This window comes from Pinus tabuliformis, chromosome 2_1 (assembly GCF_031772625.1).
Source record: "Pinus tabuliformis cultivar Carrire ecotype Pingquan chromosome 2_1, CPIR1, whole genome shotgun sequence".
Lineage (NCBI taxonomy): Eukaryota > Viridiplantae > Streptophyta > Pinopsida > Pinales > Pinaceae > Pinus > Pinus tabuliformis.
The window spans coordinates 39848831-39920919 of NC_142299.1; positions in this window are offsets into that span (position 1 = coordinate 39848831).

The window sequence follows — 72089 nt, forward strand, 5'->3', positions numbered from 1 at the left end:
AATGGTGTAGATTCCTTCTTTCCATAGATGCTTGATACAAATTTGCCCGATTCATATGGTAGTGCATTAAGTACACAAGTGGTCATCTTTGGATCTAACATTGTTTCTTCTAGTTCTTGTAGTTGATCTCTAATTTGAGATACCTTCATGAGATATAAGGCTATCCATTCTTCCTTTGACACTTTCATCTTGTATAATTCATTTCTTAAAGATATTATTTCCCCAGTTGTACTTATAGCGTACAACTCTACCATCTTGTCATAGATCTCTTTTGATATCTTCAATTTTGTGACAAAGGGAATGAGCAAATCCTTGCTAGATTTAATGAGGATTTTTTGAGCCCTTATTTCTCCTTTAATATATTGTTAGAAAATTATATATTATAGAGCAATGGAACACATAAAATATTGCAGAAATATAAACATAGAAAACGCATAAAACAAGAGAGCCACAGATATACATGGTTCACCCAATTTGGGCTACGTCCACAAAGAAATAGCCAGTCCTTCCTTTTATATTATCCAGCAAACTGAAGAGATACAACCTACAGCAGATCCACTGTAATTCCCTCTTCTATCTCGCTCAATCTCCTCTCTCTTCTTACTCAGAATAAAGATCTACATAGACACAATACAATTCCCTCATATATAGTGAGGGGTTGCCTTCTAGGGCAAAAAACCCTAAATTAAACATAACTTCTACCATCAGATCTCTACCTAATGAACGACCCAGATTGACTACGAAATTACAACATTTTACAAGGCAATTTTACATCTATTTTTAGCTTCAGGGGCATTGCCCCCGATCCTGCCGCTGGCGGGGGGGCTCCCAAAGGTCGCAACCAACCCCCCTAGACCCCCCCTGCAACGTATATTTTATGGGCATCTTTGCCAACCCATTACGAACTGGGGTCCAATGCGGCTATACCTTTGAATACAGAAGATAATCAGGCTTCACACCCAACATATACTTTTCCAATGCTTGAGATTGTTCTTGAGGAGGCTTTCTGATGGAGCCCTTGACATACAAAAAAGCTTCGCTTTCTATGAGAATCAAATCTATCTTCCATGTAAGGTAGTTTGATGTACCAACAAGTTTATTGTTCTCCTTGCAGAAAATAGTCATTTCATTTGTAGGATGAGACATAAATATAAAGTACTTATTTGACTAATGAAGATTTCTACTTGAAGATGATGACTTCCACTAGAGTGTGAGCTTTAGAATGAGGGACGAGATGATCTTCCTTCTTCAAAATGACAATGCTTCTTCTTCACGATGAGGAGATATGTTTTTCTTCCTTCAAAAATGCTTGAGGTCTCCTATTTTCTTCAATATGAGGAAGATTCCTTTGATTTAGTTGATGATGATGAATTGTTTCTTCTTCCATCCTTTGGATGATGATGGAGGCTTCCCAAGATGCTTCAAATGTGTAGAGTCCTTCTTTCGTTGAGATGGAAGTAGGGCCCTCTAGGTCTTGTTTTATTCTATCAAGAGTTCTTCCTTTAAGATGATAAGGTCTTTGTGATGTGATGACTAGATCTCCTTGATGTTTTTGCTTCTTATATTTGGACCTTATGTATCCTTTTTCAATTTGAATGATCTCCAAGGTGCATTTCATTGTTACCTTAGCTTTGATACCATGTTGATAAATCTAGGGAAACTAGATTAGGGATGATTTCTCTTTTCTCTGATAATCACTTGTGATGTTATTGACTTCAACTTGTAATATTTATAATTAGCCTTATTCTTCTCTTGATTATTATAGTGTTATTATCATCAAACAACTACCAAAACATGAAGATCAATAGAAAAAATTGGACACAAGATGTAGGTTTTTAGCCAGGGCCAAAACCTCTCCTAGAGAAGAAAACCCACAAGTAATTATTCTCTTCTTATAGAATCTTCAAATGATGAATTCCACGACCCTTAAACCCCAGACCAAGACCCCTCCAAGACTAAGTAAACTTTTCTTTAGATGAGCTCCTTTTCCACAAAAGTCAGCACTAGTCAAACAACTTCAAAAACTTCATATTCGGCCTCTACTTCTGAATTTTGGCTATTGCTTCAAGTCTGCAATTTTTCGACCCTTTTGTAGTAGCCACAACTTTGCACATGTGAGTGATAGAGGCTAAATTAGGCCTTATCTCTTCTTCACTTGGCTTGATCTTCTTTCCTTAGGTACTCAACCTTAAAACTTGATTTAGGAACATGATTTCAACTTCTTGATGGAGAAATTCAATATGATCTTGTATCTATAGAAACCTTAGATGAAACTCTCACGTGTGAGAGAAATAGACCCAAAAACTTTGGATTTGTTGTCTTAACCTTTTTCTTGATCTTTGCTTGCTTGTAGATTTCTTCTTCTTGTGATTGAACTTTCTTGGATGCCCTGTCTCAAATGAGGTCAAATACTTCTTATATATAGGCTTCCTAGGAGTGCACATTTCCCTTAATGAGGTCGACTTCATATTTTGCACACTGACTTGTTCTCTTGTAGCCTGATATGGTCTTGGAGGGACTGTTGACACAATTTGACTCAAATCAATTCTTTTGACTTGTTACAAGATGCCCAATGGGGTCTATTACAAATGACAATGACTCTTTTGACTTCGAGGCTCTATGACAAAACCTTAGAAGCACACAATGGGTGCTTGCCATACAAATAAATTAACCTAGAGCATGAAACGCATGCTATAAAATAATAATAATAAATTTTATTTATCTTTTACATCAAATACATAAAATCAATATACATAGGATATTATGAAGACCACACCTAGTTACAAATTTCCACATGAGGCTCCACTATCAACATACCAAACATATGAGAAATTTGCACTAGAATCAGGATAAGTAATCAATGAGAACTCCTTAAATTGTGGGGAAAATTCATCTGCCTCTGTTGATGTTGCAACCTACTTCTTCTTCGTGTTGTCATTCTGTGTTTTTGAGGTTGAAGGAGTAAACACATAGGACAACATCAAAACCACTTTGGAAGATGGGATCTAGCCTTGCCAACTTTAGAGAGGGATCTCTCTGTAAAATTTAGCTATGTTTTATGTGAATTTTAGGCTAGTTATGATTGTACTAGTTTTTTTTTTTTTTATTGGATTTTTTGGTTGGTTAAATTGCTATAATTCCATTGGCTATGGAGTCTAAAGATTAACTGGATTTGCATCAAATTTTGAAGGAGTTTCACAGGGAAAGCTAGGTTGCACTAGTTGGATCTTTCAGGATATTAAATGGATTATGAGACATAATAAATGTAAAATTCAGTAGAAACTAAGGGGCAATGAAGGATTCCTTAAATTGACTTCAGCAAAAAACATATAAATTATGATCAACTAGAATAGGGTGCTCTGAATAACATATCCTATTCATCACAGTTTATGTTATGTAATTAAGATTTCCATAAATAACAGAGAAAAAGACAATGATTTAAACACATAAACTGAAGAAGAACATCACCATTTCGTACACCACATGAATCCTATGAAAATGTCCCTATATTATTGATGCTTCTAGCAACTTTGAAAAATTACAACTTGAAAAGGAAAATTATATTCAACAATCAACCCTTAATACTTCAAACTATGAAGTATTTATACAAATAATTACAAAATCATTGTCTCAACCGACAGTGTATTATTAGCATTATCCTAAATAATAAAATTGATCTTTTGTAGAATGATAGGCAAGGTGGACAACTGCATGAAGAGGTGGCTCTATTTTGGTGGATTCGGTTGCTGAATCAGCCTATAACTATGCTACGCTGGCTGATAATTCTTATTGCAACCGAGTTACTTCAATCCAATAAATCACATAGTTCCTCCCACCTTTTTTCATCTGGAATGGTTAATTTAATTACCCTTCGGTAAATCTCATCAACCTTAGTATACTTTGCAAATGTTGGCTTTACTGTGAAGACATGTTTTACCTCATTTTGGATGAAGAAATCATTTCCCATTGTCTCTAAGAATTCTCTCGCTGTCATGCTGCCTTTTATACCACTGAATTTGATACTGCTTCTGGCCACTTCCTTCATCTTTAAAACATAATCTTCTTGAGTAATGAGTTTATCATTAATGACATATATGCTGGGCAATCCTTTCTAAATTAAAGCTTCAATCCTGTTGAAAAACTTGTTCACTCCCAGCTCTAGTGTTTCACACCTTTCCTCCAATTGATCAATGAGATTTCTTTTAGTCAAAAATTTCTTGACTTCCAATATGGTGGTAGTCCTGTCACTAATTCCTAACTCTTCAAGTTCATATTTGGTCATTGAATTTAGGAATTTGATGATATTGAAGGCTTCTATAGGCATGTCTCCCAACTTTTCCCTTACTTGAACAATGGTTTCAGTGGCCTTTTGTATCAATTCTTTCTGTTCAAAGATGATTTGGATGCATGGCCAAATCTCATTCATGGAATCCAGAATACCCATCCAAATGGTTTCCTTGGCTTGGGCCAAGGTCTGACCAATTGATGTATCCTTCTCCACCTTTTGTAATCTCTCCAATAGTCTTTATGACTTCTGCACTTCAACTAGACGAGAAGCTTCAGTTCTGGCTTTCTATTCTTCTAGAGCTTTGAGCTGCCCATGCAATGTCTTAATTTCTTCTGACTGGATTGACATATTTTCCAGTGTCTTTGTCACCTGTTCAGTGCTTGTAGTTTGAGTTGAAGAAGTTTCTTCAATTTTTGTTCTTGTAGTTGGGAGCTGAGTGATGGGCATAGCATCGAGGGGGACTATGACCATCCTTTGACTCTGTTCCTCCTCTTTAATCATTTTCTCCATTTTTGCCTCCATCTGTCTGATCTGAATATTCTTCTCAATGATTAGTTTCATCATGTCAGCCTTCTGTGTCACATTTTCTCAAATATCTTTAGTCAAGGGATCCTCTATAGCTGGCAGTTTCAATTTCTTTCTCAATGCTGCAATGTTGATATTTTTCTTCTTGATGATCTTCTCTGCAAAATTTATATGTTTAGGATCATATCCTATATTGACTACCAAATCTTCCAAATATTTCATCTTGTTGTCTTTTGCTAAAGAAGATACCTTTTCCATTTTCAACTGAGACTGAATGTTTGCATATGAAATCTGCAGCTTTGATAGTGACATGGCAATGTTAGTTAATGTAGAAGAAATCATCTCACTTGTCTATTTATGCATCTCCATTTGATAAATGGGATGGATATCTTTGGTGCTGAATTCAAATGATGTGCTCTTGTAGTCTGTTGGTGTCTTTGGATGTGGAATTTGGGCCTCAAGGAAGGCCATCTACATCTTTCCTTGCTCTGTGTCAAAAATTGATAATAATCTACTCTGTGAACTGGAAGTCTGCTTCCAAAATTGATTATAGATGTTATTCTTAAGAATTTGATTCTTAAGAAGTTTAATCTCTCGGTACCTGTCAAAAACAATCTTTTCCTTTTCTCCTTGGACATCTTGGGAAGATAGCTCTGTTTCTTTTTGACCATGTGATATTGAAGGCCCAATAGGAGATTTAAAAAACTTGCTGCTTGAAGGTGGTGATTCTCCAATTATGATGGCAACATGATCTTTTGTCTCATTTTCTACATCTGTTCTAGGAGTCACTTTTTCCCTTTTCCTGTCACTGATTTTGAACTCCTTTGGCTCACTACCTATTGTTGATGATGATCCCTCCTCTCTCTGTCTTTTATTTGTTTTCTCTTGAGGAGTGGGAGTCTGTAAATTTGAAGTAGAAAAAAGTTGTTCTTCATCTTCCTGCAATGTATTCTCTGCCCATTCTGACTGGTTCACATATTTCTCTATCTCAGGCCTTGAGGTATGGATATATGGAGTAGTTTTGTTTTCTACTCTTAGCTTGGAAATAATACCCCAAGGGTCATAAGACCATGTGAAACTTAGGTTGAATTTCATCTCTTTAAGGATCTTATCTGCTTCTCCTGCTGACCTTGTATTGCATATGAAAGGGCCCACCTGTGTGTTTATTCGAAACTGGGACTTCTTCTTGGCCACAACAAAGTGAATATCATCTTAATTTAGCATTTGCCTGATATATTCAAGGGAAAAAATCCTCATGGGGAGGTATGACGAGGTATTTTGGGAGTTTGTATCGTGCTAAATCACATCCATAAACCGTGATTTATGTATAGTTTGGTATAAATACCAATCTCCAATCCTGACCTGATCTATCAAATGCATAATCCTTTTGATGTCTTCACTGATTCTGGGTTGTACTGAGTTGTTTAAAACATTCATAGCGAGGTGAACAAACTCTTCAATGAATTGTTTGTATGAGAATTCTTGTTGTGCTTTCATGACTAATGAAGTCCAAAATATCACAGGTTGTTGGTTTCCCTCGTCATCTAGTTTCTGCATGGAAAAAATGAAACTATCTTCCTGATAATATAGAAACATATTAGACTAAAATTGAAGTGTATTTAAACACTTGTTCTGTTGAAAATTTAAGAAACTTCTCATGAATTTTATCAGCCAAGAATTGATTGAAATTAAACAAAACAAATGGTTTGCTATCTGTGGAAAAGATGGAAAGGAAACCTAGAATGGTTTCATCTCCCCACTGATCAAAATAATAACCCAAAATATATGAAATTATGGATATAATCTGTTTAGCTTGATCAAGGAAGATTGAGGAAGGGTATGGAGGATTCTTCTTTGGCAATTGGGCATTTTTTGGTAAGAAGATCTCAAAAATCTTGGCCCTGGTAGAAAATCAAGCTTCTAATAGAGTTGGGTGAGGGCTTCTAAGGAGAATGGGGTATTGTTTTCCACAAGGGGGAGCTAACACCATCTAGTTAATAGATTGGGTAGTAATTGTAAATAGGATTTCACCAAATGGGGACATAATAGCTCTTTGGCTGGGAACATAACAGGCTTGGCATTTTCTGGTGAATTCAGGGGCATGGAAGGTCAGAGGGAAAATATAATGAGGAAGATTGGACTCCCAGAGTCCAATTTCATCTGTTTTGTCAGCATTTTTGTCCTCCATCCAACAATAAAGATCCAAAAATTCATAGTCACACTATGTTTCATTGATCCTATAATCCCTATCAACTAATGGAATATGACCTAAGTCTATGGATGGAGGGATTAATGGATTAACAAGGTTCTCCTGCCTTTTTCTCTTTGGAGGCATGTTTAGATAAGTGAATGATAACAATGATTGAAGGGAAAGCTTACCAGGAACAGTTTGAGGCTATGAGCTGTCAGGGAAAGGAGGAAGAGCGCTGACAATTCTGATCTGGTTCGGCAAATTCTTTGCAACTAGTTGCTTTGTAGAAAACTGTGAATTACTGAAAATAAACAAGTGAAACAGGCGATGAAGATGGTTCAGGATAATCAAGGAAGGATGGCAAGTTCCGTTAGAGGTTGGCGCGGGACCGTTAAAGGTTGAATGATTACCCAGTAGGGAAAATTGAATGCACAAAAGTAATTATGCCTGGAACGCATTCAATGGGGAAACGAATATGAAATGTGAGCGATATGAGTGGCAGAGGTTTCAGGATAGGAACACGATAAAGAGGATGAGGGGAATATGACATGTAACGTTGTGTCCCTATAATACTAGTGATTACCCCATTACTATTGTAGTTATACCCCTTATTTATATTGTTGTGCCCCTATTACCCCCATATTGTTATTTCTGTGCCCCATAGAATCCCTCTATTGTTATTTTTGTGGCTTTATATTATTATTGTTAGGTCGGCTGGATTATATTGTGACTCCTTAGACTCCTATATATAGAAAGGAGGTTTTGTCATTTGTATCATCCAAGAATTGTTCATTTATGTAATGTAAAGGAGGTTTCCCCCTCGAAGAGGCTGAATTCTAAGGCGTTGATCTATCTTTTCTATCTTTTCTTGAGCTGGTTTCATAACATTTGGTATCAGAGCTTTGGATTCTAGGGTTTCGCTGCTCCAAACAGGTCATCGTGGCATTTTCGCTATAACTTTTTTTCTGTGACGTTTCAGAAGTCGCAAAAAAAAACCATTTGAGAAGAAATCACGCTGAACCTTGGGTCCGAATTTCAGAGCTTTTCGCGTGATATTTTCGGAGATATGATCTGAGGAAGTTGGTCTTTTTGCAGACTCCTGAATTACATTCAAAACAGGTGACCTGGGGAAAATCGTCATAACTTTCTCTCTGGGGATCGGATTGAAATTTCGTAAGAAGGTACAGAAAGAGGACGGACTGTAGTTTCTTGTATATGTGTTTCAGATTCAAAGGTTGAAACAGTGACTCGTGGCACGTCGTACAAGTTCGCTCTACTGAACCAGTCTAAAAGCAAGTCACTGTGGGAGATTTCACATAACTCTTCCTTGGAGAATCCAATTTGGCTCAGACTTGTGGCATTGGAAAGAGGACACAGAAGGCTACTACAGGTAGCAATTTCAGAACTGGATGATCCGAAATTACAGAGATACATCAGATTCAATATCAGGCTTCTATAAAGTGAAAAAAGGTGTGTAGTTTTTTTTAAAATTTTTGTGTAAGCTTGGTTTAACGGAATTCAAAGGGCATAGTAAAGCATTATTATCGGTAACTGATGCCCCGAGGAAAGAAAATGCAAACACCTAGTAAGGAACCTGAAAGCTCTAGCATGACTCATGAAGAAGAGGAAGAAATGCTACATGATATATCAAAATTACAAGAACAAGTGCAACAAATGTCACGCTCACAAAAGCTAACAGAAGCTAAGATAAGTGGCGTGGAATCTAAGATAAAGGGCATGGAAGCTAAGATGGATGATTCGAAGATAGATTTAAAGAGAGACATGGCAGATTTGAAGATAGATTTGAAGACAGACATGGAAGAATTGAAGAAGTTGCTACAAGAAAGGGTCACTAATGGTGAAAAGGTAGTAAAGGAAACTCATGATGAGAACAAAAGAAATGTTAATCATGATTCCATAGATGCTAATGTTGGATCGAAGAATCACCATATTCCAAAAATCGATATGAGGAAGTTTGATGGCAAGGATCCCGCCACATGGATATTACAGATGGAGCAATTCTTCGATCTCAATAATGTGCAAAACACACAAAAGGTACGTATGGCAACTGTATATTTGGAACCAAATCAGTTTGTATGGTATCAATGGCTTTGCTCTCGTAAACAATTTATCACTTGGGCAATTTTTACGGAAGAATTGATAGCACATTATGAGATACAAAAAGCAACACTTTTTTTAGCCAATTGATAAGTCTCAAACAAAAGGGTTCAATAATGGAGCACATTGAGGAGTTCCAAAAATTGAACATAAGGGTAAAAGATATTCCAGAGGAGCATAGGATTGATGTGTTCATAGGGTCTTTAAAGGATAATATCCAACATGATGTTCGCCTTTGGGAACCTGATTCATTAGAGAAGGCATTCAGGTTAGCAAGAAAAATGGAAAGCAAAATTATGGCAACCAGGAAGCATACCACTCACAACTATAAAGACGGAAGTGTTGTTGCCCCTAGTCTTCCACAACCTATAAGGTTGACACCACAACAATTGGAAGAAAAAAGAGCAAAAGGGCTTTGTTACAGTTGTGATAGCAAATACACTAAAGGTCATAAGTGTGCTGAGAAGAAATTATTCTACATAGATTGTGAAGAGGAAGAAGAAAAGGAGCAAGAAAGGTCAAAAGAAGAAGATATACTCCAGGAACAAAGCCTAGATGAAGAACAAATAAATCCGACCATATCTTGTAATGCATTGGCGGGAATTACCACTCCTCAAACCATCAAGATAGAAGGACAAATCAAGAAGAAAAAGGTAATAGTGTTGATTGATTCAGGAAGCACCCACAATTTTATTCATTGTAGGGTAGCAAAAGAATTGAATTGCTTCCTATATCCAGCACCAGAGTGTCAAGTGATGATTGCAAATGGAGGAACAATAAATTGCTCTGGAAAGTGCCATAATATCAAGCTATCCATGGGAGAATATGTATTGACTAGCCCAATGCTTTCCATTCCAATGGGAGGTGCTGATGTTGTACTAGGAGTCCAATGGCTACAATCCTTGGGTACAATAGCTTTTAATTTTCAAGAACTTTTCATCAAATTTTCTACGGAAGGAAAGGAAGTTGAATTAAGGGGTATTGCAGGGAAACCAGGAAAGATAATCAGCTCTAATGGCATGACAAAGCTTCTAAAAAAGGAGCAAAGAGGTGTAATTGCACAATTATGTTCGCTAGATGTTTCCACATTGGAATCATCTATTTCTCCAGATCTCCAAAAAGTCTTGGACAATCATTCCAAGGTATTTGAGACTCCCAAAGGTCTCCCACCTATGCGTGATCATGATCATGCTATTCATCTGATTCCAGGAAGTGTTCCTCCAAACATCAGGCCGTACAGATATCCCTATGTCCAAAAAAGTGAAATTGAACGTATGGTTGCAGAAATGCTAGAGGCTGGTATAATTCAACCGAGTCAAAGTTCTTTCTCAGCTCCAGTAGTATTGGTGCACAAGAAGGATGGATCATGGCGCATGTGTCCGGATTATAGGGAGCTCAACAAGCTCACTATTAAAGATAAGTTCCCCATTCCTGTCATTGATGAATTACTGGATGAATTGCATGGATCAATTTACTTCACCAAGTTGGATCTTCGTTCGGGATATCATCAAATCAGAATGAAGATTGAAGACATTCCGAAAACGGCATTTAGAACTCATGAGGGTCATTATGAATTTTTGGTCATGCCTTTTGGCCTTACCAATGCACCTTCAACATTTCAAGGTTTGATGAATTCAATTTTCAAACCATTCCTTAGAAAATTTGTGTTAGTATTTTTTGATGATATACTAATCTACAGCAAGTCTTGGAAGGATCATGTTGAACATGTTGACAAGGTGCTACAACTATTGGAGGAGAAACAATTATATGCAAAAAGATCCAAATGTTTCTTTGGAGTCCAGGAGGTGGAATATTTGGGTCATATTGTATCTCATGAAGGAGTTAAGGTAGACCCTAGCAAAATTAAAGCCATTAAGGAATGGAAAATCCCCACATCCATAAAGCATCTGCGAGGATTTCTTGGGTTGACAGGGTATTATCGCAAGTTTGTTAAGAATTATGGGAGAATAGCAGCACCTCTAACAACATTATTGAAGAAAGATTCATTTTCATGGACTCCGGAAGCAACAAAGGCCTTTGAACATCTTAAAGAGGCAATGTGCCAAGCACCGGTCTTAGCTACACCGGACTTCACAAAAACCTTTATTGTGGAATGTGATGCTTCAGGAAATGGAATTGGTGCTGTTCTAATGCAAGATGAAAGACCCATTGCTTTTGAAAGTCGTCCAATCAAGGGAAAGTTTTTAAGCAAAGCTATTTATGAGAAGGAAATGTTGGCAATACTCCATGCACTTAAGAAATGGCGACCCTACCTAATGGGAAGACACTTCAAGGTAAAAACGGATCATGATAGCCTTAAATACTTTTTAGAACAAAGATTATCCTCTGAAGAGCAACAAAAGTGGGTCACAAAGATGTTGGGTTATGACTTTGAAATCATCTACAAAAAAGGGAAGCAAAATGTGGTGGCAGATGCACTCTCAAGAAAGGATGAGGATGTGGAAGCATTGTTGTGTGCCATTTCTATTATCCAACCAGATTGGATAAACGAAGCAAGGGAGGAATGGAAGAATGACGAAGAAGTGTGGGCACTTATTCGAAAGCTACAACAAGATTCCAGTACTTCTGATACATTTAGCTGGCAAAATGATTCGTTATGGTACAAAGATCGCTTATACCTCTGTAAGAATTCCCAGCTAAAACAAAAGATTCTTATGGAATTGCACACTTCTCCCTTAGGAGGGCACTCAGGATTTTTAAAAACTTACCACAGGGTTAAGAAGGAATTTTTTTGGGATGGCCTTAAATCAGATATTCAAAAGTTTGTGGCGGAATGTTTGGTTTGCCAACAAAATAAAGTTGAAACAATTAAGACACCGGGTCTATTACAACCTTTATCCATTCCAAGCCAACGTTGGGAGGAGGTTTCAATGGATTTTATCACAGGTTTACCCAAGTCTGAGGGAAAGAGTGTCATCATGGTGGTAGTTGACAGACTTACCAAGTATGCACACTTTTGTGCATTATCACATCCATTTAAAGCCAGTACAGTTTCTACTGCATTTATGGAAACAATTCAAAAGCTACATGGAAACCCAAAGATTATTGTAAGTGACAGAGATCCCATTTTCACTGGAAATTTTTGGACAGAATTATTTTCTTGTCTTGGTACTCAGTTAGCTCATAGCTCATCTTATCATCCTCAATCTGATGGGCAAACTGAGATAGTAAACAAATGTTTGGAAGGATATCTTCGTTGCTTTGTATCTGATAAACAGACACAATGGGTCAAATGGTTGCCTCTGGCTGAATGGTGGTATAACACTTCCTTCCATACAGCAACAAAAATGACCCCATTTATGGCACTTTATGGGTATCAACCACCATCCATCACATCATATTTAAGAGAAAATTCTAAGGTTCAGGCAGTGGAACATCACATCGAACATCAACAACAAGTCCTCCAACTCTTAAAGGATAACCTCGTGTTGGCACAAAATAGAATGAAACAACAGGCAGATCAACATCGCAGTGAAAGAAGTTTTGATGTAGGTGATTGGGTATTCCTACGGCTACAACCATATAAGCAAATGTCCCTAAAGCAAGCTAAGAAGGATAATAAATTATCACCAAAGTATTATGGTCCGTACAAGGTGTTGCAAAAGATTGGTACTATGGCATACAAATTGGAGCTTCCTGCAGCTTCTCGATTGCACCCAGTTTTCCATGTTTCATGTTTAAAGAAGGTTATAGGTGACAAGCTCCCAATTCAAACAATATTGCCAGAACTTGACGAGGAAGGAAAAATTATATTGGAACCGGAAGCAGTCACAGAAACAAGAACTCGACAGCTACGAAATCGATCAATTTCAGAGTATCTTATCAAGTGGAAGAACTTATCCGCTGAAGATTCCACATGGGAGGATGAGAATTTTATGCAGAAGTATCCAGAACTACTCAAGCGTTGAGGACAACACTTTTTTGAAGGAGAGGGGCATGTTGGGTCCCTATAATACTAGTGATTACCCCATTACTATTGTAGTTATACCCCTTATTTATATTGTTGTGCCCCTATTACCACCATATTGTTATTTCTGTGCCCCATAGAATCCCTCTATTGTTATTTTTGTGGCTTTATATTATTATTGTTAGGTCGGCTGGATTATATTGTGACTCCTTAGACTCCTATATATAGAAAGGAGGTTTTGTCATTTGTATCATCCAAGAATTGTTCATTTATGTAATGTAAAGGAGGTTTCCCCCTCGAAGAGGCTGAATTCTAAGGCGTTGATCTATCTTTTCTATCTTTTCTTGAGCTGGTTTCATAACATGTAAGGATGGGGCCCGACGGAGAATACCGCCTTTTCGGAATCCCCGCGATTTTCTGTCTAAAATCATCTTTTCCATCGTAGTCCTTGAAGAGATATTTGCAACGGGCTATCATGCACGTCAAACAGAGATAATATGACCAAGTCGCAACCCCGGGAAGTTGGCTGTCCAACTCACCCCAACGAGGCCCATAAATGCTTGGTGTTACATCTCCTCGGGTTAGGGTTTTGGTTGTTTAGGGTTTGCTCTTATTGTTTAATAATAAAAAGGCCCTTGAGCCTCTTTGTAAGGCAGTTCAGAGGCATGTAGCCACCAGATCTCTTCTCAGAGATAAGCTACCATCACCCTAGCTGGTTTAGTTCCATTTCTTTTTGCAAGCATATTTCAGTGTTTTACATTAATGAATTGAAGTACTATTTCTGTTGCATCTCTGTGTTTATGATTATCTCTATAGTTTGTTGCATTCCTGTTTAAATCCGGATCAGTGGTATCAAAGTGGTCTTCTTTTTTTCTCTGTTTTTTGTTGCATGTCCCTAACGAGGTCGGGATATAAGGATTTAGGGCTTGAACTGGTTGAACCTTTGCAAGACCAGCCTCGCAAATCCCGACGGACTCCCATGGCGGATGAAAAGAAGGATGAGGGGGCAGGAGATTCTATCAAAATCTTGCTCAAAGAAACCCTCGAGCGACAAAGGAACGCGATGATGGACAACTTTACCCAGATCCTTCAGCGACTACTTAGGGGCGACGTGTTAGCTTCCAATAGCTCCTCTAGAAATGCCACACTGTTTAAGGTACAAGTTAATTTTGAAATCCTGATATTCGAGGGTCAGATAGACACAGATTCCTTCGATAAATGGTTAAATCTGCTAGAGGGTTATTTTTCTATTCATGATTTTTCCAGTCGGGAAAAGATTATTTTCGCTCTCCTCAAAGCAGCCCCCCATGTCAAGGACTGGTGGGAAACCTATTGTGAGCAGAAGGATGAAAGTACAGGCTCACTATTTTCAGCCACACACTTGGAATTAATTTCGGGATGCCATGAAAGAGTAGTACTACCCTGTCGGAAGCTATGAGGATCAATACATAAAGTGGACCACGTTGCGGCAGGGAAAGGACCAAGACGTGCCAGAGTTTACCAATATTTTCCACACCCTTCGCACAAAGTTGGGTATCAAGAATATGGAGCAGAATTTGGTACTCAAATACCGTGGCTTACTGCACAAGTAAATCTAGGAAGAAATAGAATTCCTGAACATCTCCTCGCTCGACACAGCATATCGATATACCGTCAAGGTCAAGCAAAAGTTTAAACAGAAGAAGCAAGACTTTGGATCTGTGAATCCAAAGCAAGGGAAAGGTGCCCCCAAACCGTAGAACAAAGGACAAAGCCAAGGCGGGGCGGCCCAAGACAACCTGCCAAAGCTGCAAGCAAAGAACAACGTCGTGAAGTCGAAAAAGGACACGGGAAAATGGTGTGAATTCCATAAGAGCTCAACTCACAACACAAGTGAGTGTCGGGCCAAGCAATCACTGGTGGTCGAGCTAAAGGTTTTAGAATCAGATACATGTTTCGACTCTGAGTTAGAAGCTGACAAAGGGAATGACAAAGGGAAGCAGATTATTGATGCGAAGCCCAATGCCACTGTTGCCACCATGAAGATCCAGAAGGAGGAATCCGAAGATCCAGAGGAGGAGCGTCTCTTCCACTCCCAGATGTGGGCAAAGGGCTCCCGGCTACAGTTCATTGTCAACAGCGGGAGCTAAAAGAATCTCATTTCGGTAGAGGTCGTGAAGCAGTTAGGCTTACCAATCACAACACATCCACAACCGTACACCATTAGGTGGCTTCACCAAGGATGGGATCCTCGCGTGAGACAACAGTGTCACCTTCCATACAACATCAAGCCCTTCACGGATGAGGTATTGTGTGAAATTGCTCCAATTGAAGTTTGTGATGTATTATTAGGACAACCATACTTGTGGAAGCGACATGTTGTGTATGAATCAAGGCCCCGTGTTGTTATTGTTACTTTGAGAAATAAGTTGTACAGGATACCAGAGGTAGCACCGCCTACTACCATCTCTTTGGTTACTACAAAACAATGTAGTAAGCTCATTTCCAAAATTGGGAAATTTGTTTTCCTAGTGATACACCCTCAAGGAAAGAAGAAGATGGTGGCCACGACCTTTAGACAGGCCCCCTCTACACGACAACTACAGATGGACAAGGTCATGGAGGAGTACAAGGACATCTTCACCTCCCCCACAGGGGTTCCTCTATACTGTCAGGTCAAGCACTCCATCGATTTGACCCTAGGTGTGCCTTTGACCAATAGACCAATCTATCGGTGCTCTGTTCTAGAGAACGATGAAATCAAGAGGCAGATTCAGGAGCTGCTGCAGAAAGGTCACATCCGTCTGAGTTAATCGCGCTATGGGAGCCCGATCGTGTTGGTACAAAAGAAGGATGGGACTTGGAGACTCTGTATTGACTATCGGGCACTGAACAAGATCATTGTCCGTAATAGGTATCTGATCCCATGGATTGATGACCTCTTGGATCAACTGAAGGGGGGAAAATATTTCAGAAAGATAGATTTGAAGTCAGGATATCACCAGGTACCAATCGAACCCTCTAATGTGTGGAAGACTACCTTCAAAGCCAAGGAGGGCCTTTTCGAATGGTTGGTTATGCCTTTCGTATTGATGAATGCTCCTGCAACCATCATGAGGCTAATGGATGAAATCTTGCTGCCATTCACCAACTCATTTGTAGTGGTATACTTGGACGACATCCTGATATTTAGCCAGAGTTGGGAAGAGCACCACCACCACATCTGACAGGTTCTCCAAACACTGCGGCAACACAAGTTATGTGCCAATTTGGAGAAATGCACTTTTGGCATGATCCAGGTTCAGTATCTGGGATACATTATTGATGAACAAGGGGTGCATGTGGATCCAGCCAAGATCTAAGTCATTTAGGATTGGCCATCTCCAACGACTCTGATAGAGCTTTGGAGCTTTCTAGGTCTTGCCAACTTCTACTGCAGGTTTGTGCTGGGATTTTCTCATATCACTTGGCCCTTGAGTCAAGTCACCAAGGGAGGAGTGAAAGAAAAATTCTTTTGGTATGAATCTCAATAGAAGGCATTCACAGAGTTGAAAGATTGCCTCTGCTCGACATCAGTTCTCGCATTACCAGACTTGCAACAACCATTTGAGGTTGAGACAGACGCCTCTGACTATACTATTAGGGTAGTCCTTACTCAACACAGGCATCTAGTGGCATATCACAGTGAGACACTTTCAGACACAGTCCGGAAGTATCCCATTTATGACAAAGAGATGTATTCCATTGTGAAAGCCTGCCGAAAATGGAAGCATTACATTTTGGGGAAGGAAATGGTGATCCACATAGACCACTGGCCCCTGCAGTTCATACAGATCCAAGGGAAATTGTAGAATGATCACCATCAAAAGTAGTCCACATACCTGCAACAGATCCATTTGAATATCAAGTATAAGAAGTGAAACATCGATAATGTTGTAGATTGCCTCAGTCGACCACCGATCATGGCATTAACCACCGTGATCAACTCTTCTGGGCATGAGACTTATGATTTTCCGCTTCTCTACAAAAGCGACCTAGAATTCGGCCACACATACCAGACACTCTTGGAGGGTCAGCATGTTCCATATTTTCACCTCTAGGATGCCCTATTATGCCACCTAGGTCACCTTTGTGTTCCTTCAAGCAAGCATGCCAAGATGATTTAGGAAGCACACTATAGTCAAGTTACTGGACATTTCGGTGTCGAGAAAATGGTGGCAGTACTGCAGAAGTATTTCTATTGGCCGAATCTTTGACAGGATGTCAGGAAGTACATCAGATCATGCATTGCCTACGCCATTGCCAAATCGACCATCAAGAAGCAAGGCCTCTATACCCCGCTCCCTACCCCTAGCCGACCTTGGGAATCCATCTCCATGGATTACATGTCAGGCCTTCCTTCCACTAAGCATGGAAATGACTGTGTTTTTGTTGTCATCGACAGGTTCTCGAAGATGGCTATTATGGCGGCCTGCAAGAAGAATATCACAGCAGAAGCCACTGCTAAACTCTTCTTTGAACGAGTGTGGGTACACTTTGGGATCCCACAGTTTGTCATCTCAGATCGAGATAGCAGGTTCCTTAGTACATTTTGGTCTAGTCTTTGGTCGATGCTAGACACCAAACTCACTAAGTCCACAACCTTCCATCCTCAAACTCATGGCCAGACAAAGGTTGTCAACAGGATTATCGTACACATTCTGCGCATGTACAATTCAAAGCATCCACGCACATGGGATGAGAGCCTTCCTTATTTTCAGCACAGCTACAACCAGGCTCTCCACAATTCGACTGGACACATACATTTTCAGGTGGGCTTGGGATTTCAGCCACTATGTCCCATTGATGTGGCCATGCCATTTGTAGCTACTCATGCAGATTCGGCTCATGTCCAGTCCGAAAAATATAAGGCAAACAACTTCATTGAGCACATCCAACACATTCGCCAGCAGGTCCATGACATTCTGGAGAAATCAAATGCCAAGTACAAGCAACAACATGATCAACATCGGGTTCCACACAAGTTTCAGGTGGGCGACAAAGTTTGGTTGCATCTGCAAAAGGAACGCCTTACCGAAGCCTATCGGAAACTCAGACCACTCCGATATGGTCCTTACACCATTACCAAGGCTATGGGAGACAATGCACTTGAGCTCAACATTCCCCCATTCCTTGGCCTGCAGCCAGTGTTCAATGTGGACCGCCTTCGGCCATACTTTCCACCATTACTAGACACATCTGACATTGCAGAACAACTCACACCCACAAAGTTAAATCCAGATTGCATGGAACAAGCTGTAAATGATCGGATCATGGACACACAGATCAAGCACACTCGCCAGTAGAATATCCAACTCTATCGAGTTGCCAAATCAGGTCAACTCGTTCACCAGGGCAGGTGGCGCACTAGGGACCAAGTTCAGCAGAAGTTCCCTCATCTCATGGAGGAACTCAACGCAATGGGGACCATTTCTTCTTAAGGGGGGAGGAATGATCCAGGTGGATATTGGTGGCCACCCGCCAATTCAACTTGGACCCCCACTATTGCTTCTTTCAATTTTTCAGTTTCCTTAATTGTAGCACAGTTTACTATTTTTAGCAATTTTTCGGGTCCTAAACTTCTAGAGCCATTTTGAGGCCCTAAACAACATTTTTTTGGAAATCTACCACCAGTGGTTTTTTTTCCTAAAATCATATTTTTTGTCGTAGTCCTTGGAGATATCTTTCCAACGAGATATCATACACATCAAATGGAGATAATATGACCAAATCGCGACCCCGGGAAGTTGGCTATCCAACTCACCTCAACGGGACCCATAAACTCTTGGTGTTACATCTCCTCGGGTTAGGGTTTTGGTTGTTTAAGGTTTGCTCTTATTGTTCAATAATAAAAGGCCCTTGAGCCTCATTGTAAGGCAGTTCAGAGGCATGTAGCCGCCACATCTCTTCTTAGAGATAAGCTACCATCGCCCTAGCTGGTTTATTTCCATTTCTATTTGTAAGCATATTTCAGTATTTTACATTAATGAAATGAAGTATTATTTCCACTACATCTCTGTGTTTATGGTTATCTCTGTAATTTTTTGCGTTCCTGTTTAAATCCAGATCAACCTAACTACTGATTTTCCAAGATTAAATAGTCTGGCAAACGTTTATTCTGCAGTCTAATTTAACTACTGATTTACCAAGATTAAACTATTTGGAAAATATTTATTCTCTAGTCTAATTTACAAAAATTTAAACATGTTTAACCATGATTATACTGTATGATTAAACAAATAACTAGTCATTGTGGCATTTTAAACAAGCCGCACACAACCTTTAATTGTCAATCATGAAGAAAAACTATCTATCCGTAGTGGAATTTAGATTTGTAACACTTTCAATATTATTTTCTTTTTTGTTTTTCTTTCTTTTGATCGGATTCTATCTTTCATTCTTTTTCAATATTTTTTGTTTTCCTCAATTTTGGTTTTTATTTATTTATTTTTTATTTTTTTTATGCCCTCTTTTCATTTTTTTTTTCTATTTTTCTTTTATTTGGAAATCATTTGCAGATTGACAATTATTTACAATATGAGATTTCTGAGATAAAATACTCAATCACCTTGAGATCCTATAAATTATAGGACCCTAATAGTGGCTCCAATTGGGGATGGCACTCTCCTTGTGAGGTGCCAAGAACATTTGATCAATAGCCTTGAGTGTTCCATTTCAGCAATATCCACACCTGATTTCTTTAGTTGTTGAAGTAATTATGGTAACATATCAATCGAAGCTTAGGGCCTTCTCTACGGGCTTCAACTTCTGTCAATAAGTCACCCAATAAAAATAATAAAAACAATCATATTTACAATGGTTTTATGTAAGAAATAAAGGTTTTCTTACACAAAACCATTGTAAATATCATTGTTTTTATTATTTTTATTAGGTGACTTATTGACAGAAGTTGAATCCCGCAGAGAAGACCCTAAGCTTCGATGATTCGTTTTTACCTTGAAGTGTCTTCCCATTAAGTAGGGTCATCATTTCTTAAGTGCATGTAGTATTGCCAATATTTCCTTCTCATAAATAGATTTGTGTAAAAACTTTCCCTTAATTGGACGACTTTCAAAAGCAATGGGTCTTTCATCTTGAATTAAAACAACACCAATTCCATTTCTTAGAAGCATCACATTCCACAATAAAGGATTTTGTGAAGTCCGGTGTAGCTAAGACCGGTGCTTGGCACATTGCATGTTTAAGATGTTCGAAGGCCTTTGTTGCATCTGGAGTCCATGAAAATGCATCTTTTTTCAATAATGTTGTTAGAGGTGCTGCTATTCTCCCATAATTCTTAACAAACTTGCAATAATACCCTGTCAACCCGAGAAATTCTCGCAGATACTTTATGGATGTGGGGATTTTCCATTCCTTAATGGTTTTAATTTTGCTAGGGTCTACCTTAACTCCTTCATGAGATACAATATGACCCAGATATTCCACCTCTTGTACTCCAAAGAAACATTTGGATCTTTTTGCATATAATTGTTTCTCCTCCAATAGTTGTAGCACCCTATCAATATGTTCAACATGATCCTTGCAAGACTTGCTGTAGATTAGTATATCATAAAAAATACTAACACAAATTTCCTAAGGAAGGGTTTAAAAATGGAATTCATCAAACCTTGAAATGTAGAAGGTGCATTAGTAAGGCCAAGGCATGACCAAAAATTCATAATGACCCTCATGACTTCTAAATGTTGTTTTCGAAATGTCTTCAGTCTTCATTTTGATTTAATGATATCCTGAATGAAGATCCAACTTGGTGAAGTAAATTGATCCATGCAATTCATCCAGTAATTCATCAATGACAAGAATGGGAAACTTATATTTAGTAGTGAGCTTGTTGAGCTCCCTATAATCCGGACACATGCACCATGATCCATCCTTCTTGTGCACCAATACTACTGGAGTAGAGAAAGAACTTTGACTAGGTTGAATTATACCAGCCTCTAGCATTTTTGTAACCATACGTTCAATTTCACTCTTTTGGGCATAGGGATATCTGTACGGCCTGATGTTTGGAGGAACTCTTCCTTGAATCAGATGAATAGCATGATCATGATCATGAATACGTGGGAGACATTTGGGAGTCTCAAATACCTTGGAATGATTGTCCAAAACTTTTTGGAGATCTGGAGAAATAGATGATTTCGATGTGGAAACATCTAGTGAACATAATTGTGTAATTACACCTCTTTTTTCCTTTTTAGAAGCTTTGTCATACCGTTAGATCTGATTATCTTTCCCGATTTCCCTGCAATACCCCTTAATTCAACTTCCTTTCCTTCCGTAGAAAATTTCATGAAAAGTTCTTGAAAATTAAAAGCTATTGTACCCATGGATTATAGCCATTGGACTCCTAGTACAACATCAGCACCTCCCATTGGAATGGAAAGCATTGGGCTAGTCAATACATATTCTCCCATGGATAGCTTGATATTATGGCACTTTCCAGAGCAATTTATTGTTCCTCCATTTGCAACCACCACTTGACACTTTGGTGCTGGATATAGGAAGCAATTCAATTCTTTTGCTACCTTACAATGAATAAAATTGTGGGTACTTCCTGAATCAATCAACACTATTACCTTTTTCTTCTTGATTTGTCCTTCTATCTTGATGATTTGAGGAGTGGTAATTCCCACCAATGCATTAAAAGATATGGTCGGATTCATTTCTTCTTTATCTAGGCTTTGTTCCTGGAGTATATCCTCTTCTTTTGACATTTCTTGCTCCTTTTCTTCTTCCTCTTCACAATCTATGTAGAATAATTTCTTCTCAGCACACTTATGACCTTCAGTGTATTTTCTATCACAACTGTAACAAAGCCCTTTTAATCTTTCTTCTTCCAATTGTTGTGGTGTCAACCTTATAGGTTGTGGAAGACTAGGGGCAATGACACTTCCATCTTTATAGTTGTGAGTGGTATGCTTCCCGGTTGCCATAATTTTGCTTTCCATTTTTCTTGCTAACCTGAATGCCTTCTCTAATGAATTAGGGTTCCAAAGGGGAACATAATGTTGGATATTATCCTTTAAAGTCCCTATGAACACATCAATCCTATGCTCCTCTGGAATATTTTTTACCCTTATGTTCAATTTTGGAACTCTTCAATGTGCTCCATTATTGAACCCTTTTGTTTGAGACTTATTAATTGGCTAAAAAAAGTGTTGCTTTTTGTATCCTCATAATGTGCTGTCAATTCTTCTGTAAAATTGCCCGAGTGATAATTTGTTTACGAGAGAAAAGCCATTGATACCATACAAACTGATTTGGTTCCAAATATAAAGTTGCAATACGTACCTTTTGTGTGTTTTGCACATTATTGAGATCGAAAAATTGCTCCATCTGTAATATCCATGTTGCGGGACCCTTGCCATCAAACTTTCTCATATCGATTTTTGGAATATGGTGGGTCTTCGATCCAACATTAGAGTCTATGAAATCATGATTAACATTTCTTTTGTTCGCATCATGAGTTTCCTTTACTACCCTTTCACCATTTGTAAGTATTTCTTGTAGAAAATTTGTCAAATCTGTCTTCAAATCTGCCATGTTTGTCTTCAAATATGTCTTCAAATCTGCCATGTCTCTCTTCAAACCTGTCTTCAAATCATCCATCTTAGCTTCCATGCCCTTTATCTTAGATTCCATGCCATTTATCTTAGCTTTTGTGGGAGTGACATTTGTTGCACTTGGTCTTGTAATTTTGATATATCATGTAGCATTTCTTCCTCTTCTTCAGGAGTCATGCTAGAGCTTTCAGGTTGCTTACTAGGTGTTTACATTTTCTTTCCTTAGGGAATCAGTTACCGATAATAATTCTCTACTATGCCCTTTGAATTCTTTCAAAATAATTTTTCAAACCAAGCTTAAGCAAAAATTTAAAAAAAAATATACACACATTTTTTCACTTTGTAGGAGCTCGATATTGTCTCTGATGTATCTCTGTAAATTCGGATCATCTAGTTCTGAAATTGTGACTTACAGTAGCCCTATGTGTCCTCTTTCCAATGCCACCAGTCTGATCCAAATTGGTTTCTCCAAGGAAGAGTTATGCCAAATCTCCCATATTGACCTGATTATAGACTAGTTCAGCAGAGTGAACTTGTACAACATGCCACGTGTCCCTGTTTCGACCTTTGGCTCTAAAAAATATATACAAGAAACTATAGTCCGTCCTCTTTTTGTACCTTCTTAAAAAACTTCAATCTGATGCTCAGAGAGAAAGTTATGACAATTTTCCCAAGGTCACCCGTTTGGAATGTAATTCAGGAGTCTGCAAAAAGACCAACTTCCTTAGATCATATCTCCTCAAATATAGCGCGAAAAGCTTTAAAATTCGGACCCAAGGTTCAGTGCGATTTTGTCTCATATGGTTTTTTTTTTCTCTTTTGAAACGTCACAAAAAAAAATATATAGGGAAAATGCCACGATGACCTATTTGGAGCAGCGAAACCCTAGAATCCAAAGCTTTGATACCAAATGTTATGAAACCAGCTCATAAAAAGATAGAAAAGATAGATCAACGCCTTATAATTCAGCCTCTTCGAGGGGGAAACCTCCTTTACATTACACAAATGAATAATTCTTTGATTATTCAAATGACAAAACCTCCTTTCTATATATAGGAGTCTAAGGACTCACAATATAACCCAGCTGACCTAACAATAATAATATAAAGGCACAAAAATAACAATAGAGGGATTCTATGGGGCACAGTAATAACAATATGGAGACAACAGGGGCACAACAATATTAATAAGGGATATAAATACAATAGTAATGTGGTAATCACTAATATTATAGGGACCTAACATTGTTATGTTTCTGAGGAGTTCTGCAAGGTTAGGGATGAATCTCCTTAGGAAGTTTATTCTTCCAATAAATGATTGAATTTCCTTAATGTTTCTAGGATGGTTGATTTTCAAAATAGCTTCAATCCTTTTGGGATCAATTTTAATACCTCCCTTAGAGATGATATGACCAAGAAGTTTTCCCTCTTCAAGGCCAAAAAGTGTTTTCTTAGGATTTAATGAAATTCAAACCTTCTGCATTTCTCAAATACTCTTCTCAAATGTAACAAATGTTCTTCATCAGTCTTGGAATAAACAGTAATGTCATCTAGATAGATCACGATAAACTTTCCGATTTCATCAACAAAGGCAATATCCATTTCTCTTTGAAATGTGGCTACCCCATGGAGTAGTAAAGCCTGTTTTATATTGATCATCAGGGTGAACTAAAACCTAATTGTAGCCTAAGAAACTGCCTAATAAAGAAATCCTAGAAGATCCAACTACCTTTTGTAAGATGTGATCCATTTTTGGTAAAGGGTAGTTGTCTTTTAGGGAAACTTTATTAAGGTTTCTAAAATCTATGCATAATCTGATTTCCCCTGTTTTCTTCCTAGTTGGTACTATATTGGAAATCCACTTAGAGTACCTAGGAGGGACTAGGATTTTAGAGTCATACATTCTTTTACTTTCTTTCTCAATTAAAGGCATCAACACTGGATATTTCTCCGAAGTTTTTGTTTAAATGGTTTCTGATCATCTTTAATTGGAATTTTATGTTGTATAATCTATGTATCATAAGTTTTTAGATCTTCATAGCTCTAGGGAAAAACATCGCTGATTCTTTGAATACAACAATGTATTTTTGTTTTTCAACAGTTGGCAGTGATTTGGTCGGTTTTATGATTTTAGGATCTTTTTCAATGCCTGTGTTGCATTCTTCTACTGCTGCCCCTGTGGGCTCAATCTTACGCTTCTTCGTCACATTCTTTTAATTTATTTCTCATTTAAAGGCATCAACACTGGATTTATTCTCCAAAGTTTTTGTTTAAATGGTTTCTAATCATCTTTAATTGGAATTTTATGTGGTATAATCTATGTATCATAAGTTTTTAGATCTTCACAGCTCCAGATTCTTTGAATACAACAGTGTATTTTTGTTTTTCAGCAGTTGGCATTGATTTGGATGGTTTTGTGATTTTAGGATATTTTTCAATGCCTATGCTGCATTCTTCTACTGTTGCCCCTGTGGGCTCAATCTTAGGCTTCTTCGTCACATCATTGAAATCAAATAATTCTTCTAGTGGAACTAGATGTCTTGGTAAAACGTTATCCTTTAACTGGAGTGTTTCAAACTCTTCTTTCTCTGGATCTATCTCAAGCAATTCTAAGTTATTTACAACTTTACCTATATGTATATCTACATCTGAGTTTTCTAACTGCCTTTCTACATTAGAATGTACAACTATTTGATTTTCTAATTCAGACTCTAAGTCTATACTATCATCTTCAAATTCATCCTTAGATTGCATAAAACTTTCAATTTGTTTATCACTGCCAAACACCTGCCAATACTTCATATTATATGGTACAACTGGTCGACGTTTCATTTCCACTATATATTTTCGATTAGGGTAAGGAATTTTACAGGAGTTCGCTGAAAAAGCCAGACTATTTGCCATAATATTTTGATTTCTAGGAATTGTAGAAAGGGCATATTCCACAAAACTCTCTAGAAAATCAAGCACAACATTTTTGTATGATCTCAATCTAGGGTGTTTGGCTGAATAATCTCCTTTAATTTGTTTAATGATTAACTCGACACCCCCTTGAATGGAGATTCTCTTGGCACCCAATTTTTTCAACAATTGCAGCCCTAATATAAGAGCTTCATACTCAACTATGTTGTTTGTACATTGAAATTGGAGCTTGTATGAATGACCTTCAACATGATTATTTCTTGTATTTGCAACCCACACTCCTGCTCTAGAACCATATTTGCTACAAGAGCCATCAAAGCTCATGTTCCAAAGAGGTTCAAGAAGAGTGTTTTGTTCTAGTGCTTGTGTTTGGTTTGGATCTGTTTTAGAAATCTCAGTTTCTGCTTTGATCACCTATGTGCTGATGTCTCCATCATTATAAAGAATGAAAGAGTATAAATCTGAGTGGACAGAGTAAAGAGGATAGTTGTGCGGCTTCTCTTGACTACTCCCCATGAATTTAATCAAAGTTTCCCTATATAATCTTCTTTGCTAACAAAAACCTGGTATGGTGGCAAAGGTCATATCCATCTGTAGGGTCCCTTATAATTTTTCTCCCCATGAGCGTGACAACAACATGCGATACTTGGGGGGAATATATGCAGCCACTATGTCCATTACTAGAATTTTGGCCGGGATTTGAGCTAAAGTAACACATAGGTATTTGATGAGACCTAGACATCTTACTTTGTTGGAATCAAAGGAATATAAGTCTTTATAAGGTATGGAAATATCAAGTCCTAGCTTTTCCATAATAGCTTTAGGCATTAAATTGTGTGAAACCGCTGAATCTAACATAGCATTATGGAGGATCTTATCATGAATATTCAAGCTAACATAGAATGGAGGAACACCCCCTTCCTATGGTTTTCCCTCAACTTCTGGCCCAAATAAGAGTTCAGGCTGATCATCATACAAATTAACAGAGTCTATGTTTTCCCATGTGTTTACAGCTTTCATCACATGAGGTCGGTACATATTTTTGTTCATTAAATCTGTTAGGGGAATAGGAATTTTTAGTTTTGCTAATTTATTCTCAATGTTGAATGATGTTTGAATCTTAATCAGGCTGAGAAAATTAGATCGATCAATAATTTCTTTTGATATAGGCTCTTTTCACTGACTTGTGGTTGGGATATCAATTTGAGTAGTTTTAGAAACACTATCAACTATCTTTTTGACAGGAGTTTTTACTTTCTTTTTGCCAGAATTATCAACAGTTTTCTTAGGAGAATTATCTATGGTTTTCCGAGCATCAGTGTCAAAGGATTTCTTAGCAGGATTCTCAGAGTTCTTATTGTTGAGAGTGTCTGAAGTCTTTTTTCTCCTAAGGTTATACTGCCTATGGACTTCCATAACGACATTCTCAAAACCTTGTTTATATTCATCTAATTCCTTATATTCAAGTTCAGTTTGAGTTAGGAGAAAAAACTCTTGCTCCTCTTGAGTGAGAAAAATAATTTCATCATCATTTATATACATCAGATTTATTTGACTGTCATCTAAATCTTCAATTATATTACCCTCATCATTCGTATAGTTTTCCTAAAAAGGAGGTCGGACTTACTGGTCTGGACCCTTTTGCTCTCGTTGTTTGATCTGGGGGACATTTCTTCTGAAGTTTTGATTCCTATTTTGAGGAGCAGTTTGATTTTCTCTCATTTGAGCTTGATCATTTATGTTTACTCTTTGCATCATATTTTCCACTACCCTCACTAGGTTATCAATTTTATGATTAGAGGTAGAAGTGGAAGGCTCTTCTTTAATGGTAACCCTGTGTTCAGATTTTAGTTTGGCCTTCTTGGCTAAGATGTTAGCTTCAACTTTTATAGCATTGGCTTTCATTTCTTCTAAAGTGGTAGGGTCTCTCTCTCTAAGTTGATACTCCATGTCTACATCAAAACCATCAGGAAAATCAATTAAAGCTAGGCCAGGGGAGGGTTTGATGTCTGTAGGAATTGCATTGTAAACAATGTTAAACCGTTCACAATATTCCTCCACAGTTTCATTAGGTTTTCTTTTAAGTCTTTTATATTCATTCAGGAGTTGAAATGGAATTTTGTTGATTTACCATCTAGCTAAGAAAGTTTGATGGAATGCATCAAGGTTTTCTATACTTCCTGCAAGTAAACTCCTAAACCATTTTTTGACATCACCTCCTAGACTTTGAGCAAAAAATCTCATCTTTACATCAACTTCATCTACTTCTTGAAGGTAAAAAAAATCATTCATTCTATCCACGTGTTATTGCAGTATGAGAACCAGTGTTATCAAACGTTAGAATTTTAGATTGATAATTGAAATGCATATCATTTAGCTGGATTGGTAACACCAAAGGTTCACACCTAGCTGCCATAGCTGGTCTAAGAGACTGACTGGAAGATGGACATGTGGAAGGTGTAGTTGTGATAACTACAGGGATAGTAGGAACAACAGTATGAGTTATTACAGGTGAAAAAGTAGAGACTATAGAATGAGTAGGACTAGGGGGTTGTAGATTAACAGACTAGGAAGATTGGGTGGACAAAGGAGCTACTGCAACTGTTAAAGTTGAAAATTGTTGAATATAAGCTTCTTTAATGGCTTGGTCCAAACCGATACTAGGCCCTGTAATTTATCAAATTGTTGTAGATATTCTAGATTGGGATCTAATTTAGGATGTTGAGTTTGGGGTATATATGGTTGCAATAAAGCTTCATCAATGACAGTCTGATCTATAAAGTTCTCAGATTTTATCCTAAACAAACTATGCTGGAAAGGCAAATCAAACTCTATGTCTTGAATAGTTTCAAACTTCTTACGAAGAGATTTAGACCTAGACAAAGGACTATTACTACCCTGGCTCTCTGTAAGACTTTTATTTCTCACTAATTTCTCTGGATTATCTAAAAATTCAACAAGGATGGGATCTGGGTGAGCTCTAGTGAAAATTATTTTAGGAGCCAGATCTATTGAAAACTCCTCACACAGCTAATAAAATCAAAATTAATAACACACTCAAATATATACAAGATTACAACCTCAGATCATGTACCTCATAGTGATATAGGAGTTTTTATTTTTTTTGAAATACTGATTGACTACCAGGGAATAATTATTTTTCAATTTAAAAAGTATTTTTCCCCAGTATGGTCGCCACTATGTTGTCGTTCTGTATTTTTGAGGTTGAAGGAGTAAACAGATAGGAGAACATCAAAACCAATTTGAAAGTTGGGATCTAGCCTTGCCAGCTTCAGAGAGGGATCTCTCTGTAAAATTTAGCTATGTTTTATGTGAATTTTAGGCTAGTTATGACCATACTAGTTGTTTTTTATTGCACTGTTTGGTTGATTAAATTTCTATAATTCCATTAGGATATGGAGTCTAAAGATTAACTAGATCTGCATCAAATTTTGAAGGAGTTTCATAGGGCAAGATAGGTTGCACTAGTTGGATCTTTTAGGATATTAAATGGATTATGAGATAGAAGAAATGTAAGATTCAGTAGAAACGAAGGAGAAATAAAGGATTCCTTAATTTGAATTTAGCAGAAAACATATAAATTACTAACAACCAGAATAGAGTGCTCTAAATAAAATATCCTATTCATCACAATTTCTGTTATTTAATTAAGATTTCCAGAAATAACAAAGGAAAAGACAATGATTTAAAGACATCAACTGAAGAAGAACATCAACATTTCGTACACCACATGAATCCTGTGAAAATGTCCCTGTATTATTGATGCTTCCAGCAACTTTGAAAAATTACAATTTGCAAAGGAAAATTATATTCAACAGTCAACCCTTAATACTTCAAACTGTGAAGTTTTTATACAAATAATTACAAAATCGTTGTCTCAATCGACAATGTGTTATTAGCATTATCCTAAATAATAAAATCGATCTTTTGTAGAATGATAGGCAAGGTGGACAACTGCATGAAGAGGTGGCTCTGTTTGTGTGGATTTGGTTGCTGAATCAGCCTATAACTGTGTTGCGATGGCTGATAATTCTTACTACAACTGAGTTACTTAAATCCAATAAATCACATAGTTCCTCCCACCTTTTTCATATGAAATGGTTAATTTAATTACGCTTTGGTAAATCTCATCAACCTCGGGATACTTTGCAAATGTTTGTTTTACATGCTAAGCTGGATCTGTTTCTTCAACTTGTCCTAGCGATGAACCACACTGGTTGGTTCGAAACGCGTCACAAATGATTTATCTTGTGATTTTCGCCGAAGATCTTCTCTTAAACATGTTTTACCTCATTCTGGATGAAGAAATAATTTCCCATTGTCTCTAAGAATGCTTTCGCTATCATGCTGCCTTTTATACCACTGAATTTGATACTGCTTCTGGTCACTTCCTTCATCTTTAAAACATAATCTTCTTGAGTAATGAGTTTATCATTAATGGCATATATGATGGGCAATCCTTTCTGAATTAAAGCTTCAATCCTGTTGAAAAACCTGTTCACTCCCAGCTCTAGTGTTTCACACCTTTCCTCCAATTGATCAATGAGATTTCTTTTAGTCAAAACTTTCTTGACTTCCAAGATGGTGGCAATCCTGTCACTAATTCCTAACTCTTCAAGTTCATATTTAGTCTTTGAATTCAGGAATTTGATGATATTGGAGGCTTCTATAGGCATGTCTCCCAAATTTTCCCTTACTTGAACAATGGTTTTAGTGGCCTTTTGTATCAGTTCTTTCTATTCAAAGATGATTTGGATGCATGGCCAAATATCATTCATGGAATCTAGAATACCCATCCATATGATTTCCTTGGCTTGGGCCAAGGTCTGACCAATTGATATATCCTTCTCCACCTTCTATAATCTCTCCAACAGTGTTTGTGACTAGTGCACTTCAACTAGATGAGAAACTTCAGTTCTGGCTTTCTGTTCTTATAGAGATTTGAGCTGCCATGCAATGTCTTAATTTCTTCTGACTGGATTGACATATTTTCCACTGTCTTTTTCACCTATTCAACACTTTTAGTTTGAGTTGAAGAAGCTGTTGTTCCTGTAGTTGGGAGCTGAGTGATGGGTATAACATCCAAGGGGACTATGGCCATCCTTTGACTCTGTTCTTTATCTTTAATCATTTTCTCCATTTCCGCCTCCATCTGTCTAATCTGAATATTTTGCTCTATGATTAGTTTCATTATGTTAGCCTTCTGTGTCTCATTTTCTTCAATATATTTAGTTAAGGGATCCTTTGTAGTTGGTAGTTTCAACTGCTTTCTCAATGCTGCAATGTCGAGATTTTTCTTCTTGATGATCTCCTCTGCAACATTTATATCTTTAGGAACATACCCTATCTCAACTACCAAATCTTCCAAAGATTTGATCCTATTATATATTTCTAAAGAAGATATCTTTTCCATTTTCAACTGACACTAAATGTTTGCATACGAAATCTGCAGCTTTGACAGTGACATGGCAACTGTATTAGTTAATGCAGAGGAAATCGTCTCACCAGTGTGTTTATGCATCTCCATTTGATCAATGGGATGGATATATTTTGTGATGAATTCAAATGATGTGCTCTTGTAGTCTGCCGATGTCTTTGGATGTGGAATTTGGGCCTCAAGGAAGACCATCTGCATCTTTCCCTGCTCTATTTCAAAAACTGACAATAAACTGCTCTGTGAACTAGAAGTATGCTTCCAAAAATGATTATAGGTGTTGTTATTAAGAATTTGATTCTTAAGTTTAATCTCTCGGTACCTGTCAAAAACACTCTTTTCCTTTTCTCCTTGGAAATCTTGGGAAGATAGCTATGTTTCTTTTTTACCATGTGATATTGAAGGTCTAGTAGGAGATGTAACAAACTCGTTGCTTGAAGGTGGTGACTCTCCAATTATGTTGGCAGCATGATCTTTTGTCTCCTTTTCTACATCTATCCTAGGAGTCACTTTTGCCCTTTTCCTGTAACTGATTATGAACTCCTTGGCCTCACTACCTATTGTTGATGATGATCCCTCCTCTCTATGTCTTTTACTTGTTTTCTCTTGCGGAGTGGGAGTCTGTAAATTTGAAGTAGAAAAAAGTTATTCTTCAGCCTCCTGCAATGTATTCTCTGCCCATTCTTATTGGTTCACATATTTCTCTATCTCAGGCCTTGAGGTATGGATATATGGAGTAGTTTTGTTTTCTACTCTCATCTTGGAAATAATACCCCAAGGGTCATAAGACCATGTGAAACTTAGGCTGAATTTCACCTCTTTAAGGATCTTATTTGCTTTTTCTCCTGCTAACCTAGTATTGCATATGGAAGGGCCCACCTGTGTGCTTATCTGAAACTGGGACTTCTTGTTGGCCACAACAAAGTGAATATCATCTTAATTTATCATTTATCTAATATATTCAAGGGAAAAATCCTCATGGGGAGGTATTTTGGGAGTTTGTATGGTGCTAACTTGCATCCATAAACCCTGATTTCTATATAGTTTTGGTATAAATACCAATCTCCAGTCCTGACCCGATCTGTCAAATGCATAATCCTTTTGATGTCTTCACTGATTCTGGGTTGTATTGAGTTGTTTAAAACATTCATAGCTGGGTGAACAAACTCTTCAATGAACTGTTTGTATGAGAATTCTTGTTGCTCTTTCATGACTAATGAAGTCCAAAATATCATAGGTTGCTGGTTTCCCTCGTCATCTAGTTTCTGCATGGAAAAACTGAACCTGTCTGCTTGATAATATAGAAACATATAAACTAAAATTGAAGTGTAATTAAACACTTGTTCTGTTGAAAATTTAAGAAACTTCTCATGAATGTTATCAGCCAAGAATTGACTAAAATTAAACAAAACAGATGGTTTGCTATCTGTGGAAAAGATGGAAAGGAAACCTAGAATGGGTTTATCTACCCACTGATTAGAATAATAACCCAAAATGTATGAAATTATGGATATAATCTGTTTAGCTTGATCAGGGAATATTGAGGAAGGGTATGGAGGATTCTTCCTTGGCAATTGGGCATTTTCTAGTAAGAAGATCTCAAAAATCTTGGCCCTCGTGGAAAAACCAAGCTTATGATAGAGTTGGGTGAGGGCTTCAAAGGAGAATGGGGCATTGTTTTCCATAGGGCGATCTAACATCATCTGGTTAATAGATTGGGCAGTAATTGAAAATAGGATTTCATCAGATGGGGTCATAATATCTCTTTGGCTGGTGTTAGCGCTTGAAATTTCACCTCAGGCTGAGAAAGGTAAACTTCAAGGCAACATCAAACCACTTAGCCTCGTAGCTAGCCCTACGGGGCAGGATAGGGCTCTCTCCGGTCTATCTCGGTAAAGATCTTCAACGGGCGAGATAGCCAATGAGGAAATACTGATTTTAGGCTAGTAAACTGATCAAAAGGTTTAATTTGGGATTTTTAGGGTTTTGGTGGAAAATTGGGGAAAGGCAATTCTGGGTGCGGGGATTGGACACAGTTTTTGCAGGGGGTTCTTTGGGGCAAGGTAGGAGACTGTACTGATGCCTTTGAATTAAGTGAATGGATAGAAATGACCGGTGAGGAGCTAAAGAGAGCAAGTAACTTTCAAGAGTTCTCTTTAGACAGATGAAAACATAAATATTAAGCAAACTTAAAAGCAGAGCATGGCAATCATGAATTCTACTTTAACACTTCATTTGCCTAATTTTCAGAAGGAAAAGTAAGATGATGAATCACATAAAAAACCTACAAGTACAAAGAGAAACACACCATCAATACATGTAACCACAGGAATCCCAAAAAGGACTGCAAAACCCTGGTCTTTCTTCCTTTGCCAAAATTCAAAGATACAATGAGTAAATACAATAGTAGCTTCTCCCTCAAGAGTCCAACAATGAAAATGACCAAGAAAGTACATAATATAGGCAATCTAACATATTTCCTTGCCTCTAGGGGTCGAGCTCACTATCCTAGGAGCTGTTTCAACCAATTCTAAACTGAGCACTAAAAACTAGGCAGTCAAAACAATTTGCCTCTATAAGCTAGGAAACCAATTCATTCATTAAATTTTTGCCTATCTCATGAATGAATCTTCTAGAAGAGATAAATAAGTGTCAAAATATCATAAAATTACATCATTTACAACAAGGAGGATCAAAATTCACTCCAAAAAGTCAAATCCAGTCAAAACTGCGTTTTGCTGAGCTGTAGGTGAATTTCTGTGAAAACTGCCCAACACGTCGCGCCCTGATCCTGAACAGGTCGCACGCAGGTCTTGACAGGTCGCGCGCGGGCTGTGTCTACAATTTCACTCAATTTCTCTCCAAATCGCTCTTCACTATTACTTTGAGGCAAATGATGATCAAATGGAGGGAGAGAGGGGCTTTATAGGCTTGATTTAAATTAATTTCCCCTCAAACCCTCTTTCTAATGTTTTTAACTTGACACTTTTTCAAAATTTAAATGCTGCTGACTTTATGGTTTCCTTTTGTCCTGAAATTGGTTGAACTGATGCTTTTTCTTGAAAATTTTTGCAGGGATAGCTTCTGAGGAATCTTGGCAAAGGGGACCAGGGCTGCATGATGACTTTCGAAGAATTTTGAATTTTTACAACTTTTTACAAAGATGAGAAAAAATGACCTTGTCTTTAAAAACAAGGTTTTTAAATCCAAGGGAAAATTTAGCTGTACAAGATGAGATCTTTTGAAGAAAAACTTCGATAGTCCTCCCTCTGGCCTGCTGTGCATTTATTGACTTTTAAATACATGACCTCAAAGACAAATTGGACCTAAACCCTAGACCTAGGACTTTTGATCTCAAGACAAGACAAGAAACCTTGAAAGAGTTTATTGACTGAAACAACTTGATCCAGCAGTGCCAAGAGGGGAATAAAGACACCAGCTCCTCCATCCGGGTTATGCCAACCCTAATGGAATGCAATGAGATGACACTGATGAGACACCTACTTATGCAAATGCAAAGAGCTTTGATCGCTGATGGAGGGCTACTAGACCGACTCTAACAGCTGGGAACATAACATGCTTGGAATTTTCTGGTGAATTTAGGGGCATGGAGGGCCAGAGGGAAAACATAATGAGGAAGATTGGACTCCCAGAGTCCAATTTCATCTGTTTTGTTAGCATGTTTATCCTCTAGCCAATAATAAAGCTCCAAAAATTCACAGTTGCACTGTGTTTCACTGATCCTATAATCCCTATCAACTAATGGAATATGATCTAAGTCTATGGATGGAGGGATTAATGGATTAACATGGTTCTCCTGGATTTTTCTCTTTGGAGGCATATTTAGATCAGTGAATGATAACAGTGATTGAAGGGAAAGCTTACCAGGAATAGTTTGAGGTTATGAGCTGTCAGGGAAAGGAGGCAGAGCGTTGACAATTCCGATTTGGTTCAGCAAATGTTGTGCAACTGGTTGCTTAGTAGAAAACTGTGAATTACATAAAATAAACAAGTGAAACAGGCGATGAAGATGGTTTAGGATTTTTAAGGAAGGATGGCAAGTTCCATTGGAGGTTGGCGCGGGACCATTAAAGGTTGAACGGTTACCTGTGAGGGAAAATTGAATGCACAATGGTAATTTTACAGGGAACACATTCAATTGGGAAACAACTATGAAACGTGGCGCAATATGAGTGGCGGAGGTGTCGGGGTAGGGACACGGTAAAGCGGATGAGGGAAAGATGACTTTCGGAGGGGGTAAGAGGCGGTATGTGGTATTGGCTAGGGAGGGGTACAAAATTAGGGGAAGATGACACGTAAGGGTGGGGCTCGACGGAGAATAATGCCTTTTCGGACCTCCCCCCCTGGCGGTAAAGGTAGGATGAATAGGGGGGCCGAAAAAACATAACATTGATTGTGGATATTGGTGAATCCCCAAACTTTGAGTGTGACCCCCTTTAACCATAAACGACAAAACAAATCTTGTCCATATACGCCACTGCTTATTTTTGCTTTTGAAACTTAGGATAAAGTTTGGAATATAAAACATATAGAAACACTTTATCCCCATCATGCACTTTCCTTGTGATGTTATTTAGACTTAGGGTAAAGGGCACATAAATACGTTTATAAAACCAACTATTTCTACCTACCCTTTAACTAAGCTAATATTTTTATTTTTCTAAAGGGGGTGCATTTAGACTAGCAAACCCATATTATTTTCTTTTATGAGAAATGAAAAAACTACCTAAATCCTATCACTTATTTCTCCTATTGATTCAGATTAAACAATTGAATCAATGTCATTTTCTACCTAACTACTGACTTGCCAAGATTAAATAGTTTGAAAAATCTTTATTCTGTAGTCTAATCTAACTACTGATTTACCAAGATTAAATTGTTTGGAAAATCTTTATTCTCTAGTCTAATTTACAGAAATTTAAACATGTTTAACCATGATTATACTGTATGATTAAATAAATAACTAGTCATTGTGGCGTTTTAAACAAGCGGCACACAACATTTATTTATCAATCATGAAGAAAACTATCTATCCGTAGTGGCATTTAGATTCGCAACACTTTCAATATTATTTTCTTTTTTGTTTTTCTTTCTTTTGATGGGATTCTATCTTTCATTCTTTTTCAATATTTTTTGTTTTCCTCTATTTTTTTCTTCTATTTATACCCTCTTTTCAATTTTATTCTATTTTTCTTTTATTTGGAAATCATTTGCAGATTGAAAATTATTTACAATATAAGATTTCTAAGATAAAATACTCAATCACCTTGAGATCCTATAAATTATAGAACCCTAACACTTCGTATTCGAGCAAGTCACTGAATAATGCACCATCTTATGGCAAGCAAAGCATTTAACTTTGTTCATATCCTTCTTCTGCTCACCCTTCTTCTTGGCCACATCCTTGGGCCCCTTCTTGAATTTATACATGCCCTTAGATGCAAGGACCACATTTTCCTCATCATCTCCAAGTTTTTGGCTAGAAGAGCAACCCCCAAGTCTCAACTCCTCCTGCATGAAATCATCCCATAGTCTTGTCTAATCAGGCAAGTTCTCTCTAGCAACAATATCAGGCACAAAGTTGTCCCATGATTTAGAAAATCCATTTAAGGAAATTCTAACCATCTTAGAGCCATCCACTCCATCTCCAGTAGCCCCCAACTCATAATTTATATGTGTTAATTTGGTAAGGTATGAAGAGATTGTGTCATTTTTTGTCATCTTGGTGCTCCTTAGTTTCTCCCTAAGCACCAATTTCCTTTTCTAATTTGAAATTTGATATAATTTACAAAGGTCTTCCCAAATTTCAAATGCATGGGTCTCCCCTATGATATGAGGAATCACATGGTCTTTGACTGCATCAAGAAAAATCCTCTTTGCCTTCACCTTATTCTTATTGTAGGTTGTCAACTGAATTGGATCTTGTGGAACAACACACACATTCTGTGTGATATTCCATACCTCATTCTCCTAAAATATCAGTACAATCCTGCTCTTCCACGCACTGAAATTTGAACCTCCTTCTAATCTATGCTCAAACCTCAAACCAGTAGCCATGGTAAAAGAAATAAATCCCCTTCAATTGATGACCAAAAGTTGAGTATGTTGTCCTAACCACTGATTCAATCTGAGAAACAAAACTATGATACCATGTAAGTAAACCACTCAGACAATTCACTACAATTGAAATTTCTCTTGTAGAACTTCTGTCAAACACTTTGCCAACACTCAAGTTGCAATTCCAATAAAAATCACACTGAGAAAACCACATTCACTTAGAAAATTCAATTCTATTTTTTTATGAACAAAAACACAAACGACAAATTCTAAACTTATAAATCAACATATAACTCAGCAAACCATGAAATTGTACTCAAGAATTTTGGACAAAAGTCCTTGGGAAAACCCTAGAGGGAAAACCTGTTTGGGAGAGGGAGAATTTTATTATTATGCTTCAACAATCAAAGTTTGCACAATAGAATTAACCCAACAATGAAATTGCAGACTTATCTCTATTTCTGAGCCACAAAACAACCCCTAAATTAGTTGTACAACTTTCCTCAAAGTGTGTTCCCTCGGTTGTCTAAATTGTAACATGTATGAATGGTACAACCACCAAATCAACCCCAAATCTGCCTTGAATTGCTTGCAAACAATAGTTGTACGGTACAACACTCGCTCAGAAATTTGTGCCCCTTATCTACCGCAAGTTTCACGCCCCTCGAATGTTGTACAAAGTACTTATTTTTAGTTGTACCTTCTACAATTAATTCTCATATTGCCTTGGAATTCATGCTAGTGGTCTTGTCTTGAAATTAGTGCCACTTGACTACTATACTCAACAACTAATCCTCCTTCCTTCAAATTGACCTCCTCCCTTCGCATGAGTCTCCACTCAACAATTTGATTGGAGCTTCTCCTTGAGGTTTGAGCCATTATAAAGCCAAGGGAGGTTGTCCTTTGGCATTCCACCTGGCTTCCAAGATCAAAGGTTGAGATTTAATATTGGGCCCTCTTAATCCAATGGTTGTGATTTAATCTCTCATTGACATTAATAAAGTGAATTTTTTCTCATTAACTTCATATCTCATAAGTTAAATAAAATCCTAAGTCACTTTAGGAGAATTTCCCACATGCCAGCTCCAAGGCTATGTGGAAAAAAATTTTCCTAAATAATTTCTAACACTTGGAATAGTTAGATTTATAGTTTATTGTTTACATCATTGATTTTTTGGTGTTGTCACAAATCCTTGAAATCATGTTAGCATCTACTATCAATTGTAATATTAAATTTCACCATTCGCTTATTTGATTGAGAGTGATATTATTCCATTATTGTAAATGATAATTGTCCTTTTCACGTTGCACTTATTCTATTCTAATGAATCAATTTTTCCAATGAACATGAGTGACTTCTGTGACTATGTCAATGAATCATTTTTCCCAATGAACATGAGTGACTTCCCTAACTATGCCAGTTTGAATATCTGTTGTGTTAACAAATGTGTTTCATACGAATCTTAATCATGTTTTGTGCATTTCCTCCCTGTGCATTTTATCCAGTGTTCAAAACTAGAAAAAAAAATTCAAATGGATGCTAGCTCTTCTCCATCCCCTTATTTGAAATGGAACCAACTACATTGCAACAATACATTGAGATCTCAAGTTCCATCAATTCAAAGAAAACCTTGTTACAATTTGACAAAAGATCACCCAAAACAAGAAGAAAATGAATGATGGTTCAAAGTGTTGAAAAATGTAACTAGTATTGGTCTTCATTATTATATTTAAGTCACGATGTAATGTATTTTTCAAAAGAAAGAAAAAGAAATTTTATTATAAAAAAATTGACTTATTAAAGCACGAGTTTCATGCTTGGGTCGATAGTTCTTAGGTAAAAGATTTTGCTATCACAATTTTATTGTTAGTTTTTAAAGCGCTGACAATGGGAGTGTTGGTGAAAATTTGTAATAAACAGGGTTAAAGCGCTAACAACGAGAGTTTCAATGTTATTTTATGTTTGAAAATTTAAAAAATGCGTCGGCATTCAGAGTAACAATGCATTTAGTAAAAAAGGGTTAGTTAAATGTCTAATCAACTAGAGGATCAGGGTCAAAGGAAAATGTTCAAATCTTTGCCTTATGTCCAAAATATGCGCCGATGGAGCACACATCAGCAAATGAACAATCATCTATCAAACAAGCACTGACTAAGCAAATGTCAACAAAAAACTCAGTTTTCCTCTATTTTTCTTGTAAAAGGCAATAACTTTAGATGCGGTTTCTGAATAATTGGAAACAAATTTTCCAAATCTGAAAGAGGTTTTTGTCGACAACGGAACCATTAACAAAAACCTCTCTTAGTTTTTTACACGAGTGTCACGGTTTGAGAGATTTGAATGGATCCTTGAAGCCTATTTTTTAGGAATTCGCCAGAATTAATTTTTTCTATATTTAGAAAAATACCTAATCTACTTTCAATTGAAGAGCCACCTCATCATATTCGACTTGGGCATTAAATTAACAAATGGCAATCAAATCCACATTCTCAGGCAAAATATCAATCAACAATTTTGATCCTAGTTTTTAGCCAAGTTTGTAGCATGCTATTATGATTTAGATACAGATAGGCAAGGAAAAATATATTATGTGCATGTATTTGACATATACAGTTTTATTTTTAGAAGATTGTAATTAAGTAGATACTAGAAACTTGTTGTGAGTTGTAATCTTTTCTATAAAGACAAGCTCTATCACAAGAAATTATCAGCTTAAAGAAAATCTTTCTACCTTTTTTATTTTCCAACATGGTTTCAGAGCTAAGGTGAAGAAGAAGGAAAAATGAAGCCCAAAGATCTATTGAAAGGATTTTTAAGAAGTTTGAATAAGAGTCATCAAGGAAAAGGATCATATAAGAATTCAAGCCTACTATCTTCAAGAAAGAATGTCTAACTCGATAAAGGGAGAAAAAAAATTATAAGGATCATTCGATTACAGGGCATGGAAAAAGAGAATAGATCTCATCCTCGAGAAGAATGAACTCTTGGATCTAGTCAAAGGAAAAGTAAAGAAGCCTACAGATGAATCAAGTGAAGCAATGAAAGGAAAGTTTTGAGAAACAAAGATTTTGGCCATGAGCCTAATAGTGGATGGAATAAAGGATAACCTCATCCAATATATATCCAACATAGATTCAACTCAAGAGATTTGGAAGGATACTCCTACATTTGAAAATGCATGCAGTCAATAAGAAGTCACAATTTCATTAGTAAGCAACAAAGATAATGAAGATGAGAAAATTTCAAATGCTTATTCTACTCATCACAAGAAAAAACAAACCTTCAAGAAGTCTAAAGGGTCTAGAAGGAAGGTAGACCTATCCAAGATAGAATTCTACAATTGTCACAAGATGGGTCACTATAGAAATGATTGTCCTGACAATATGAGGAATAAAAAGAGAAATAGGGATCAAGCAAACATTGCCAACGAAGGTTCACCAAAGAAGAAAAAGATGGAAGGATCCAAAGTCAAAAACCTATTTGTTAGGGACTTTACCTCGTAAATATCATTCTACTCTAAGTTTTGAATTGTTTTATTTTATGCTTTGATTTCTAGTATTTATAGGTTTCACATGCTTTAGAAAAACATTTTTGAATTGTTTTGATAAAGTTATAGGTACCCCTCGAGATTGTATTAAGAGGGAGCCCTCACCATTTTTCGAAAGATAAGTATCTTACTCCTGGTATTATCTCTTATATTTGGTTTCCTTCTTTTATCTAAATGAGGTTATACTATATGCTAATAACATTTATTTTCACATTTACTTGTTTAGGAAAAGCTTGTTGATATGCTTATGGAATATGGAGAAGATCTATTGAAAGTGATGACCTGTAACGTCTGTCTAGGAATCAAATCAAAGGTATGTCTTAGACCATAAATTGTTTTCTCTTCAAGATAAAGGTAAATTCATTTAAATCTACTTTACATTACTAACAAGTGTTATGTCTAGGACCTTTGAATTCTAGAGATTCTTATTTGGGATATTAATCATTAGATTGAATCCACCCTCTGTGGAACCCTAAAAGGTTCTCTAGGAAGCCCTAACCTAAGGGTATGTCGATACTAACATAAAATCCCTAGTCTACTTAGGGTTACTAACGAAATCTAGAAAATACTATTCTTTGGATGTTTGGGGTTTTGATGGTAATGTCATGTTTGGAGTTTTAGTATTGCTATGGAAACCCTATTTCTTTATGGTTGGATGGTAATGTGTTCATAGACCTTGAGGTTTTGGTAAATTAGGGTTTATGTGTAAAACTCTTATGCATTGAGAGTAAGCTCCTAGGAATGAAACCCTAGGTGTATGTTTTTCGTTCTGATCAAAACCCTAGCCATAATCAAGATTGTTATATGTCTGACTTTAAATGTATTGAGAGTAAGCTCCTAGGAATGAAACCCTAGGTGTATGTTTTTCCTTCTGATCAAAACCCTAGCCTAATCAATATTTTTATATGTTTGACTTTAAATGTATTGATATTTGTGTCTTGGGTTTGTCCAATATATGATATGCATGTGCATGATTATCCTAGATATGTATATGTGCTAACCTCATTGTTGATAAGTTCTAGGGTTTGTAACTAAGCCCTAGTAGAAGTTTGATATTCTAGGATATGGTGATATTGTTTCCATTATGATGATAAAATATAGGGTTTACAACAAACCCTAGTAGAAGTTGGTCATATTGTTGAAACCTTAGATTGTGTTGTGATTGGTTTTGATTGTTGACATCTAAGGCTTAGTGTCTTAAAGATGGAATCTAGGGTTTGCATTAAATCCTAGTAGAAGTCTAACATATGAATTCTAAAGTTATTGGATGCATTGTAGAACCATACTTGTTCGAATTTATTCTAGGGTTTGCAATATATTATAGTAGAGTATGTCATATCTCTGGAAGAAATATTGAGACCCTGGATATAATGAAGATCGTTATCTTGATTGAGTTGCTCAAAGTTTTGATGATGAAATCTAGGGTTTATGACAAAACCTTAGCAAGAAGTTGAAGTATAAAAGTATATGTCTCGTGTTGATTATGAACCTAACTAAGTTTAGGTATTTGATGTCTAAAGTCTAATGCTTCCATTATTGTATGATTTTGATATAGTTAACTTCATGCTTTTGGATATGCATTTGGTTGTACTTGCTGTTTAAGTTGTGTAGGTACATAATTTTCAATATATTGAAGATATTCATAAGTAAAGTTGATTTGATTGATAAGCGTGATGAAGGAAGTTATATGAATGATGATGATCAAGATGACTTTCATAGAAGGATGGAAGCCATGAAATATTCTCCGATGTCATTGAAAGAAGTTTATCTCCCTAAGTTAAGAGGGATCCTAGATAAAAGAAAGGGTATATCTCCCAAAGTTGAGAGGGAGGTCATATTATAGTAATGATGGATACCTTGAAGAATAATTTGGAGAATGAATGTTGGGGTTTGCTGAAAGAAGGAAAGCAGGATCCAATTGTAGAATATGTTGTTGCAAGTGAAGTAGGAAAGGAATTTGTATGATTATGGAATCTTTTGTCAAGATTTGTTTGGAAGCCTCTAAGTCCTACTGTGATAAATTGTAAAGCAACGTCAAGATGATTGAAAAACCTCGAAGGTGTGTGTGTACTTATGTATATTTGAAAGTTTGTTAGTAATTGGGGTTGTGATTGTTGAGGAAAATCTCTAGAAGTTTTGGAAGCATGTTCGATGTTACCAATCTATTTGATCGGGAGAGAGATTTGATGTGTTAAGGCATTGTGTTTGTAAAATGTCTGGGAGGACATTTGGTCGGCCTATGTGTTGATGTCTAGTTACTGAAGTAGGGAGGGCGACATTGGTCATAGATCTCTGACCTTGTATTACGCACCTAGTTCCCTGGGTTGATGATTAGTAAGTAAGCCTAATGGTAACTAGAAAGGATGAAATATTTAGTCCATCTTAGTCCCACCCAAATAGATTTCCCTGGTTAGGAATCTAATCTGTGGCACTATGAGTGCCTAAACTCTTCATGGTTCATGTGTTTTGAGATATTCCATGTACTTTTATATGTATGTATGAATACCACCCTAGTTAAGAGGGAGTGTTGAAGAATGTAACTAGGTCTGGTCTTCATAATTGTATTTGAGTCATAATGAAATGAATTTATCAAAAGAAACAAAAATAAATTATTATTATTACGAGTTATTAAAGCATGGGTTTCATGCTTGGGTTATCATGTTTTAAGTCAAAGTCCCCTTTGAGGACTTATAGGTTTTTTCTTGAGTCATTAGAGTCACTGTCCATTTAAAGAGACTCTTCTTGGGCTTTTGAATCATGTAAAAAGAATTAATATTGAGTAAAATAATTCATTTGTAACCTCCACACTAATTCGACCCTTACATGATCAAGTCATCCTACATGAGGGTAATTCGAACTCCAAAAAAGAGTATATATACAAGCAGTTCAATTCATTTGGAAGACACACTCACACAAGTTCGATATCTAAGAAGAGGCAATAGAAAAAGTGTGAAGTTGCAAAAGAAGGAGGAAATTTGTTGGAGAAGGAAAAATCGAAGTTTCTAGGTTGTCTCTCTCTCACACGTGTGGATTTACTAGGCTATTTGTTGAGTCAAAGTTTTTTTGTTGGGAAAGTCGAAGTTACTATTGGGTCAAAGTTCTAATGGATCGAAGTTCTGTTCTTGGGAAAGTTGAAAGTCTGTTGCTAGATCGAACTGACTAGGTCGAAGTTGTTACTGGAAGGTTATCATCTGGAGAAGAAAGGAAGGGCTGACTTGGCGATTGGAGGAAGTTTGTATCTAGGTCAAGGAGTCTTGGATCATCTTGTGAAACTAATAAAAGAAGAGTTGTTGACTAGGTTTTCCCCTAGTAGGGGTTTTTCCCTGGTTGTCTGCCTACATCTGGTGTCTTTGCTCTTTGTGTTATAGTTTTGATAATTTGTTAGGTCCCTATAATACTAGTGATTTCCCCATTAATATTGTAGTTGTATCCCTTATTAATATTGTTGTGCCCCTATTGTCCCCATATTGTTATTATTGTGCCCCATAGAATCCCTCTATTGTTATTTTTGTGGCTTTATATTATTATTGTTAGGTCGACTGGGTTATATTGTGACTCCTTAGACTCCTATATATAGAAAGGAGGTTTTGTCATTTGAATCATCCAAGAATTGTTCATTTATGTAATGTAAAGGAGGTTTCCCCCTCGAAGAGGCTGAATTCTAAGGTTTTGATCTATCTTTTCTATCTTTTTGTGAGCTGGTTTCATAACATTTGGTATCAGAGCTTTGGATTCTAGGGTTTCGCTGCTCCAAATAAGTCATCGTGGAATTTTCGCTATAATTTTTTTTTTGCAACTTTTCAGAAGCTGAAAACAAAACCGATTTGAGAAGACATCACGCTGAACCTCGGATCCAAATTTTAGAGCTTTTTGCGCTATATTTTTGGAGATATGATCTGAGGAAGTTGGTATTTTTGCAGACTCCTAAATTACATTCCAAACAGGTGACCAGGGGAAAATCATCATGACTTTCTCTCTGAGTATCAGATTGAAATTTCATAAGAAGTTATAGAAAGAGGACGGACTGTTGTTTTTTGCATATATTTTTTAGAGCCAAAGGTTAAAACAGTGACTTGTGGCACATCGTACAAGTTCGCTCTATTGAACTAGTCTATAATCAAGTCACTGTGGGAGATTTGGCATAACTATTCCCTGGAGAATCCAATTTGGATCAGACTGGTGGCATTGGAAAGAGGACGTAGAGGGCTACCGTAGGTCGCAATTTCAAAACTGGATGATTCAAAATTACAGAGATACATCAGATTCAATATCTAGCTCCTACAAAGTAAAAAAAGATGTGTAGTTTTTTTCAATTTTTTTAATAAGCTTGGTTTGAAAAAATAGTTTGAAGGAATTGAAAGGGCATAGTAAAGCATTATTATCAGTAATTGATGCCCCGAAGAAAGAAAATGTAAACACCTAGTAAGCAACCTGAAAGCTCTAGCATGACTCATGAAGAAGAGGAAGAAATGCAACATGATATATCAAAATTACGAGACCAAGTGCAACAAGTGTCACTTGCACAAAAAACAACAGAATCTAAGATGGATGGTTTAAAGAAAGATGTAGAGGTTAAGATGGATGGTTTAAAGAAATGCGTAGAAGCTAAGATGAATTGCTTAAAGAAAGGTGTAGAAAATAAGATGAATGACGTGGAAGATAAGATGGATGACTTGAAGACAGGCATGGAAGATTTGAAGACAGATTTAACAAGGTTTCTACAAGAAATGCTTACTAATGGTGAAAGGGTAGTAAAGGAAAATCATGATGAGAACAAAAGAAATGTTAATCATGATTTCAAAGACTCTAATGTTGGATTGAAGACCCACCATATTCCAAAAATTGATATGAGGAAGTTTGATGGCAAGGATCCCGCAACATGGATATTACAAATGGAGCAATTTTTCGAACTCAATAATGTGCAAAACACACAAAAGGTACGTATTGAAACTTTATATTTGGAACAAAATCAGTTTGTATGGTATCAATGGCTTTTCTCTCGTAAACAAATTATCACTTGGACAATTTTTACGGAAGAATTGACAGCGCATTATGAGGATACAAAAAGCAACACTTTTTTTAGCCAATTGATAAGTCTCAAACAAAAGGGTTCAAAAATGGAGCCATTGAGGAGTTCCAAAAATTGAACATAAGGGTAAAAAACATTCCAGAGGAGCATAAATTGATGTGTTCATGGGGACTTTAAAGGATAATATCCAACATGATGTTCACCTTTTGGAACCCGAGTCATTAGAGAAGGCATTCAGGTTAGCAAGAAAAATGGAAAGCAAAATTATGGCAACCAGGAAGCATACCACTCACAACTATAAAGATGGAAGTGTTGTTGCCCCTAGCCTTCCACAACCTATAAGGTTGACACCACAAAAATTGGAAGAAAAAAGAGTAAAAGGGCTTTGTTACAGTTGTGATAGCAAATACACTAAAGGTCATAAGTGCGCTGAGAAGAAACTATTCTACATAGATTGTGAAGAGGAAGAAGAAAATGAGCAAGAATGGTCAAAAGAAGAGGATATACTCCAGGAACAAATCCTAGATAAAGAAGAAATGAATCCAACCATATCTTGTAATGCATTGGCTGGAATTACCACTCCTCAAACCATCAAGATAGAAGGACAAATCAAGAAGAAAAAGGTAATAGTGTTGATTGATTCAGGAAGTACCCACAATTTTATTCATTGTAAGGTAGTAAAAGAATTGAATTGCTTCCTATATCCAACACCAGAGTGTCAAGTGATAATTGCAAATGGAGGAACGATAAATTGCTCTGGAAAGTGCCATAATATCAAGCTATCCATGGGAGAATATGTATTGACTAGCCCAATGCTTTCCATTCCAATGGGAGGCGCTAATGTTGTACTAGGAGTCCAATGGCTACAATCCTTGGGTACAATAGCTTTTGATTTTTAAGAACTTTTCATGAAATTTTCTACAGAAGGAAAGGAAGTTGAATTAAGGGGTATTGCAGGGAAACCAGGAAAGATAATCAACTCTAACGATATGACAAAGCTTCTAAAAAAGTAACAAAGAGGCGTAATTGCACAATTATGTTCGCTAGATGTTTCCATATTGCAATCATCTATTTCTCTAGATCTCCAAAAAGTCTTGGACAATCATTCCAAAGTATTTGAGACTCCCAAAGGTCTCCCATGTATTCACGATCATGATCATGTTGTTCATCTGATTCCAGGAAGTGTTCCTCCAAACATCAGGTCGTACAGATATCCCTATGCCCAAAGGAGTGAAATTGAACGTATGGTTGCAGAAATGCTAGAGGCTAGTATAATTCAGCCTAGTCAAAGTTCTTTCTCTGCTCCAGTAGTATTGGTGCACAAGAAGGATGGATCATGGCGCATGTGTCCGGATATAGAGAGCTTAACAATCTCACTATTAAAGATAAGTTTCCCATTCCTATCATTGATGAATTACTGGATGAATTGCATGGATCAATTTACTTCACCAAGTTGGATCTTCGTTCAGGATATCATCGAATCAAAATGAAGATTGAAGACATTCCGAAAACATCATTTAGAACTCGTGAGGGTCATTATGAATTTTTGGTCATGCCTTTTGGCCTTACCAATGCACCTTATACATTTCAAGGTTTGATGAATTCCATTTTCAAACCCTTCCTTAGAAAATTTTTGTTGGTATTTTTTGATGATATACTAATCTACAACAAGTCTTGGAAGGATCATGTTGAACATGTTGAGAGGGTGCTACAACTATTGGAGGGGAAACAATTATATGCAAAAAGATCTAAATGTTTCTTTGGAGTACAAGAGGTGGAATGTTTGTGTCATATTGTATCTCATGAAGGAGTTAAGGTAGACCCTAGCAAAATTAAAGCCATTAAGGAATGGAAAATCCCCACATCCATAAAGAATCTACGAGGATTTCTTCAGTTGACAGGTTATTATCGCAAGTTTGTTAAGAATTATGGGAGAATAGCAGCACCTCTAACAACATTATTGAAGAAAGATGCATTTTCATGGACTCCAGAAGCAACAAAAGCCTTCGAACATCTTAAAGAAGTAATGTGCCAAGCACTGGTATTAGCTACACCGAACTTCACAAAAACCTTTATTGTGGAATGTGATGCTTTAGGAAATGGAATTGGTGTTGTTTTAATGCAAGATGAAAGACCCATTTCTTTTGAAAGTCGTCCAATCAAGGGAAAGTTTTTATACAAAGCTATTTATGATAAGGAAATGTTGGCAATACTACATGCACTTAAGAAATGGCGACCCTACCTAATGGGAAGACACTTCAAGGTAAAAACAGATCATGATAGCCTTAAATACTTTTTAGAACAAAGATTATCCTCTGAAGAGCAACAAAAGTGGGTCACAAAGATGTTGGGTTATGACTTTGAAATCATCTACAAAAAAGGGAAGCAAAATGTGGTGGCAAATGCACTCTTAAGAAAGGATGAGGATGTGGAAGCATTGTTGTGTGCCATTTCTATTATCCAACCAGATTGGATAAACGAAGCAAGGGAGGAATGGAAGAATGATGAAGAAGTGTGGGCACTTATTCGAAAGTTACGACAAGATTCCAGTACATCCGATACAATTAGATGGAAAAATGATTCGTTATGGTACAAAGATCACTTATACCTCTATAATAATTCCCAACTCAAACAAAAGATTCTTATGGAATTGCACACTTCTCCCTTAGGAGGGCACTTAGGATTTTTCAAAACTTACCAGAGGGTTAAGAAGGAATTTTTTTGGGATGGCCTTAAATCGAATATTCAAAAGTTTGTGGCAGAATGTTTGGTTTGCCAACAAAATAAAGTTGAAACAATTAAGACCCCGGGTCTATTATAACCTTTATCCATTCCAAGCCAACATTTGGAGGAGGTATCGATGGATTTTATCACAGGTTTACCCAAGTCTGAGGGAAAGAGTGTCATCATGGTGGTAGTTGACAGACTTACCAAGTATGCACACTTTTGTGCATTATCACATCCATTTAAAGCCAGTACAGTTTCTACTGCATTTATGGAGACAATTCAAAAGCTACATGGAAATCCAAAGATTATTGTAAGTGACAGAGATCCCATTTTCACTGGAAATTTTTGGACAGAATTATTTTCTTGTCTTGGTACTCAGTTAGCTCATAGCTCATATTATCATCCTCAATCTAATGGGAAAACTGAGATAGTAAACAAATGTTTGGAAGGATATCTTCGTTGCTTTGTATCCGATAAACAGACACAATGGGTCAAATGGTTGCCTCTAGCTGAATGGTGGTATAACACTTCCTTCCATACAACAACAAAAATGACCCCATTTATGGCACTTTATGGATATCAACCACCATCCATCACATCATATTTAAGAGAAAATTCTAAGGTTCAAGCAGTGGAACATCACATCGAACATCAACAACAAGTCCTCCAACTCTTAAAAGATAGCCTCGTGTTGGCACAAAATAGAATGAAACAACAGGCAGATCAGCATCACAGTGAAAGAAGTTTTGATGTAGGTGATTGGGTATTCCTACGGCTACAACCATATAAACAAATGTCCCTCAAGCAAGATAAGAAGGATAATAAATTATCACCAAAGTATTATGGTCCGTACAAGGTGTTGCAAAAGATTGGTACTATGGCATAAACATTTGAGCTTCCTGCAGCTTCTCGAGTGCACCCAGCTTTCCATGTTTCATGTTTAAAGAAGGTTATAGGCGACAAGCTCCCAGTTCAAACAATATTTCTAGAACTTGATGAGGAAGGAACAATTATATTGGAACTAGAAGCAGTCACTGAAACAATAACTCGACATCTATGAAATTGATCAATTTCAGAGTATCTCATCAAGTGGAAGAACTTATCCGCTGAAGATTCCACATGGGAGGATGAGAATTTTATACAGAAGGATCCAGAACTACTCAAGCGTTGAGGACAACTCTTTTTTTGAAGGAGAGGGGCATGTTAGGTCCCTATAATACTAGTGATTGCCCCATTACTATTGTAGTTGTATCCCTTATTAATATTGTTGTGCCCCTATTGTCCCCATATTGTTATTACTGTGCCCCATAGAATCCCTCTATTGTTATTTTTGTGGCTTTATATTATTATTGTTAGGTCGGCTGGGTTATATTGTGCCTCCTTAGACTCCTATATATAGAAAGGAGGTTTTGTCATTTGAATCATTCGCCAGTCCTGCTACTCCTCTTCGGGGCTCTCGTAGCAAGGTATAATCCAAGAGGTTGGGTACCTCAAGGATCCTGCCCCTCATCGGCTGTAGTCTATCTGAGTACAGCTCGATGTCTCCCCACTTCCGTTCAAGTGGCGTGTGAGCACTCATGGCACAGTCATAATCTGTCTCCACTTCCTTCTCCACCCTTATTGGCGCAACCTTGGTCTCAGAAGCCTCTTATTTGCTCTTCTTCCTCGGACATTGGCTCACATAGTGACCCAGTTCCCCACAGTTGAAGCATTTGACCTTAGAGAGGTCCTTCTTCTTCTGTTTCTCTTGCTTTGCCTCAGATGTTAGTGAAGCATCCTCCTCTTCGTCCTTCTTGATTCTGATCCCCTTGCCACTGCTTCCCACCTTGCTTAGCCTTTTGATCTCTTATTGGTGAAGAGCCACCCACATTTCCTCCCAATCTGGAAGGGTCGCCCTGCGCAGTATGCTTTAGAAAAACACCTCCCAGTCTTCTGAGACTACGTTCAGGGCTGTTCTCACCATCAATTCTTGATCCGGCGTGGCCCCTATAGAAGTCAGCTGATCCTGGATCTTCTTCAATCAATCGAGGAAGGTGTTGATCTATTCTCCCTTCTACATCTGGTATGACTGCAACTGATTTTCTAGTAGCATCTTCCTCTGCATGGAAGTATGATGATACAACTTATTTAGGGCCTCCCACATCTCATTTGTCGTATTCTTCTCGGCAATGTGTGGTACCACATGGTCCTTGACCCCGTCAAGGATTATGCTCTTAGCCCTCGCCATTACATCCTCATACTTATCATTATCAACTGGGTCAACTGGGACCGCTATTGTCCTCAAGGCAAAGTGCTTGAGACAATTCCTGTCTAGAACATATAATATTTTGGCCTTCCAAACTACAAAGTTTGAGGCTCCATCTAGTCTATCGTGGTCTCTTACCCCATTCACTGCCATCTCGCTGCTCCTCTACTTCCCTTTTAGAAGTTCTCGGTGTGACTCCCTCTGAGCCTTGATTTCCCTCCTGGAAACCCCTCTGCCAATGTCGAGATGCCCCCACTCCGATCCTTAATGCAATTGCACAACTGATCCAAATTTCTTGGCTAGTAATCCTTAGTAGCAACTCCCTCCTCCTTGGTATTGCCCTATTAGGTATTATTCTGACTACAGTACCCCACCAACTTGACTTGGCAACTTACCCACAACCTCGTAAGCCCCAAAAAACTGAAGGTTAGAGCTTCTAGGCTTTGTGCAATCCCAGCACCAGCAAAATCCGTACCTCTTGGCCACGGGCGTCAATCCTTCCTGACTGAGAAATATGACCGGGCTGTGTTGATCCTCTTCCCGACTCAAACTTGATGACACAAGCACTACGCCAACCCTTCCTTGCTGCTTCTCTGCTAGGAACAACTTCTGTCACTCGGGACAACTGTTTTCTGTTGCTGCTTCTCTGCTTGGCTGATGTCCTCAGTTCTCCTGTGATCTACAACCACCCTCTGCTACCATATTGAAATTTCTAAGTCTAACTGTTAGAAACCCTTCATGTACTTTTCTGATTTATTTCTGCCTACTTGTTCTGATTAATTAACAAGTTATTTATCATGTAAATAATGAAAATAAATACAATTACATGCTCAACACATTACAAATCATCAACCGCGGGAACAAAACAAGCACACAAGTGACACCGTTGTTTTTGGACCAATGTCCTCAGAAAAACCTAATGCAGGAAAACCGGTGCAACTATCTGAGGGTTTTATTATTATGTAGTTTATGAATACAATTTGGGTGCCAACACTAGCTTACCCAACAAAGAATAATCTCGGCAGTAGTACCTCTCTACTTAGAAGCAAATATTCCGACTGAAACTCCGGATAAACACTCTGACAACTCCCATCTCCAATCTGCCCCGTGAAAACCCTAGTGTCAGCCTCTAGGGATTGCATCAGCCCTTTCTGGCCCAGTGTCTACCCAACGTCACCCTGCCTTGCCCTGCGTCAGCCTCTGGAGGCCCTATGTTAGCCCTTGATCATCTGCGTCACCCATGCCAGATCTCTGAGGCACTGTGCAACTCCTAGCTGCCTCTGCGTGAGCCCTGGATGGCTCTGCACGAACCTTTGGCTGGCTTGGCGTCCCTCTCTCCCAGCTTCTGCCTTGATCCACCTGGTACTATCTCTGCCTCTCTACTTCTATATTCACTGCCCCTCAGCTGCAACTTTGATCACTCTTTCGACTTCCTCAACAAACCCTGCCCCTGAAAATCGAAATCTTGATCAACTTGGTGTGTTCTCCAAGTGACCCTCAAGCCTCCTTTTATACTTTTCTCATTGACAATTCAACGGCCGAGATTAAGTCCCTAATCAATGACTAAGATTAAATATGGCTTGATCCATGACTTTTGGACCCCTCTAACACAGTTTTATATTAATACAAATTAATATTTTATTTTCCCTAAGTTTAGACTTAGGGACTCCATTAAAAATACTAATTATTTTAATATCTCCCAAACTGTTTAGAATCTGCCCAAACCATTTCTGGGTATTGGAGATCTCATGTGCTTAGCCTCTCCACCAAGTTTCATGGCTAGAGAACATCCGATGCTACCCCAAATCAACATGTTGTTAAAGGCCTGGGATCAACTTCTTTGAAGCTAGACAATGGAGCAAAGATACATCTCAACAATATACTCTATGTTTTAGGTTTGAAAAAGAATTTACTTTCACTTTCTTGCATAGAAGATAAAGGTGATAGAATTTTTTTTGTAGATGGAAAAGTTCTGGCTTGGGAAAAAGATTCAAGCATTGATAAAGCTAGGGTTATTGGAGTACATGAAGGAAGTCTATATAGAGTATTAACACCATCTCCTCAAGCCCTAGTTCACGTAGAAATCAATCCCATTTAATTACGGCATAGAAGATATAGAAATTTACATTATAAGGCCATTCCCTCTCTCAATCAATTGGTAAATAACATTCCCAATATCGAAGAAGATCGTGAAGGAATATGCAAGGGATGTTCCTTACGAAAGAATGCAAGGAATCCATTTACATGCAGTGAAACAAGGTCTAAAGAAATATTGGACCTCATTCATTCAGAGGTGTGTGGGTCTAACTCTGAAAAATCACTTGGAGGTCGTATTTATTATAACCTTCATTGATGATCACTCTAGAAAGACATGGCTCTATCTACTCAAATCAAAGGACAAAGTATTTGAAAATTTCAAGGAATTTAGATCTTAAGTAGAGACCTTAACTGAAAGAAGAATAAAGACTTTGAGATCCAATAATGTTGGGGAATACACTTCAAAATAAATAATTGCATATTATAAAGAAGCAGGAATTAAGAAGGAGCTTATTGTTCCCTACAATTCCAAACAAAATGGAGTTGTAGAAAGGAAAAATAGAACACTTGAAGAATGTATACGAACAATGAGTTTTGATCAAGATATACCAAAATTTCTATGGGGAGAAGTAGAAATTACCACAGTATATATAAAAAAATAGAAGCCCTCACAGAATCCTCGATAATATGACACCCAAAGAAGCATTCACAGGAAGGAAGCCATGTGTGGACCATCTCCGAATCTTTGGATGTCCCGCCTATAGCCACGTTCCAAAGGAAAAATGAAGGAAGATAGATTCTACAAGCATTAAAGGGATCTTCGTTGGCTACAGTCTTTCTTCAAAGGCATATAGAATCTAGATCAATGAAGGAAGACATATTGAAGTAAGTAGAGACATTATATTTGATGAAAATCATGCTTACAAAAGACCCAAAGATGTTCCTATTGATTCCAATGACAAATACATACCACTATTCAAAGAAGAAGAGCACCAAGACAATATTACTACAAATCAAGAAGAAGGACCAATTGAGCCTATTCAACCTGTGATCATACCTAACACAAGGAAAAGGCCAAATTGGTTAAAAGCTACTCTTGAAGATTCTGAAGGACATGGAGTTGCGAAAGGAACTTTTAGAGAAAGCAAAAGACTAAAAAGATATTTTGGATATGTTACATACATGTCAAAACTAATAGAAGCTGAACCAACTACATTTGAAGAAGTTGTCGTCAAGAAGTATGGAAAAAGGAATCGCATGAAGAATATCAATCCATCATGAAGAATGGGGTTTGGGCAATAGTTCCTAGACCAAGTGACGAATCGGTTGTCACTTCTAAATGGATCTACAAGATCAAGCATGTTGTTGATGGAAGCATATACAAGTACAAAGCTAGATTCGTTGCAAGGGGTTTCTCTCAAAAGGAAGGCATATATTATGAAGAAACCTTTGCACCTACTACAAGATATACTACTATAAGATCCTTGGTTTCATTGGATGCTACAATGGGATGGAATGTCCATCAAATGGATGTAAAAACAACATTCCTGAATGGAACCATCGATGAAGAAGCATGCATTGAACAAACTGAAGGCTTTGAAATAAATGGAAAAGACTCTCATGTTTGTAGACTCAAGAAGGCCCTATATGGTTTGAAGCAAGCTCCTAGGGCATAGTAGCAAGAATGAATGCATACCTTCTACGAATCAGGTTCGTCAAAAGTATCGTTGATCCAAATCTCTATATCAAAGTTGTGGATAATGAGCCAGTCATTATTCTATTATATGTGGATGATCTATTTATTATAGGTGTAGAGCGAAGGATACAAGAATGCAAGAAGATGTTGGCTGTCAAGTTTGAGATGAAGGATCTGGGACTAATGCATTATTACCTAGGTTTGGAAGTATGGAAGAAACCTGGGGAGATATATTTGGGGCAAGGAAAGTATATAATCAAGTATATGACTACTCCCATGATCACCAATCTCAAGAAGTTGAGAAGCTCTGACTCAAGTCTCGTAGTTCCTAACATCTACCATAAGTTGGTGGCTTCTCTGATGTATCTGGTAAATACTAGATCGGATATATGTTTTTTTGTGAACATTCTTAGTCAATTTCAGTTGGAGCCTCGTCATGATCATTGGATAGCTAACAAACATATATTAAGATATATACGCGACACTATACATCACTATCTAAATTATGACAATAAGGAATTCAAGTTGACAAGTTTTATAGATTTTGATTGGGGTAGCAGTGAGACTGATAGAAGAAGCACTATTGGTGAATGTTTTAGCTTGGGATCTGCGATTATCTCATGGATGCATAGAAAGCAAGATTATGTTGCTTTGAGTAGTGTTGAAGTTAAGTATGCGATTGCATGTGAACTAGGAAAGGAGGTTGTATGGTTGAGGAAAATCTGTCAGATTTGTTTGAGAAGCCTCTGAGTCCTACTGTGATAAATTGTGATAATCAAAGCATCATTAAGATGTCCAAAGATCTCGTGTTTCATGCAAGGACAAAGCATATCAATAATAAGTACCACTACATTAGAAGTTTGGTACAGGATGGGATCGTGAAGCTACAATATGTCCTGACCAACGAATAGGTAGTTGATGTATTAACAAAGTCCCTTCCTAATAAGAAGTTTGAATATCTTAGAAATATGCTTGGTTTTGTTGATATCACTAATCTCGTTGATGATAAATGTTTGGAAGAGATTTGAGGAGGCATCTTGTGTAATAAAAAATGCCTAGGAGGACATCTCGTTGACCTATCTATTGATGTCTAGTTTCCAAAGTAGGGAGGGTGGCGTTGGTTATAGAGCTCTGAACTTGCATTACACACCTAGTTCCCTGGGTAGATGGTTAAAAAGTAAGCCTAATGGTACTTAGAGAGGCTGAAAGATTTAGTCCATCTTAGTCTTGTTGAAAACTGTAACTAGGTATGGTATTCATAATGACATATGTAATTGTGATTTTATGTAATTGATGAAAAGAAGAAAATAAAATTATTTTTGTAGTACTTGACTCATGGGTTTCATGATCAAGGAATTTTATTTTAGTTAAGGTTCCCAATTTGAACCTTTAGGTTTTTTCATCTACTCATAAAAGTCAAAGAAAGTCAATGTCATGTATGAAGGACCCTTCTTGGGCATGTTACATTTTTGTATGAGTCATTAAAAATATAAGAAATCCCTCCAAGACCAAGCAAACGTATCTTCCTCAATTCGGCTCAAGATGAAAATAAGATGATCTCTAAAAGGCATGTTGGCCTAGTATCCAAGTCATGTCGTCTAATTTACATGGGCAGACTACTATTTATAGGCAACTCGACTTTCATCCTTGGTACAAAATTCGGTTATGTCTATGAAATACATCAGGAGGTGTGAGAAAGAGAGATAGTAGCCTCTCATCCAACGTAAGAAGAAAGAAGAGAATCTGAGCTATTTTGGCACTATTTTGGTTACCTTTTCCTCGCACATGTTACATGTATTAAGGGTTCTGTAGTAGGGTTTCCTCAGTCAACGAAGAAGCCAAGAAGATCTCTATACCAACGTACATGCTAGTCGAGTTCACAAGATTGAGTCTCCTAGTCAAGTGAAGAAGGAAGATATATCCAAACAACGCACACATGTGAATTACAAGGGTATAGATAGGCCAAGAGTTGCAGATTTGTGGAAGAGACCGAAATTTCAAAAGTGTATACAGTTTGACTTACGTTGACTGAAGAAGGAGTAAAGTGAAATAAGCTTGATTCGAGAAGGATCTCATCAAAGCTTTGTGTCTTGGTATTAGGGAGGCAAATAGGTCAAGGGTCTTGGTCTTGGTATTTGTCAATTGTAGTATTTATAAGAAGAAGAATTTGTTCAGATTTTCCTCTGAAGTGGGAGAGGTTTTGGCCCTCGCTGATAGCCTATATTATGTGTCTCTTGTCTCTTTATTGTTTAAGCATTGGTAACTGTTTGATGAAACATAACACTATACTAATATAAGAAAAATAAGATCCTAGTCTAAGAAGTAAAAAGCATTCACAAGCACTTATCAATAGAAGAGAAATCACATAATCTTAATGCCCTAAATTTTTCAACATGGTATTAGAGCGAAGGTGACTAAGTCAAGGGAGGGCATCTTATCAAGGAAACTCAAGGATCAAATCTTAAGGAAGGCATCAAATAAAATATCATCTTGATGTCAAGATATACGAAGAAGTGTCAAAATGCCTAGATCGAAGAAGAAAACTACACCAAACGAAGTATTGAGATCATCATCAAGAAAAGAAGGCAAAAACCCTACATCTACTCAAGTTGAAGAGATCTATGAATCAAGGTAAGCTTGAAGTTTATTCATTCAATACAAGCACTTAAAGATCAAGATCATATCTTCATCAATCAAAGAAGCATTCCTGGGATCCACTCTGAAATAGTTTAAAGTTAAAGTGCTTTGAAAACTATTCACCCAAAGGAAGCTAGATCAAAAGGCGTTGTCATCAAGATTCTAAGGTGATGTGTCTCTCGTTGAAGCAAAGTCCTTACCATTGAATACATCACCAAGAATTCATCATTGATATTCATCACAAAAACTCCACCAACAAAAGGATCCAAAGGGTCTCCCTCTCTATGGGATCAAGGATCATTCTTGAGGAAAATTATCTTCATCAAGAAGAAGTTTTCTATTCTCTATATCATCAACAACATCAAGGAAGCAACAAGGAGAAGGAGCATCCTATCAAGTAAGTATATTTATGTCCACATCTGAATCTGTCAAAATGTCTTTTTGCAAGGAAAGCAACAAATTGGTTGGGGCTTCAAGCTATCTTGCATGGAAGAAAACGACAGATCCAAATATCATTGAAAATGAGGTGATGGAACATGTCAAAGGGTCTATCACAAAACTAGGAAAGGAATATGCTCAAGCTCTTGAAAAGCATATGAATGGTGAAGTTAGGGCTCAAAGTATTCTTATAGAACCCATCAAGGATCCCCTCATCCCATATGTATCAAAACTCGAAACTTCAAAGAAATCTATGACAAACTGGTAGAGTTGTATTCCGTAAGCGCTGCTGGAGAATTCATCTCATTAAGGCACGAAATCTACAAGCTAAATATGTCAAGGGAAGATGGAATAGCCTCATACTTTATGAGGATATCTAAGATCCAATATTAACTACAAGATCTGGGAGAAGTCATGTCTGATAGAGAAATGACCATAGTTGTACTAAATTCACTACCAGAGGAGTGGGGTAACTTTACTTCAAGTATTTATGGGAAGAAAGAAGCTACTCCATTGCAGGACCTATGGTCACTGTGCAAGATTGAAGAATCTAGACTAAAGGCCAAATCTGATGTGGGAGTACGTGAGAAAAATCAAGCTTATGCTACAATGACAAGAAGAAAGGGAAAATTTGGAAAGTTGGGGTCTCGGAAAAATAAAAGGGACATGGATAAGATTCAATGCTATGGGTGTCAAGAATATGGACACTATAAAAGAGATTATCCAAAGATCAATAAGGACAATAATAAAAGAAGAAGAGAAGAAGCCCATGTCACCAAAGAAATAGAGGAAGCTGAAAAGAAGAAGTCCAAGGAAAAGGAAGTAAGATATCTCTATTGTGACTAAGATATTCTTCCTCATGTCATAAGTTCTTTTCAAGTTCCTAAGTCTTTTGTTGTAAGATATGGCTATCATGATTCACTAAGAAAAATAATGGGACACATCAAGGCATCATAGACGCATTGAAAGAAAGAGCTTGTGACTTCATCATAGAGAAGCATGAAAGATGGTTAGAATCTATGACAGTCACCCATGGAAAGATATAGCTCTTGAAAACCTCATTGAAAACATAAGTGGCACTTATGGAAATGAAAAAGTCATCCAAGACAAAGCTCATCATACATCAGTCAAAAGGAAACATTTTTTGGATGGGGATACTCTAGATTCTCAAGGTTCTTTGATGGAATCTTCATCGAAAGGTTCACCGATCAAGAGGGGAAGCAAGTGTTTCATCAAGAATTCCTAACTTGTGGAATTCATGGGATGATGGTATGATGACATAAAATATGAAGTAGATCAATGGATTGAAGCTCTTTTCAATCAAGGAAGCTATTGAAGGAAGTTTGGATGACATAAAGAAAAATGAGGTATGTATGCTTGTATTCGATATTGTAAAGTCATGTCATGTGGTTGCAGGTAACATGGATCAATGCTCTATCTTGAGAGCATGATCAAAAGAAAAATGATCTCCTCCTTCGAAGGGATGCAGGAATGCATGGGTCACACATTCACTAGATGAAGTCAACATAATATGTCCTCGTATGTAATATGATGTGGTTGACAACAATTGAAGGAATTTTGATTGGAAATTCCTGGAAATGACATGTGTGAAGAAAGGAAGGAAGAGATCATGAGATATGAAACCATGAAAAAGGCAAACAACATTCAAAGACCAAAAGATTTGACTAGAATATCTCCATGAAAGATATGAAGACTCTGATGGAGTCTGAAAAAGAAAGAGATCCTTGACAATATATGTATCTTTGGGAGATGTGTTGATATGCATGCAGAATGATGATGCAAACTAGAAGATGTCATGATGAAATACCATCACAAAGGTAATTTTGATTTAAGTGTTCATTTCTTATTTTTTGAATAATATCTGGATGGGTTTATGCAGGGCTGCCGAGGGAAGATCTATGATATCTTCCACCATTGATGCCCATGTAGTAGGATGAAAGATCCTCTAGGAAACATGGCATCGAAGTAGGCAACATGGCATGAAGGAAGACCAGATATGGATTGATGGATCACTTTCCGATGATGACATGACTGACTCATGGATGAAAGTGATGGATGGTTTGTGCCCTATGAAGAAGTCCCAAACATGAAGATTCCTAAATAATGAAAATAAGTTAATGACATCATGAAGATGAGTTCTTCAAGCAGTTGGTTGTCCCATCATCTCCTCCTGAGGAGCTATTGTAGGCCCCTTGTTACATAGTAATTTGTCACCATCCCTGTTACTCCTCTTGTCATACCTTGGAGGACCCATCCCGGGAGTTATAACGAGTGACAAAGTCTAAAAACACTTGCATTATGTTCCCCTGAGCATGTATTCCAAGTTCCCTGAAGACATCTTCCGTTGATTACCCCTGGAAAGTGATCTTTTTCCATTGGCGCCAGTTCACAGTATTACACCCGCGCCAATGGTGAAAAGCCTCAAAAGAGGGCGCGACCACTGGCGCCCTGTCTTAGACCAACAGTCGCGCCAACCAAATTTAGTCATGTTTTTTGCCTTAATGCACGCCCGACTGTTGTTTCCTTCATTACATGGAGCTTTTCTGAGGATAAAAAGTCAGTCTTTTGTCGAGCTTTATCCATCTTTATGGCTTTTGAAGCTTTTCATGGATTTTTCCCATTCACGGAAGTGTGTCCTTATACATCGAACCTTTCTATCACCCTCAACTATAAAAGCTTGTCATTGTCCATTAAGACAAGCTAGTTTGGAATGAAGTTTATGGGAGTTTTTAGAGTTTGTGATGGAGTTTGTGAGACCTCTGGAGTAAGAGTGCTGTAGATATTGAGTTGTCAGAGTCATGCTAGAGGGGTTATGCTGCCGAGATTCTGAGAGAGGGAGAATGCTGCTGCAGGACATATAACTGCTCGCCCAGTCAAAGGGAAAGTTCACAGCGTCGGAACTTGGTTGTAATTTTTCCTTTCTATCATTAATAAATGAGCGACTGCTGTTATAGTTCCAATCTCGTTATTTATCATAGTAACGTGATTTATTTCCTTTCCGACTGAAGTATACTTGTTATTATCAGTGAATTGTATGCTTGTATCTGTTTCTTCGTTTGTCTGTGCAGGGACTCACTTACAAGGATCGTGAGGACTGTGGCTCGTCAGAACGAGGGAGCGGGGATACAAACTCAACTGCTTCAACCATAGTGTGGACTACAGGTTGGTCCCTTCAACTCACTTTTAACATATAAGTAGGAGCTTGTGCGGCAACGCGGACTGTTTGTGGCTAGTTCTGTATTAGACTAGTGGGATCGCCTCTGTCCGCAGAGGGGATTTACCTCACCAACAAATTGGCGACTCCACAGGGGAAGCCATTCCGTGTCTTGCATGTCAGTCGTTCTATGTCTTGCATGTCAGTCTTTCTCGCTTGTCATAAACTTTCTGGGTCGATTCTGAGATTTCTACTTGCTGTGTGAATCTTCTGGTTATTATCAGTCAGACCCTAGGCTGTCCTATTTACTTCCTGTTTCAGTCAACTCGCCTGGCGCGGTTTTTCTTCTCACAGTCGCGCCAGTTGGCGCATGTTGCTCCACATACACCAGCGCCAATTACCTCTTAGCGCGAGTTGCAGGCTCACAGTCGCGCCAATCCTGTGAATTTTGCCTGTTAGTACTTGACAGCCCTTCAAACTCTGCTTTTCATATCTTTTCCTGCTTCTGGGAGTGTGCTGGACCTTAGTGTGGCTTTGCATCGAGTCAGTTGGTCATTTGTTTCCCGCGCACATCTGGTAGTTGTTGGAATTTGATATCCTATATTTTCGAGTGAGTTACTTCTATCTTACTTGACTTGATTGAACGTCTTCGTGTTCCTTTGCTTGACAGTTGGTCTTCTTGTTTCTGAATCGGTTCTGTGTCCATTGACCAAGTTGTGTTTGTGTTTGTGGATATCTCCTAAAAAGTTTGTTTACATGCATCATGCCACTTTGAAAAAAAAATCAAAAACGAAAGAGCTTTTTGTATTATTAGTTTGCATTATTAGTTCGCTTTTCTTATTGTTTATCGCTTTTGAAAAAGGAAAAAGAAAAAACTTTTATTTCCCGTTAGTAGATGCATTAGGATCTGTGGTGCTTGTTTGTCATTTTGTTGGAGAAAGATCTTTACTCTTCTGTACGTAGGATTCATCGAACAAAACGGTATAATTACAGCATATAGATTGCATTTAGGAACTTTGGAGAGACCACATACGGTAAGACCAGAAACAGAGACATAATTGAAGATCAACTTTAAAATGAACTCAATGAACATAACAACACATTGGAACATAACGTACACACTCTAGAGGTCTAGGTTAGAGACGTGTTCCGGCGTCGTTAAACCTGGTAGTTTATCGTCGAGTGGTTGGGTGATTCCTCCACGGTGAAACGGTAGCTGCCAATACAGACTGTGCTCCCACGTACCGTCGAGTATATAGGGAGACCCCTATAGGAATAAAGCCTTTATCCATAGGAAGCCGTGTCAGCCGCCCTACAATTCGCAATGCAGTGAACACAGCATTCACGAAGATCGACCACCCGTACCCTAAAAAGTATTCTGTGGTTTTGCGAAGAGTTTGGCACACCCTCTGCCTAGAATTCCAGAGCAGTCACTTTTGATCCTTTTCGGACTCCCTAAACGAAAAGGTGCCTGTGAGCTTCTTGTCACTTCGTGCTCATTAAATATTCGAAGGAGACTAGAGTCATCTTTTCGCCCTTTTCTCGACTCTTAAAAAGTGAAAAGGACAAGTTGAAGTCAGTGTCTTAAAATTTATTTGACCACGATTACACATCCCGGTTAAGATTTGCTTAGCTTGAGTAGGACTCTTTCTCAATGGCTTCCTTCTCTAGGCCTGCCGGCCCAGGTGGGCCCCCGGCTGGTCCCATTCCTACTGTCGGAAATATTGGGGTTCAGTACATGGCAACTTTGTCTTTGCCTGGATTCACCATCGGTTTTCCCGTATGGTTGTTTCCAAATACGATGGTCTCAAGTGTGGTGACTCCTGTTCCGCCACCGCCTCCTCCGCCCGAACAACATCATGTTCATTCTAAAATGGATCCTTCCCCTTCTTCGCCTACGGCTGCGTCTTCATCTTCCACTTCGCCTGGTGACAATGTCGATGTCAGTAACCAGGTGGCTAAGAAGAAGCCGAAGAAGGCCAAAAAGAAGAAGTCTCCCAAGGGAAAAGTCGTATCTACCCCGAAGTTATCCGAAGTGGAACCACCTTCTGCTTCTTCACGGAAGCTTCGGTCTCCTTGTCGACTATGCAAAGGGGATCATTTTCTTTCTGATTGTCCTGGTATTTCCAGGGTATTAGACATATGGTCTCATGACCCAACTCGCCCCTTGCGGTCGAAAGTCGACGATACCTTACTAGTTGGTAACCGACGAGGGAACGTTCGTTTCCCCTGTCGACTTTGTGGAGGTAACCATCTCCTTCGCCTTTGTCCACTTATGCCTGAAGCTTCCCGTCTTTTGGCAAGTCAGTCAGATTCCTTACCCCAACTACCCGCTGCATATAAGCGCCTTTTTACAACTACAGAGCATATCTCTGCTAACCAAGTCGTCAAACATGATTCTTCGTTGGTGCAGCTCCCTCTTCCTGAACCTGCTTATACTCCTACTGCCCCCGGCCAGTCCCTGGTCGGGACGAGTGTTGATTTACCTTCATCATCCACACCCCACTTTGTTTCCCAAAAGTTCATCATCCAAGGTGAACCATCTGAATACAAACCGAACGAAAGTCCAAAGGTCCAGCTCACAAGTGACCCGGTCTTTCAAGATGTCCAGCTCACAAGTGACTCGGTTATGTCTTCAGATGATGAACCACCTGAGTCAAAACCAAATGAAAGTCCCCGGTTCCAGCTTACAAGTGACCTGGTCTTTCTTTTGCCTACAGAAGTTCCATCTTTAGGTGCTCTACAACCTGAATCCAAACCAGACGAAAGTCGAGTGGTCCAGCTTACAAGTGGCCCGGTTTTGTATTCAGAACTTCCAACCCTAGATGATCCAACATCTGAATCCAAACCAGACAACAGTCAAACGGTCCGGCTTACAAGTGACCCGGTTTCGCATTCAGATGTTACCTCCTCGGATGACGTTATCACTGCCAAAAATGAAGAACTCACCACTCCAATTCTGTTCATTGACATAGACGTTAATGATCAAGTGAGTATCCCTCTCATTTCTTCACAACAGGAAGAAAGCCCGTTAGAGGCATATCCGGTTGTTTATCCAGTCCCACCTCCGAGCAACCTAGCTATTTCCTTTAATTGGGATCAACTAGTCAATCCTCGGTTACCGGCCTCCATACCATTTCGAATTATAGTTCAAGTCTATCGCATGGTTATGGCTGGTACAATTATTGATGAAGGATCTCCTGTTAGTATCCTTTCTTCAACAGCCTGGGAAACACTTGGCTCCCCACTGCTTCTGCCTGAGATGAGAAGCCTTGTAGGTTTCCATCAAGAAATCACTCGACCTTTAGGAATTCTTCCCAATGTACCTATCACGTTAGAAGGGAAGACTACCCAAATGGGTCTCATGGTCGTCCAAGGTCCATTAGATTACAATTTGCTCCTTGGACGAGACTATATTTATCGCATACGTGCTATTGTGTCCTCACTCTTTAGAGTGATGTGTTTTCCGCATGAAGGCAGAACGATCAAAGTCGTAGACCAACTTTCATTCCCCGGTTCACACTTCACATATAGCCATTTGCCATTCCTAAATGGTCTTATTTCCACAGGAAATGCCCCAGCACCCACCCCGTCATTCTAATGACGGCAGCTCACCCGGGTGCGTGACTGAAGCCCGGGGGGCATTCTCCAATTGAGTCTTTCCAAGTCAACCTTCATTCCATCCACTCCGTGAATGCCATGAAGCTTGGGGGGCATCTACCTCGATTCGATTGGTATAATGCTGGGGGCATGCGACAAATTTTTTTTTTCAAGCATGGTTTTTCGTTTCAAGCTTGCGTAAACATGAAACCGAATCCAAGCATAGTTTTTCATTTCAAGCTTGTGTAAACATGAAATCGTCTCCGAGCATAGTTCTTTTCCTGTGTCAAGCTCGTTAAAAAATGAAACAAATCCTCCTCTACTTGAATCGAGAGTTTGACTAGATCTCAAATGTTAAGTTGACTTTTTAGGTTAGTTAGTTTTGCATAATTTTCTTATAGTTTAGGTTGGGTCTTTCAAATGATCTCGTTCATGAACCTTCGTTTCATCCATCTGGTTGAAATGAAGCAGGGGGGTGCGCACTCTAGCGGTTACGCTTAGGGGGCATCAAGCACAGTTTTTCTCTGTTTCAAGCTTGTGTAAAAATGAAACTACCTCCAAGCAAAGTTCTCCATGGTTCAAGCTTGTGTAAAAATGAACCTATAACTAGTTTACATCCCGTGATTGCCTTTTGTCTGCTAAATTCTGCTAGATGAGCCTTGGTTGTTTCATTCCATCGCCACCATCTCTTTGGCCGATCATATGCCCTCACTTGGTTGTTTACCCTTTCCTGAGGAACCGCAGCGATGAGTGGTTTATTAGCCAGCCTCTTGACCATTTCGTGTTTCAAGTAAAGTTCCACCATTACCGGAACCAGTTGCTGTCCCTTATACCACTCGTTCCTTCAGGACGAGTCACCTTTACGCTCTTTTCTGACTCGTAAAATATGAAAAGATTGCCGAGTATTTTTCCTTTTTGACTCGTTAGAGGAAATAAAAATGGAAGGTCTTCTTTCAGCTCTTTTCCGACCCTTTAAAGAGAAAAAGATTGCCGAGTTTTCCCTCTTGACTCGTTAAATGTTAATAAGGGGCGGTCGTTTTAAGTTCTTTTTGCCGACCGTTAAAACTTAAAAAGATTACCGGGTTTTGTCGTTTCGAACTCGTTAGTGGTCATGAAGCGACGTGGTCTTGGCCGCTTTTTTACTTTTTCGGGTCAAAATCACTATTTACGAAAAGTACTCCTCGATTGTAATAATCGGGCGGTTCTTTCGGGTATTATTTTATACTTTTTCGGGCCCGAGAGACACAACTTTATGAAAAAGGACACCCCTGGAGTTTCCTTTTTGCAGTCTTTTCAAACTCTCTAAACGTGAAAAGACGCCGAGTTCTTCCTTTGTCAGACTCGTTAAAACTTAATGACATCGGATTTTGTCACAACACAAGCATATGCTATCCCCATCAAGCTTGTCAAAAATAACTGGGGTACTCGCCAGAAATGGTGGGGGAAAATAAAATTTTTGGAACCGTAATTATTACCGTAACGGCAGTATGTCGCTCTTGAACATGGCACTTTTTGCTTTCGTGTCCAGGGTGGGGATATCTCATCTCATATCGTTCACTTGCTTCCATGGATTTGGGTACCCTATTTGACCTCTCATTCACTCATTGCCCCGTCATTATGACCTTTGATACATTGATGTTAAATACTGCCAATTCCGTTGATGTGCCGCCGATATGTTCAAGAGAAGTTGACCTCAGTAAATAAACAACCTCCCTCCGATAGCTCACACCATCTTGATTCACAACTTTCTGTCTCTGTCTCGTGTCGATGATGTGGGAAACATTATGGCCCACCTTCGATCAAGGTCACTCCCTGTCGACTTCAGCTCATTATCCAGGAAGTTGACCTAGAGACTCTCTTCCGGTGCCTTGGAGCCTGCATGCCTCAATGGCAGGTTCTTCGTGTTCGACGTGAGGTCTTCATCATTGGCCTCCAATCGAATGATTCTACGGGTGTTCGACTTCAGCTCATTAATTCACACGCCGTAGATTGTACCTATAGTACCTTGAGGGCCATTGTCATTATTGGTGGTACCTCTCGCGTCTGTTAACGGTTTCCATTATTGACTGGTAATCAGACGATGTCCATGCATGTTCGACTTCAACTCATATATTCACATGCTTGGACTTGTACTCTTGTTCGGGTCGAGATGGAGCGTAAGACCCTGGATTGTGTCTGTTGTAATCCAGGCGTGATTCTTGGTACTTGACTCATTCACTGGATGGCTGCGACCATACCTGAGTCAGTTCATTGATCCTCATCAGATGGCTGCGTCCATGCTATGGATCTATTTTTTCATGTACTCTCTTATGGATGGCTGCGACCATGCCACGTACATCATATGTTTGAAATACAGGTTCTCGGCAGCGACTATATATGTTCTTGCAAAGCTTTTCACCCGTCTCTCTCGCTCGGGCCTCATGCTTTGGGGGGCATCTGTTACACAGTAATTTGTCACCATCCCTGTTACTCCTCTTGTCATACCTTAGAGGACCCATCCCGGGAGTTATAAGGAGTGACAAAGTCTAAAAACACTTGCATTATGTTCCCCTGAGCATGTATTCCAAGTTCCCTGAAGACATCTTCCGCTGATTACCCCTGGAAAGTGATCTTTTTCCATTGGCGCCAGTTCACAGTATTACACCCGCGCCAATGGTGAAAAGCCTCAAAAGAGGGCGCGACCACTGGCGCCCTGTCTTAGACCAACAGTCGCGCCAACCAAATTTAGTCATGCTTTTTGCCTTAATGCACGTCCGACTGTTGTTTCCTTCATTACATGGAGCTTTTCTGAGGATAAAAAGTCAGTCTTTTGTCGAGCTTTATCCATCTTTATGGCTTTTGAAGCTTTTCATGGATTTTTCCCATTCACGGAAGTGTGTCCTTATACATCGAACCTTTCTATCACCCTCAACTATAAAACCTTGTCATTGTCCATTAAGACAAGCTAGTTTGGAATGAAGTTTATGGGAGTTTTTAGAGTTTGTGATGGAGTTTGTGAAACCTCTGGAGTAAGAGTGTTGTAGATATTGAGTTGTCAGAGTCATGCTAGAGGGGTTATGCTGCCAAGATTCTGAGAGAGGGAGAATGCTGCTGCAGGACATATAACTGCTCGCCCAGTCAAAGGGAAAGTTCACAGCGTCGGAACTTGGTTGTAATTTTTCCTTTCTATCATTAATAAATGAGCGACTGCTGTTATAGTTCCAATCTCGTTATTTATCATAGTGACGTGATTTATTTCCTTTCTGACTGAAGTATACTTGTTATTATCAGTGAATTGTATGCTTGTATCTGTTTCTTCGTTTGTCTGTGCAGGGACTCACTTACAAGGATCGTGAGGACTGTGGCTCGTCAGAACGAGGGAGCGGGGATACAAACTCAACTGCTTCAACCATAGCGTGGACTACAGGTTGGTCCCTTCAACTCACTTTTAACATATAAGTAGGAGCTTGCGCGGCAGCGCGGACTGTTTGTGGCTAGTTCTGTATTAGACTAGTGGGATCGCCTCTGTCCGCAGAGGGGATTTACCTCTCCAACACCCCTAATTAAGAGGGAGCCTGGAAACAAGTTTCTTACTTGGTAGAAACTTCAAAGAAAAATCCCTGAGCCAAGAGGGAGCTTAGTACACTCCTTTCGTAGGAATGAGTACATTCCTTTATTGGAATAGATATTTCCTCCCTAATTAAGAGGGAGAGATAGACACATCATTTTTGTCTTCACTAGGGAAGAAAAAACAAAGGATTGGGTAAACATCTGACATCTGATACTCTTTTAGGATGGGTTAAGGCATCCAAGATAAGAGTAGTCGTAGAGGACCAATATTCTTTGAGGACTAGGAATCCAAGATAAGAATAGTCCTGGTGGAACACACCCTAAGAACTCGGGTGGGGTATGTTTCGAGAGAGACAATGATGAGGGTGTCTATACATCATTGGTCTCGCCAGCATTGTTCTCATATCTTGTGGAGAGATATAGTTGTTAGTCAAGGTCTTGCTATGTGACAATGCTAGTTGATATGATGCTAAACAGATGGGTTACCAATCTGACTCTTCTTATGAGAAATTCTTCAGATTGAGAATGACCAAGTACCATTATGAACACCTCCCTAGTTAAGAGGGAGTGTTGAAAAGTGAAACTAGGTTTGGTCTTCATAATGACATATGTAATTGTGATTTTACGCAATTGATGAAAAGAAGAAAATAAAAATTATTTTTGTGGTACTTGAATCATGGGTTTCATCATCAAGGATTTTTATTTTAGTTAAGGTTCCCATTATGAACCTTTAGGTTTTGTCATCTAGTCATAAAGTCAAAGAAAGTCAATGTAATGTATGAAGGACCCTTCTTGGGCATGTTACATTTTTGTATGAGTCATTAAAAGTATATGAAAGCCCTCCAAGGCCAAGCAAACGTATCTTCCTCAAGTTGGCTCAAGATGAAAATAAAATGATCTCCAAAAGTTAGGCCGACCTAGTCTCCAAGTCATGTCGGCTAATTTACATGGGAAAACTACTATTTATAAGCAACTCGAGTTTCATCCTTGGTACAAAATTCAGTTATGTCTCTGAAATACATCAGGAGGTGCAAGAAAGAGAGATAGAAGCCTCTCATCTAGCGTAAGAAGAAAGAGGAAAATATGAGTTATATTGGTATTGTTTTGTTTACTTTTTCCTCGCAGGTGTGACATGTATTAAGGGTTCTGCACTAGGGTTTCCTCAGTCAATGAAGAAGCCAAGAAGAAGTTCTTTGTATCAACGTACATGCTAGCTGAATTTACAAGATTGAGTCTCCTCGTCAAGCAAAGAAGGTATATATCTCCAAACAAATCACACGTGTGAATTGCAAGGGTACAGATATGCCGAGAGTTGTAGATCTATGGAAGAGACCGAAATTTCAGAAATGCAGACAGTTTGACTTACGTTGATCGAAGGAGGAAAGTGCAATAAGATTGACTCAAGAAGGATCTCATCAAAACTTTGTGTCTTGGTCTTGGAGAGGCAAATAGGTTAAGGGTTTTGGTCTTGGTATTCGTCAATTGAAGTCTTTATAAGAATAAGAATTTCTTTGGGTTTTCCTCTCAAGTGGGAGAGGTTTTGGCCCTAGTTGATAGCCAATATTCTATGTCTCTTGTCTCTTTATGGTTTAAGCATTGGTAACTGTTTGATGAAGAATAAAACTATACTAATATAAGAAAAATAAGATCTTAATCTAAGAAGTAAAATCATTCACAAGCAGTTATCAATAGAAGAGAAATCACCTAATCTTAATGCCTTAGATTTCTCAACAAGTCCCACCCAAATAGATTGCCCTGGTCAGGAATCTAGTCTATGGTACCGTGTGTGCCTAAACTCTTCGTAATTCTTGTGTTTTGAGATCTTCCTTGTACTTGCATATATGTGTGTAAATTATGAATACCTCCCTAGTTAAGAGGGAGTGTTGAACAATGTAACTAGGTTCGGTCTTCATATTTATATTTGAGTAATTATGAAATGTATTTACCAAAGAATGAAAAAGAAAAAATTATTATTATTACAATGACTTATTAAAGCATGGGTTTCATGCTTGGGTCATCATATTATAGGTCAAAGTCCCCGTTGAGGATTTTAAGGTTTTATATTAAGTCATTAGAGTCATTGGCCATTTAATGAGACCCTTCTTGGGCTTTTGAATCATGTAAAAAGAATTATTATTGAATCAAATATGTAATTTGTCACCTCCATACCAAGTCGACCCTTACCTGATGAAGTCAGCCTACAATAGGACAATTCAACCCACATAAGGGACTATATATAAAAGTGCAATTTGATCTATTTTTTCACCAACTCAACAAGTTCGATACACAGGAAGGAAGTGCAGAAAAGTGTGAAGTTCAAGGAGAAGAAGGAAGAATTACAGAAGTGGAACAAGTCTAAGTTTTGGGCTCTCTCTCTCTCTCTCTCTCTTTCGTACGAAGTAACTAGGTTGTTGTTGGGGTCGAAGATTTGCTGCTGGGGAAGTCGAAGTTTTGGATTTGTTGGGTCGAAGATCTGCTACTGGGGAGGTTGAAGTTCTCAATTTGTTGGGTCGAAGATCTGCTGCTGGGGATGTAGAAGTTCTATTGCTGGATATATTGAAGTTCTTATGTTGCAGGGTCGAAGATATTGAAGTTGTTGGAAGGAAGGGATGACTTGGTGATTGGAGGAATTCTGTGTCTAGGTCGAAGAGTCTTGGACTATCTCATCTTAACTACTGAAGGAAGAAGTTTGACTGGGTTTTCCCCTAGATAGGAGTTTTTCCCTGACTGAGTGCATACATCTTGTGTCTCTTGTTCTTGTGATCTTCATACACATATAATCTGGTAATTTCTTGATGAACGATAATATAATAAAGAAGTAATAGAAGCCAACATAACTCACAAGTAATTATCAAGATCAAACCATAATACTACTAGAACTGGTTTCTCAACACATTGTCAAATACTCCAGATTTCAAAAGTGTTCATGGTGCCTCCATTGTCAGAAGGATTCATAGCTCAAAGAATTCGTCAGTGACTCCACTTGTTTTGTGAAGAACTCAGATGTTGTTACTATTGTTTCAAGGTATGCATGTTTGGATTTTACAGATATTCTTGGTTTTCCTAATCCTCTACCCACATATGAAGATTTTATAAAGAGGAAAGGTCCTAAATTTGATGGAGATAATTTAAGATTGACTGAAAAACATATCTCAAATTTTGAGGACTTTACTGATCTTCATGAAGTAGATTTTGAATATGTACACATGAGAATGTTTTATGATTCATTACAAGGAAAATGTAGAACTTGGGTTGAATGTTTACTTGCTAAATCTATAAGATCTATTACAAGTTTTTAGGATATCTTTTTGATACATGGAAAGAGAAAACAGAGTTTATGGCAAGCCCTGTCTTTCTTGAGGATCTTAAAGAAAAGGATAAGGTAGTTTTGTCTGCTTTGTCTAGCGAAGAATGTAGGTTAAACAGTTTGGAGAAGATTCTTAAAAAACTTCTTTATCAAGATAGTACTTATAAAGATTATTTTCGTCAGCAATATGATGATGTCTTAGAAGAATAAATTATTGGTTTAGATTCTTATGAGAATAAAGAAACTATTCAGGGATTTACATCTTTAGAAATCACAAAATCAGAAAGCATAGACAATCAGTCAGTTTTTTCTACGGTACATTCTTTTTTCAGATTCATTTTGTAAAGAGGATCTTGATAGGTTACAAGATCAATTAATAATGTTTTCTTTACAAAAAAATGTGCATGAGCAACCTTATCAAAACAATGAGCCAATTCATGATAGTTATGGATTAGAGTTTAAGGGAAACAGTGAAGAAGAAAAGGTTGCCCTAGATTCCTTCGAAAACAAAGATGTCATTCAAGAATTTGTACCTTTTGAAGTAACAAATTAAAAAAAATTGATAGTCAAAAGAATATTTCTATTATGAATAATGTAGCTATTGTATTTGAAGATTTACAAGAATGTACAATTCTTTCTCTCAAGATGGATGATAAGGAAGATAAGCAAATGGTTGCTATTTCTTTTGAAAATGATCTTGAGTTTAATGAAATGGAGAACGAATAGCAACTATAAATCACAATTATCGTCTTCTTTTTTATGATCAACAAGAAGTATTTGTTCATATTTCCAATGAACCTCTTGCAAACTTAATGAAATCATCAGCTAAAGTGAATTTTTCAGATTTCATGAGTTATGGGGATAAATTCACTTAGCATGTTGAGTTGTCATTTAAAAAAAAAATCTCTCTAATTGAAGGAGATGAAAACATGTTTCAGTCAAATAATCAGCAGCTTGGTTGGTTTCATTGGAAACATGATTTCACTTGAGATGAGTTG